At 50.9% G+C, this 68,189-nt stretch overlaps 5 protein-coding genes across 6 annotated transcripts in view; 4 read left to right on the forward strand and 1 right to left on the reverse strand.

Annotated features, from left to right (window-relative positions):
- Positions 1-11,894: 11,894 nt before the first annotated feature.
- Positions 11,895-19,926, forward strand: KRT78 (keratin 78). 2 transcript variants are annotated; one of them, XM_012174210.4, is made up of 9 exons: positions 11,895-12,318; positions 12,682-12,896; positions 13,932-13,992; positions 14,686-14,781; positions 15,593-15,757; positions 16,119-16,244; positions 18,531-18,751; positions 19,001-19,035; positions 19,117-19,926. In XM_012174210.4, exons 1-9 carry the CDS (start codon positions 11,953-11,955, stop codon positions 19,416-19,418), a joined length of 1,587 nt encoding a protein of 528 aa, XP_012029600.3. In that variant the 5' UTR covers positions 11,895-11,952; the 3' UTR covers positions 19,419-19,926. The 2 variants fall into 2 exon arrangements, with proteins under 2 accessions (XP_012029600.3, XP_060270030.1); XM_060414047.1 differs by having other exon boundaries at positions 19,001-19,926.
- Positions 19,927-19,986: 60 nt separating this feature from the next.
- LOC114113973 (cytochrome c oxidase subunit 7A2, mitochondrial-like) lies at positions 19,987-20,447 on the reverse strand. Its single transcript, XM_042246692.2, has one exon. The coding sequence runs from the start codon at positions 20,383-20,385 to the stop codon at positions 20,134-20,136; it is 252 nt and encodes an 83-aa protein (XP_042102626.1). The 5' UTR covers positions 20,386-20,447; the 3' UTR covers positions 19,987-20,133.
- Positions 20,448-24,825: 4,378 nt separating this feature from the next.
- On the forward strand, positions 24,826-35,450 carry KRT79 (keratin 79). Its single transcript, XM_027967276.3, has 9 exons — positions 24,826-25,317; positions 27,198-27,418; positions 28,478-28,538; positions 28,659-28,754; positions 32,159-32,323; positions 32,531-32,656; positions 33,603-33,823; positions 34,529-34,563; positions 34,792-35,450. Exons 1-9 carry the CDS (start codon positions 24,841-24,843, stop codon positions 35,001-35,003), a joined length of 1,614 nt encoding a protein of 537 aa, XP_027823077.1. The 5' UTR covers positions 24,826-24,840; the 3' UTR covers positions 35,004-35,450.
- Positions 35,451-44,298: 8,848 nt separating this feature from the next.
- Positions 44,299-51,259, forward strand: KRT4 (keratin 4). Its single transcript, XM_027967275.2, has 9 exons — positions 44,299-44,873; positions 46,504-46,718; positions 47,790-47,850; positions 48,182-48,277; positions 48,839-49,003; positions 49,258-49,383; positions 49,935-50,155; positions 50,403-50,437; positions 50,546-51,259. Exons 1-9 carry the CDS (start codon positions 44,364-44,366, stop codon positions 50,782-50,784), a joined length of 1,668 nt encoding a protein of 555 aa, XP_027823076.2. The 5' UTR covers positions 44,299-44,363; the 3' UTR covers positions 50,785-51,259.
- An 11,783-nt stretch (positions 51,260-63,042) lies between these two features.
- Positions 63,043-68,189, forward strand: part of KRT3 (keratin 3) — a 6,104-nt gene continuing 957 nt past the window's right edge. The window contains exons 1-8 of the mRNA XM_027967274.2: positions 63,043-63,755; positions 64,775-64,995; positions 65,545-65,605; positions 65,937-66,032; positions 66,315-66,479; positions 66,894-67,019; positions 67,331-67,551; positions 67,887-67,921. Of these exons, the coding sequence (XP_027823075.2) occupies positions 63,120-63,755; positions 64,775-64,995; positions 65,545-65,605; positions 65,937-66,032; positions 66,315-66,479; positions 66,894-67,019; positions 67,331-67,551; positions 67,887-67,921 (1,561 nt within the window). The 5' untranslated portion in view covers positions 63,043-63,119. The remainder of the gene's footprint in view (positions 63,756-64,774; positions 64,996-65,544; positions 65,606-65,936; positions 66,033-66,314; positions 66,480-66,893; positions 67,020-67,330; positions 67,552-67,886; positions 67,922-68,189) is intronic.

Genomic DNA, 68,189 nt, shown 5'->3' on the forward strand with positions numbered 1-68,189 from the left:
CAGATGGAGCGAGGGTGGGAACTGGCTAGAAATCTGTGTGTGTAATATGATCCCACTTCTGGGAAATATATATTTGCATGAATAAATGGTGCTTACAGTAGCTATAATACAACCCTATACTAGGCATAGGAATACACATATGACTACACACATACACGTATATGTCATCATGAGATGCAAACTCCATAAAGGCTTGGATATTAAAAAACATATTTATTTTTAATTTATTTGGCTGCATTGGGTTTTTAGTTGAGGCGTGTGAACTCTTGGTTGTAGCATGTGGGATCTAGTTCCCTGACCAGGGAAAGAACCTGGCCCAGCTGCAATGCGGGTGTGGAGTCTCATCCACTGAGCCACCAGGGAAGTTCCCAGGGCATGGGTTTTTATCTGTTTCATTTATTACTTTATCCTTAGCACTAGAAAAATATCTGGCACATAGAAAGTGTCCAATAAACATAGATTGAATGCATAATGAGAGATATCTACATATGGAAAAGTCTGGAAGATTATACACCAAAATCTTAATAGTGACTGCTTCTAGGAGGTAGCAGAAGAGTTTTATTTTTCCTAATTTTATGACGTGCTGCTTTGAAATTTTCAACAATAAATTTGTAATATTTATATAAAGAAAGGGAAGTGCTACCAGCTCTGAACTCTTCTTCCTCCACATCTTGAGACTTTAAGAAGCCAGGCAGTGGGTGGGATCTGCCTTTTCTTCCCCTTCCACCTGCCCACCCACCGTCTTCCTGCCCTTCCTCTCCTCTTTCTGCCCCTTCTCCACCCACCAGCTTCTGCTGGCACAGCTACCCAGGCTTTTCTGTGCTACCTTAGCATAAGAAGGTTTAGGCAAAGTCACTGGAACAATGGGCAGGCTGACTCAGGAGCCAGGAGAGGGCTCTGTGCAGCATCAGCCTTCTCCCTCCCTTCCAGGCCAGGCTAGCAAGCAGGTGCTTCTGGGGCCAAGCGGGACAGGTTGAAGTTGCAGCAGGAAGGAGTGAGATTAGACCCAAGACCTTCCTGACAGTAATAAGAGTCTGGAGCAGGTCAGAGAGGTCTTAGAGCCAGTCTCCTTTCCTGGAGGGCAGGAGGGGCACTTCCTTTTTACCTGGAGGAGATTAGTTGGTGTATCTCCGCATGCCAAGCACAGTGCTTGGTGCTGAGAAGTGCCCAGGAAGTCTTATGGGTCGATGATAGTGTGTGTGAGCTTGTTGGGATGGTGGGGGCTTGGGGTCCTCTTCTACGGTCTCTCTCCTAGTCGCATGACTGTCCGTAGTGCAGGATGAAATGAGTCCTGGCTTAGTGGACTCTAGTCCTATCCTTGCTGTGTGCCCTGGGCAGGTTGCTTGCCCTCTCTGGACCTCAGTTTTTTGTGCTATGAAAGAAGGGTGTAGGATAAGATGACCTCTCAGATCTCTCTGCTCTGACATCCTATAATAACAGGCAGGTACTATGCACGTGTAGGGGGGTTTTGCTGTCTGGTCATTCTCCAGTTGTGAGTATTCTGGTCTTAACAAGACTCTACGATCCTCGAGACCTGGTCTGTGTGGCTGCGGCATACACAGGCTGGCCTGCCTTGCCTTGCTTTGTTGGCAGTCAGCACGCTGCTGTCTGCACTCCCCAGTTATGCTAACTTTCCCTTCCCTGGACCCAACCAGTGGTTCTTGTCCTTGTCACTGTTGTGACTCAGAGGTTACGTGGAGCAGGGGGCTATGATTCTTCCTTTTGGATAGTGGGTGGGCTGCAGCGCAGAGCAGGCATCAATGAACTGAGGGATTAGATTGGGTCTTAGGAGAATTTCCTAACTTTCAGGATAGATTGAGAGAGGTCTTCGCTCTCTGAGTCCCTGCTCCTAATCCTGCTTTCACTACTGTTGTCCATCTATAAAAGCTTCCCAGACTAAACCTCTCTTTTCCCTTCCCCCAGGCCTGACAACTGATGCCACTCCAGGTTCTGGTCTTATTTCTTGGGTTGTGTGTGTCTGGGGGTGGGACCACTTCCTCTATCAGAGGGTTATTCAGCTTTTTGGGACCATGATCCCTGGTAAGAAATGCATTTTATATCACAGTTCTGTATATATTTATACGGACATAACGCACAGTGAACACAATTTTTTTTTGAACAAAATTTTATGGTGATACACTCTGATATGCTGGTTGACATCCATTAAATTAATTTCACAACCTACTAGTAGGTTGTGAACCCTACTGAACCCAAGTTCACAACCCTAGTGAACTGTAACTTGCAGTTGTTTTTTTCTGGTTGCCCTGGGTCTTCACTGGAGTGTGTGGGTTTCTCTAGTTGCCGTCTGTGGACTTCTCTTGTCATGGGACATGGGCTCGAGAGAGCATGGGCTCAGTAGTTGGGGTGCACAGGCTTAGTTGCCCCATGTGGGATCTTAGTTCCCTGTTCAGTTCAGTTCAGTTGCTCAGTCGTGTCTGACTCTTTGTGACCGCATGCACTGCAGCACACCAGGCTTCCCTGTCCGTCACCAACTCCCGGATCTTGCTCAAACTCATGTCCATTGAATTGGTGATGCCATCCAGCCATCTCATCCTGACCAGGGATCGAATCTGCGTCCCCTGCATTGGAAGGTGGATTCTTAATCTCTGGACCACCAGGGAAGTCCTGTAACTTGCAGTTTTGAAAATACTATTCTCTCAGGCTGAAGTCTGAAAGCAAGGAGACCAAACCAGTCAGTCCTAAAGGAAATCAACCCTGAATATTGATTGGAAGGACTGAGGCTGAAGCTGAAGCTCCATTACTTTGGCCACCTGCTGTGAAGAGCTGACCTGTTGGAAAAGGCCCTGATTCTTCGAAAGATTAAGAGCAGGAGGAGAAAGGGGCAACAACGGATGAGGTGGTTGGATGGCATCACCGACTCAATGGACAATGAGTTAGAGCAAATTCTGGGAGATAGTGAAGGCTGGCATACTGCAGCCCATGGGGTTGCAAAGAGTTGGACACAACTTGGTGACTGAACAACAGGCTGAACTTCCTTGGGGATGGAGGCAGAAGATTCAACCCCCTCCCTAGGGCTTGTTGCTTCACATGGCCACGAGAGGGATGCTGGTGAGAGGGGCTGAGGAGGGGCAGGGAGCTGGTCCAGGTAAATCCCCGACTTCATCTCCTAGTCTAGCAGTTCCTACTGGGCCCTGGACCTTATTTTCCCAGGGTTGTAGGAATCCTGGGACCTTTCCCCTAGAAGTTGCCTCATGGGCCTTTCACCCTCGGGGGTTGGGAGGCCGTCCTTAGTAACATGCCGCATAAATATTTGCCAAACCAGGAGTGGTTGCTAGAAGCAGGACACCCAACTGGCTGAACCTGATTGGGTCTGAGTGGCAGTGACTGCGTGCTGGGCCCTGATGGGCAAGTCAGGACTCAACTCGTGTTTTCTCATCTGTACTCTTCCGCTTCCCTCTCAGCCCAGCCCTCTTTCCTCTCCAGATACCATCAGCTTGCTCCTAAAGGGGTGTCCGTGGCTCCCGTAGTCTGGGACAAGTTGTGCTCCACAGAAGGGCTTCCTCCTTCCTCACCCTGGGCCAGTGGTGTGCAGGAGCCAGTTTGTGCAAACTCGCGAGAGCTGATCATGTTCACTCCTTCCCAGCTCTGCAGTCAGTGGCATAATGCTGGTAGCTTGAAATCAGCCACGGTGGGAGCGTTTATACCCTAGAAAATGATGGCAAACACCACAAAGCAGAGATGTGTTCTCACAACCCTGCACACAGCCAGCTGTTATCCTGCAGCACCCGCTGTTCAGCCAGTCCCCTCGCTGGCTCCTCTCCCCAGCTCCTAGCAGAGGGGAGGTTTCTGGTTCTCTGTTGACTAGGGAAACAAGTGCACAGGCCTGTTCTCAGTGGAGGCCGTGGCCTTCCTGAGAAGACTACAGGATCCTTAGAAGAGCTGGGTTCTCCTCCTGGCTGGACATGTTCCTCGCTTCAGGATCTCTTGGGTAGTTGCTTTTGTTTCTGTGTCTGTGAACAAGAACAATACCCAGTTTTCAGACTGTGGTGAAGACTAAAGAAGGTTAAGTTTCTACAGGGCCTGGTACAGTGATTGGCACTCAGAGGGTCTGCAATAAAACTTATTTTGTAATCAAATTAAGTTGTTTAATTAAAGTATCGTTGATTTACAATGTTGTGCTAGTTTAAGGTGTAAAACACGGTGATTCAGTTATACACACACACACGTATATATGTATATGTATTTATTTTCCTTTATAGATACTACAGAATGTTGATATATTTCCCTGTGTTATACAGTAGGTCCTTGTTGGTTATTTTATTTATTTTAATTAATTAAATTGGAAGATAATTACTTTACACTCTCATGATGATGTTTTGCCATACATCAACAAGAATCAGCCACTCTAGTTTATATTTAGTAGTGTGGAGAAGGAAATGGCAACCGACTCCAGTACTCTTGCCTAGAGAATTCCGTGGACAGAGGAGCCTGGTGGGCTGCTGTCCATAGGGTCGTACAGAGTCGGACACGACTGAAGCAACTTAGCACGTGTGCATGCATTGGAGAAGGCAATGGCAACCCATTCCAGTATTCTTACCTGGAGAATCCCAGGGATGGAGGAGCCTGGTGGGCTGCCGTCTATGGGGTCGCAGAGAGTCAGACACGACTGAAGTGACTTAGCAGCAGCAGCAGTGTATATCTGTTAACCTCAAACTCCTAATTTATCCCTTCCCCCCCATTCCCCTTTGGTAACCATTGTTTTTTTTCCTACGTCTGTGGGTTTCTGTTTTGTAAATAAATTTATTTGTAACTTTTTTCAGAAGAGATTCCATGTGTAAGAGATGTCTCATGGTGTTTGTCTTTCTCTGTTTGGCTTACCTCACTGAGTATGACAAGCTCTAGGTCCACCCGTGTTATTGCAAACTCTTTTTTGTGGCTGAGTAATATTCCATGGTGCATATGTACCACATTTTCGTCATCCATTGCTTTGTCGCTGGACCTTTAGTTTGCTTCCACGTCTCGGCCATTGTAAATAGTGCTGCAGTGAACGCTTGGATGCCTCAACAGAATTTTAAAAACATGAGCACATTGTCCATGGAAAATGGAGATCACTTCAAAGTCAGCGTTTGGTGTTGTCCCTCCACTCCCACTGTCAACCTGGAAATTGGAGATACACTTTTAAATTCTGAGCTCCCGGGAAAGCTTAGAAAATGGGTCCTTTCCACATTCTTGGGAATGTGCTCCCTGTGGGTTTTGGGGGCTCACTACCTGGGCACAGAGGGCCCACAGAGGCAGTAGCTTGGCTCACCTTGGGGGCACCCTTCCCTGTCACAGGAAGCCCATCCCTGGGTGGGCATTCCCTTCCTTCATCACCAGTGTGGTGAGGAGGGCAGGGGCTACTCACCCCAGCCCAGCAGGCAGAGCGGGCTGGTGTGAGGGTGCTCTCTCTGGCCTGGGGGAGCGTGAAGGGCAGGCCTTTCATCTCCCCCCGGCTCCTGCCCCGACAGGCCGGGAGAGCTGTCAGCTGTCTTGCAGGTGAGATAGAAATCAGCCGCTCCCACGGGTGCTGCTCCTCCCTCCCTCGCTGGCTTTAGGAAACTTCGAATAGGGTTGAGGTTGACCTGTGTTCTGTGTAAACCAAAGCACACAGAAGAATGTTTTACATTTTAATAGTTAGTCCTCATGTGAATATGAATTAGAAAAAGATTAGAACTAGCACACAAAAGCTACATTTATGGATATTATGGCTTAGGGTCAGGATAAGAAAGAGGTGAATCCATTTAAATTCCATTTTAAGAATATATTGAGGACATACCAGTATGTCTGGCATTACACAATGGCATGATGTTGGAGGCTGAATGTGAGTGCCTGATATTTGGGCGACTTGAGAGATTCTGGGTTAGAATTTGGGATGTATTTCTCAGTTGCAAAGGCTGAGCTGAGGGAGGGGCCCATGGTGCCTAGACTGAGGAAGTCATGGGCTGTCTGTTGTCGAGAAAGGGGGACTGATTAAAGGCAGGCACAAGACATTTGAGCCTTTCTGGTCCAGCTCCCCTCAAACAGGATGGGACAGGAACCAACTCCTTTGTTGAATTTTGAAAGCCAGGAAGACCTAAATGGGTGTGGGTAGCCGTGCCTCACCTTGACCCTAGGCGATGACTTCTGTTCTTTGGGGATGTGCCCAAAATAAGCACACCTGCTTTTTCAAGAGGATGCCAGAATCACAAGAATTGTACCTGCATCTATAGTGGTATCTACAGCACTTATTGCATTTTCAGTTTAGTTCAGTTCAGTCACTCAGTCATGTCCGACTCTTTGTAACCCCACGGACTGCAGCATGCCAGGCCTCCCTGTCCATCACCAACTCCTGGAATTTACCCAAACTCATGTCCATTGAGTCGGTGATGCCACCCAACCATCTCATCCTCTGTTGTCCCCTTCTCCTCCTGCCTTCAATCTTTCCAGCATCAGGGTCTTTTCAAATGAGTCAGCTCTTCGCATCATGTGGCCAAAGTATTGGAGTTTCAGCTTCAAAATCAGTCCTTCCAGTGAACACCCAGGACTGATCTCCTTTAGGATGGATGGGTTGGATCTCCTTGCAATGCAAGGGACTTTTACTGGTCTTCAAAATATATTCCCCATGTCTTCCCTACTCCCCTTCCAGACTGCAAACACCTTGAAGGCAAGAACTTTCATTAAATTTTGTTTAACTTGGGCTGGCATAGTGTCTGGCACCAGCTAGTGTTTAATTAGTGTTGATCAGGGATGAATGTGGAGGAATGAGTTTCACTTTTGGATCTGCTGTGTGATCTTGGGCAAGTCATTCTACCTGTCTGGACTTTAGTTGGTTGAGGTGTCCTTCAACATGGACGTTCCTAGGTCTCCTAGAGGAGCGCAGTGAGGTTGTTAAGGGCAAAGACTCTGGAGTCCGTCTATGTATGTGCATGCTCAGTCGCTTTGGTCATATCTGACTCTGCAACTCTATGGACTGTAGCCTACCAGGTTCCTCTGTCCATGGGATTGTCCAGGCAAGAATACGGGAATGGGTTGCCATTGCTTCCTCCAAGGGATCTTCCCGACCCAGGGGTCGAGTTGGAGTCTCCTACATCTCCTGTATATTACAGGCAGATTCTTTACTGCTGAGCCGCTGGGGAAGCCCTCTAGTCTATCTCCCTTTGTTCAAATCTTGGCTCCATTCCTACTAGCTGCGTGGCCTTGGGAAAATTATTTTTTCTCTCTGTGCCTCCCTTTGTAAGGTGGTGATAATCCTAATACCTACTTCGTAGGGTTGGGTTGTTAGGATCACATGGTTGCTATATGTAAATGGCTGGGTAGATTCCCGAACAGCTGAGCATAGAGCCACAGCTGACTTGTAGCTATATGGGGATCTGTGAAGGAGCATGCTAGAAGGAGGGAACAGCAAGTGCAAAGGCTCTGAGGCAAGAGTGTTCCTGGCATGTTTGTGAAAAAGTTAGGGGATAAGCTGAGTTAGGCCTCTTTCATGCCCTGTGCTTTCCCCAAAGACGTACACTGAGAGGCTGCAAAACGGCAGCGGAAGGGCTTCCAGTGGCATGCCGCACGCTCTGCCCTTGTTCTCCTTCAAAAGGAGAATCCCTCGCGACCATGACAACACGTCTACTTGCACCCCAGGCCAGTCTCTCTCCGATTTTCCTCCCCATTCTGCATTCGTATGTGCGTTCTCCATGGCACTGTATAACAGTATATTCTTTTCAGATGGGAACGGGGCCTTACCCATCTTATGTCTCCGGTATCATTAGGCTCAGTGCTCAGCCCACAGCAGGAGCTCAGTAACAGACACACACACACACACACCCCACACTTGTGCACATGCACACACACGCACGCACACACACACATGCACACACATGACTACGTTTGCTTGCTCCCAACCTTGTCAGGGAGTGAGGTGCTTTGGAGAACAGAATCGAGAGTTACAAGAATATCCAGAGGTTGAAAGATGAAGGCGATCAACAAGATGAAATTGAATGGGGAGTCATTTATTTAACAAGTGTTTACTGAGCACCTACTGTATTAAGCAGAGTTCTAAGCACAGAGGATATAGAAGTCAGCAAAGAGACCAAATCCTCGCATTCGCAGAATGATATTCTAGAGCAGGAAGACGGGCAAACAGAATGAATAAGTGAAATATATGGCGTGTTAGAAAGCGCCAAGTGTTGAGCGGAAGGAGATAGAGCTGGGAAGGGGGTAAGAAGTGTCAGTGCAACTCGGCGTTTCAGTTTTGGTTTGGGGCAGCCAGAGATGGTGACTTGTAGCTATACGGGGTTCTGTGAAGGAGCATTCTAGAAAGAGGGAATAGCAAGGGCAAAGGCTCTGAGGCAGGGGTGTTCCTGGCATGTTCGAGAAAAAAATACGGGATAAACTAGGTTAGAACTCTTTCATGCCCTGTACTTTTCTCTCCTTATTATAATTGCAATTAAATACATGTTTAATTGCCGTTCAATGTCTCTTTCTCTACTGGACTCTAAGTTTTCTTAGTATGGGAGTTGGGCCTTGTTCTCAGCTAAATTCCTAACTCTCAGCATAGGTCCTGGCACATAGGAGGTGCTTCATCATAATTTTTCAAGTCAATAAGTAAATGTGGTCCAGTGGTTAGGAATCCCAATAAGTAAGTGTAGGGACTTCCTTGGTGGTCCAGTGGTTAAGAATCCGCCTTCCAATGCAGGGGTTGCGGGTTCAATTCCCAGTCAGGGAACAAAGATCCCACATGTCTCAGGGCAGCTATGTCTGCAGGCCACAGCTAGGGAAGCCCAAGCACTGCAATGAGAAGCCCTTGTGCTGCAACAAGGATCCAGTGCAGCCAAGGTTAAAAAAATAAGCTCAGTGTGAATAACTGGCTATTGGGTAAAAGCATCCACTGCACAAGCAGAACAGGCTTGAGTGCAATTAGAGGGAAAGAGGTTGAGGAGTCTTAGCTGCAGCCAGAGGTGAACTCAGGGTGGAGCAGTAAGAAAAGGGGCCGCTGGGGAGTGGTTAATACAAGGAGCTGCCCTGTCTGGGTATCCTCGAAGGCAGGGCTGGGGTAGGCAGGGATTGTAGGGCTTGAGGTGTGGTTGAGGCTGGTTGACTTGGAGCAGGAGATTTAACCCAATGGGTAAAACCCACTGGAACTGCCACATGCTGGGTTTAACGTTAAGTCCACAATTTGAGCCATTTGCACTTTGCTGCCCCGTAAGTGGGACCCCTTTGTGTACCTTTGTGTGTAACACTTAGGCTTCCCAGGTGGTGCCAGTGGTAAAGAACCCACCTGCCAATGCAGGTTAGGCATAAGACTCGCAGGTTCAGTCCCTGCATCGGGAAGATGCCCTGGAGGAGGGCGTGGCAACCCACTCCAGGATACTTGCCTGCAGAATCCCCATGGACAGAAGAGTCTGGCAGGCTGCAGTCCATGGGGTCGGAAAGAGAAGGATATTAGTGAAGTGACTTAGCACCTGTGTACCACTTAGCCTCTGAGGGGCCTAGTATTCAAATCTCCAAATCACTTTGTCATTCTCTCCATCATGGCATGATTTTTTTTTTAGTGGAGGAAAACATGTTACACTAGTGTTTGAGAATTTAAGGGGATTCAAGAAGGTCCCTAGGTATAACTGTCATGGGTAAGAATTCATCTCTTAGACAAGTGCTTTGAATGCCTAGTGTAAGCCAGACCCTGAGCTTGATGGAGGGGTGGACAAGGCAGACATGGTGGAGTCATGATCAAAGGTCTATTTATGGGCTGTTCCTGGGTCAGTGGTCTGAGCTGGGTGGGGTCTCAGGCTCCAACCCAATCAGCTGTGTGGGTGGCCTTGAGCAAGTTGCTCAAACCAGAGTGATGGGTCAAAGTAGGCTTAGAGGTCATCTGGTGCAATCTCTTCGATTACTCAAGGTTGCACAGTCTCTGCGCCTATCCTAAACCCTATGGGGCCTCAGAGTCCTCAAGTGAAAAACAAGGGCTTTGGACCAGAGGACCCTGAAGCTCCCTGGCTTTAATGCCCTGTCACGTGCTCAGTCGCTTCAGTCGTGTCTGACTCTCTGTGACCCCCTGGACTGTACCAGGCCAGGCCCCTCTGTCCATGGATTTTCCAGGCAAGTATACAGGAGTCAGTTGCCATGCCCTCTTCCAGGGGATCTTCCCAATGAAAGATCGAACCCTTGTCTCCTGCGGTTCCTGCATTGCAGGTGGGTTCTGTAGTGCTGGGGAAGCCCTTCTAATACTCTGAAACATTACAAATATGGGGAAGTTTCAAGTGTGACCTCTGCCTGTCACCCTCAGTACTGGTGGGGGGGAGTGGTTGAACCCAGCCTGCAGAGATCTTTCTCCAGAACGTTTGTGGGAGGAATGTGCCTCTGTGGAGTGGTCCCAGGGGGCAGGGTTTGGAGGTAGGTCCTCAGTGGGATTCAGTCCATTCCCCAGATTCCCTGTCTAGACTCCAAGTCCAGCCGCACTGCCTCCTCTCTTCTCTGTGTGCCTAAATCGCTTCTTGGATCATTTTCCTTCCTTCTCTTTCTTACCTGAGTCCTCAGTCCCTCGATCTCCTTTGTTTTCCCCAGAGGAGGCCTGGCCTCTTCCTCCCCTTGAGGTCATCTGTCATTCATTTCCTTCCGGGTTGTCTGCTGGATGGGGCTATAGGGGAAGGAGGAAGGGACTTTTAATCCTCTAGAGGGAGGGGAGACACGCTCACCGTTGTCTGGGTCCAGGGGTGGAGTGTCTATGGGATTGTTTGCATTGCTAGGACTGACTTCCTCATAGCACATCTCTTGCGTGTTCGTTATTCTGTGAGTCTCTGTACTGGCTTTGAGTTGCATTACCAAAGACCCCAGTACCCCAGCTTCAGGGTGCATCAGGCTCTAAGAAATGGGGAGAGGAAGAGGGAGAAATAGCCCTCCCATCATGGAAAGTAGACATTTTGGAAATTTCTGAAAATCAGAGCTGCCAGCCCTCTCTGCCCACAGTGGGCGGGCAACAGGGGAGGCAGCTGAATGCTGCCTGGGTCCTCCACCAGGTGGGAGAATCGCTGAGTGATGAACCCTGGGGCTCCTCCAGTTAGCAAACTCTCAGGGCAGGGATTGAATCTATCCAGCGGCTGCCCCAAAGCTGCTATGTTTGTTCCCAGTCCCCAGGGGAAGGGTGTTTCTAAATGCACATTTTATTTTATAGCCTGGGAGCTCTGATGAGTAACTCGACGAAGGCAGTGTGAGACCCAGATTGATGGGGCTGGTGCTGTGTGTTTGTGGAAGGGACACAGGCTGGGCTTAGGAATGCTTTATCTGCCTCCATCCCAGGTGGAGAGGCCTGGTTTGAGTGGGGTGGTGCCTTGTCGATGATTGCTGGGTTGGGCAAGAGGAGGGACTTGGATACCCTGTTTTTCAGTTTTATTTCCAAATCTTGCAGTGTCTTTGAGCCAACGATGACAGTAACACCTCTATTAACCTCCCGGCTTCTCCTGTGCTGCAAAGTGCCTTCCTTCTCCTACTCTTGGATGTGGATCCTCCTTTGAGAAGTTGTGCTCTCCTGTCCAGCATCTGCAGGGCACTCAGGTGCTCCACTTGAAACCCCTCCATCTTCTCCCCTTGAATGTGCCTCCCTTCTTACCCATCTCCTCCTCCAGGAAGCCTTCCCTGAATGACTCTCAGTGACTTTGCTCAGGGCCTTCTCTCCCCATCCCCCAGCACTGAAGTCCCAGTCTCTGGCTGCTTCCTGGTCTTCAGAATGTGCCCACACTTCCTGTAGCCTGGGAGCTCAGAGGGCAGGCTCTGGGTCTCTTCCTTGGGCTCTGCACGTGCCGGGCATCTATTCCCAGGCGTGTCAGAAGAGGTCAGCTGGAGCCAGTGACAGACACAGTCAGGCCAAGAGCATCTTGCTCTCCAAGGCCAAACCCAGGCACGGGAGGGGATAAAAGTCTCGTGCCGGGCCTCAGGGCAGGAACTTGCTCTTGACGATCCTTTGCAGCCCTGAGACCTTCAGTCACTGCCATGTCTCTCTCTCCCTGCCGGGCCCAGAGGGGCTTCAGCGCTCGCTCAGCCTGTTCTGCCCAATTGGTGGGCCGAGGCAGGGCTGGCTTCAGCAGCAGGAGCCTCAGTTCCTTTGGGGGTTGCCAAGGAAGCTCTCGTGGAAGGACCTGGGGTTCGTGGGGAAGGCTAGGGGTGCGGCTTGGGGAGGGGAGTGGTGGGCCTGGGCTTTCCCTGTGCCCTCCGGGAGGCATCCGGCAAGTGACCATCAACCAGAGTCTTCTGACCCCACCGAAGATTGAGATCGACCCCCAGTTCCAGGTGGTTCGGACTCAGGAGACCCAACAGATCAGAGTCCTCAACAACCGGTTTGCTTCTTTCATTGACAAGGTGAGGGTCCACTCAGCTAAGCCCCTGTCTCTGTGCCTGCCTCCGAGGATCTGTTTTCGATGGGCTTGGGAATGGGGCAGTCAAGCCTCCTACTCCTTTTCTAATCACTTCTACAGCAAGGAAGTCCCTCTTGTGGTCTAACTGGAGTCTCTCTGGTTATGCTGAGGCTATGTTTAATTGGTGTTTTGAAATTCCCTTTATAGAAATGTCATTATAATTCACTGAGTGTGTGGGCAAATATTTATCAAAGGCCTCAAAGGCTCCAGGCCGGCCAGAGGGTTGCTCAGGCTAGAGAGTTGTCCCGGAGGCTGTGCCCAGGCAGGGATTCTGGCAGGAGCCTCGGGATCTCTGCTTGTGCGGCAGGTGCGGTTCCTGGAGCAGCAGAACAAGGTCCTGGAGACCAAGTGGCGCTTGCTGCAGCAGCAGGGGCTGAGTGACGGGCCCCAGGGCCTGGAGTCTTTCTTCGAGGCCTATCTGGTCCGGCTCAGGACACAGCTGGAGCAGCTGCAGAGGGAACGAGGGTCTCTGGACGCTGAGCTGAAGTCCTGCCAGGGCCAGGAGGAGGAGTACAAAGCTAAGTATGTGAACCACAGCATCCCCATGGGGCCTGGGGGCAGCTGGGAGGGCTTGAATCAGGCTGTCTGCTGGAAGTTGTCCCTCCTCTGAGCTCCTGGAGTCACAGGACGGCCCTCCCCTCTGGCCCCTCTGCATCCCCACTCTCTCTGATTCTCAGGGGGCCCCATCTGCTGCAGGTAAGAGGCACCCCAGCCCCTGATACCCAGGACTGGAGAGCCTCGATTCTAGCAGGCCCTGACTATGAGGGCCACGTTTCTGGTCAAGGTGGGGAGGGGCTTATTTAAAGAATGTTCCTGCGGGTTTTTTTTCTTGAGAAATTCCCGTTGAGCAGGCTGTGGGCTAAAGTGACTCAGATATTCTCTGGTCTCAGAGGTAGAAGGGAATTCACTTAGTGGGACCATCCCTGGTCCTGTGGCATGATTCACGGCTGGCTGCAGTCCTGGGTTCCCCACAAGGTCACCTGGTGGTAACGGGGAGAGCCCTGAAGCCACAGAAGGCTCATGTTTGGTGACTGTGAGCAAGGAATAGCTGTGTGGCCTTGAACAAAGAATCTCACCTTTCCCAGCTTCAGTCTCCATATCTGTAGACTGGGATAATGCCTTTCTCGTGTTCCAGAGCCATTGGGAGGTTGGCTCCAGGGCCCAGGTGGAGGGTCCTAGAAAGACTGGGGACAGGAGACCTGGATTTTAGATCTGCATGGGCCACCTAATTATCTGTAACCTGGGCATAATCTCTCTGATAAAATCCAAAATGCCTGCTTCAGGTGATGACTGTGAGTGGTAAGTGAGAAGTGTTTGAAAACGCCTTCCAGACATGGAGGTAAGTGACCCGATGTCATAGTGGACCTGGGCCGAGAGTGAAGAGGGACATAGGACATGACAAAACTTCCTGAAGGAAGAACAGAGGTGCAGGCTGCTGGTGGGTCCTGCTTTGGAGCATCAAAACAGGGTGACCTTCTCTTGGGGACTGTGCTTGGAGAGAGTCCTGGGCTCTGATGCCAGCACCCTAGGCAGCGTCTTTCTGTGCTTACTCGGCAGGTATGAGTGCGAGGCCTACAGGCGTGCCACTCTGGAGAATGACTTTGTGGTCCTCAAAAAGGTGAGTGGGTTCAACTGCTCTACCTGAATTCTTTTTTTTTTTAAAAAATTCATTTATTAAGCTTCACTGGGTCTTAATTGTGGCATGTGGGATATTTAGTTGTGGCAGGCAAACTCTTAGTTGTGGCATATGGAATCTAGTTCCCTCATCAGGGATTGAACCCCAGCCCCCTGCTTTGGGAGCACGGAGTCTTAGCCACTGGACCACCAGGGAAGTCCCTCTACCTGAATCCTGAGCCATTCATTGTGCACAGAATCTGGGCTGCGAGAGCCGTGTGTGTGTGTGTGTGTGTGTGTGAATGTATCGGGGAGATTCTCACACACGACATGCTGTCAAATGTCTACAGGGACCCTGTGGGGAAATGGAACACACACACAGACACAGGGACCCTTGGACAAGATCTGATTGAGGGACTATGGGATGAGCTCTGGGAGTCACTGTGGGAGAGGGTGGGGAGGGAGTGGAAGAAGCCCAACTGGTTGGGATGAATGAGGAAAGGCTTCCTGGAGGCGGTGTGGGTCAATGTCAGACAAAAGAGAGCAGGGCAAGGCGGGGCTGAAAGAGGAAGGAATGGGAGCCAGAGAGGGCCATGGGGGTGTGTGTGCTGGGCAGTGTGTGAACAGAACTCCTGGGTCAGAGTGGGACCCCCAAAGAGGGAGTGGGGGCACATTGCTTTTGTCTCTCTGTCCCTAGGATGCAGACGGGGTTTTCCTGAGCAAGATGGAGATGGAAAGCAAGGTGAAGGATCTGAAAGAGTACATCTGCTTCCTGAAGCATCTCTATGAAGAAGTGAGGATTCTCCATGGGCAGAAGCGATGGTTTGCCTAGGGCAGGCAGGATGAGGGAGGGGGACAGCACAGGCAGGCTCCCTGTGGCCACAGCATAGTGAGAATGGCCAGGAGGTGAAGCCTGGTTAGGGTGCCTTAGACACTGGCCATTCAGTCCTTTGACAAACAATTACTGAGAATGTACCAGGTGAATTGCTAGGTATTGAGAATACACACGTGAATGACCAGACAGAAATCACGAGGCTGGGAGATAATAAAGACAATAAGCAGCAGACCTGGTAAATAAGTAAATTACATAGCATGTTAGAAAGTGATAAATGCTATGGAAAAAGGAAAACCAGAACAGGGAGAGGAGGATTGGGAACGTGGAGGGGTAGGGCAGGTGGCAGTTTCAAATAGAGTGGTCAGATGGCCTTATTTAGAAGATGAAATTGGAGCAAAGATCTGACAGAGGTGAGGAAGTTAGCCACATGGTGGGGGGCGGTGCGAGGGATTCCAGGCAGAGGGAGCCGGGAGCCTCCTGGTCTTTGAGGAAAGGCAAGGAGGAAGAGGGAGCGGCTGTGATAGGAGGTCAGGGAGTGACGTGGGCCAGGTGACTTGGGGCCCTGAGGACGTGTTGCTTTGACGTCCAGGAGTCCTCGGGCTGCCCTCACTTGCAGATAAGAGGACAGGGCATGCTCAGTGGCAGCCGGCATGAATGAGGGCTGCCTCTGAAGGAGGCAGGAAGTCAGGCACTCTGCCCACTTTCCCCGGGGTTCCAAGGGGAAGGGGAGCCGGGAAGACGTGGGACACTGAGTCAGTCCTGCCCGCAGGAGCTGGCCCAGCTGCAGACCCAGGCCACTGACATGTCCGTGGTGTTGTCCATGGACAACAACCGCTGTCTGGACTTCAGAGACCTCATCGCCGAGGTCCGAGCCCGGTACGAGGATATCACCCGGACCAGCAAAGCCGAAGCCGAGCTGCTGTACCAGACCAAGGTGCTGGGGCTGGGGGGCTAGCACTGAGCTAGAAAAGACTGGGTCTCCCTGCCTGCCCGCCCTGGGGCAGTCGTCCACCTCAGTCTGGCTGGGGCTGTTCTGATGACCTGTCTGGAGCACCAGGGCTGGGTGGGTACCACGTTTCCCCCTCTCCGGGAGGGAGGCAATGCAGGGAAACCATGAGAGATGAGCCTGGAATTCCACAACCTCATCCCACCACGTCCTGGTCTCAGCGTTTCACCCGCATTCTGGATGAGGATGTGAGAAGGTAGAGAGCCAGGGCCATGGTCAAGGGTGAGGGTTAAAGGTCAAAGGTGGGGTGCTGTCCACTCACGGTGTCACCTCTGTTCCCCACCCCCAGTACCGGGAGCTTCAGGCATGTGCCCAGCTTCATGGGAACAGCATGAAGGAGACCAAAGTCCAGATCACTCAGCTGCAGCAGACAATTAAGAAGCTGCAGAGTCAGATTGAGACCGTCAAGAATCAGGTAAGGGTCCCGAGCCCCCAAGCCCTCTGTCTTACCACCTTTGTTCAGAGGTCACTGCGGGGTTGGTGTGAAACTTTGATAACTCATTGGAACTTCGTATAATTTGGGATTGAGAGCACTTTGAGCCCCACATCAGAGGGGTTCGGCTGTCCTCCAGGGGATTCTAGCCGCACGGGCTCTGCACAGCCAGCCCTGGCCCAGCCTTCTCACTGCATTCCATGCCCACGTGCGCTTGGTACTTTCGGCTCCTAGGGGAGAGGGTTAATTCATCTTTTCTAATCTCTTCTTTTGGCACTTACTCCTCAAGTCCAGCAAGGACTCTAAGGCCATGCACTGAATTTCCTGGTCCCCTGTTGGGGAGGGACAGAACCAGGATCTCAGGGAGCAGGGGACTCTGGCAGGATGGTGGGGTGCCGAGGCCCCCCTAGGGTCAGGTGATGCTGTGGATGGGAGGAGCGGGGAGAGGAAGATGGAAGGATGGCAAGGGCAGGGAGGTGGTTTCCTGCTCCTCTTGGAGACCTCACTTTCAGATGTGAGGATTACAGATTCTTAAGTTTGCAAGTGTCTTTGCTCTCACTTTCCCCAAGCCCAAAGAATCACTCTTTTGGGATCAACAGAGGGTTGAGAGCTGAGACCACAGAGTCAGAGGGTTTCCTCAAGCACTTCAGCCTGATTCCCAAGTCACGTGTGGCCCGTGCACGTGTGAGCAGGGCACAGATCCTGGAGAAAGTTCTTGGAGTACAGATCATTCAGAGGCCATCCTCAGTCTCCAGATGTCCTGACCTGCTCTCCTTTGAAGTGCAAGGCAGGACCTGAGGTGAAGGTGACCAGGTCCTATTACTCAATTTGCTGCCACTTTCTTTTGCCCATCGTTTTGGACTTTTTGCTTTGGAAGCTTGGGGATTCTCTGGGGTGTCTGATAAGATACAGATTCCTGAGCTTCCCACTGGCAACAGGGAATCAGAGTCTCTAAGCGTGGAGCCCAGAAACCTGCTTTCTCAACAAAGCTCACCCAGGTAATGACGAAGCGCGTGGAGTCTGAGTCCAGTGGCGAGCGCCTAGGAGAGTCACTATGTGCTCACGTCTGGGAACCACAGTCCTCCCGTACAGCGAGGTGTCTTTCCTGGGAGACTCCCTCTTGGGGACCCATCCCCTTTTACTCCTCCTTTGCATGCACAACCCTGATGAACAGGGACTGCAGTTAGAGCAGTGGACCGAACCTCAGATGTCCTGGGCTGGGGTCCCAGCTCCACCTCTCACCTCCTTTCTAGGGTTCAGTTTCTTCATCAGGAGAATGGAGACAGTGTCCCCATCCACGGGGTGCTTTGTGGAAAATGAATAATGAGAGCCTTTAGGGAATGCCTTCCTTCCTGACCCGAATGTGAGGGTAAATCGGCTAGATGGCTGATTAGACAGGGATGCAGTCTTTCCTCTAGGAGTTTTCTATCGGATTGGAGAGGTGAACACAGAGAAAGTGTTTTTCAAATTGAGGCCCATGATTTGATAGACTCTGACAACATCGGGACAAAGTATTTGAAATGGGGCTGTTCTAAAAAACACATGGATAATGAACCCATCCAGGACAGGAGGAGCTGTAAGTACCCTGGGAGAGAGAAGCTATTCGAGGGATGGTGCTGAGGGTTAGGGCTAGGGGAAAAAATACGGAAAGTCACTGGGGAAAGTGGCAAAGGAGATGGATTCATTTCCTGTGGCCGCTGTGACAAAGTATCACAAACTTGATGGTTTGAAAGAGCAGAAAACTGTTCTGTCTGGTCCAGAGGCTGGAAGTCTGAACTCAGGTGTCAGCAGCTGTGCCCTCTGAAGGAGCTGGGGGAATCCTTCTTGGTGGCTGGTGGCTCCAGGAATTCCTTGCCTGGTGGCTGCCTCACTCTCATCTCTGCCTCCATCTATTTCAGTGTCTGTATCCCCTCATCTTTTTCTTGGACATCGGTCACTGGATTTAGGGCTCATCCTAAATACAATATGATAGCATCTTGAGATCCTTAACTCATTACATCTGCAAAGACGGTATCTTTCCAAATAAGGTCATGCTCTGAAGTTCTTGGTGGACATGACACTTTTGAGGACACTATTTAACCCGCTCTAGGACTTAAAGAAGCAGAAGAGGGAACCCTTCCTTTTAGAACGAGAAGAGCTGGGCATGGCCAAGAATAATTTAGGGCTCATGAAATTATGGTCCATCTCAGCTTTTAAGTTATAGTTGGTACTTTGGGGGCCTGTGCCATGCTGATAGTCACTTTCTCCCTTATCTCCACGCTTTGCTAGAATGCCAGCCTGCAGGTCGCCATTGCTGATGCTGAGCAGCGTGGGGAACTGACCCTCAAGGATGCTCAGACCAAGCTGGCCGAGCTGGAGGCCGCCCTGAGAACCGCCAAGCAGGACATCGCGCGGCTGCTGCATGACTACCAGGAGCTGATGAGTGTAAAGCTGTCCCTGGATGTGGAGATTGCCACCTACCGCCGGCTGCTGGAGGGCGAAGAGTGCAGGTGAGGGGCTGGTCAGGGTCCTGGGGATGTGTGAGAGAGGTGGGGGTGGGGGATGCCAGGCCAACACAGGATGCTGAGAGATTTCTCCATACTCTGAACTGCTGAGGGCCACCCGTTCTGCTGGGAGCGATTTAAAATTGGGGGATTTTATCTGCTCAGAGGGTGCTGCTCCAAGAGGCTGAAAGCATCCTGGGACACATTCTCTGCAGCCTTTCTTAGTGTTTCTTCCTCTTGTCTTTTCTCCCCCAGGATGTCTGGGGAATGCGCCAGCCAGGTCACTATCTGTGAGTATCAGGGGACTTTGGGAGAGGGGTTGCCATGGAGAATCGAGGACTCTGCTGTGACCCTGGCCCCTTTCTTGGCAGCTGTTGGAGGAGGCAGCACCGTTGTGTCTGGAGGAGCAGATGGTGGCCTGGTGGGCTCTTGTGGACTTGGAGGCGTGAAAGGCAGCTTTGGGTCTAGCTGCTCCAGCATCGTGAAGGGAGGCTCCAGCGTCGTGAAGGGAGGCTCCAGTGTCGTGAAGGGAGGCTCCAGCATCATCCTGGGCTCTGGGCAGGGCCCCGTTGTGGGCTCTAGCTCTGTGTCCGGCTCTTCCTCCAGCTCCACCAGCCACACTATCCTAAAGAAGACAGTTGAGTCAAGTCTGAAAACGTCTGTCACATACTGAGTGACCCAGAGGCCACCTACTCACCCCTGCTTTCCTGAGCCCTCTTAGGTCTTCTCTCATCCTCATCATTCCCATCCCTGCGCTGCCAACTCTGCATCCACTGCCGACAGCCTGAGCCGGCCACAGGGAACTCTGCAGAAGTCAGCGGGTCCTGCCTGCTTGCTGTTCTGAATGCTCGTCCAGTCTAGCCTTGCTCTGCATACTAATTTGCATCTTACTTGTCTGCTGCCAGCCCCAACCAAGGAGCACAGTGCCCAGCCTCAGCCCACCAGCCAGCCTCGTCCTCCCCCCTCTCTGCAGCCTTCGACCGAGATGGGAAAACTCCTGATTGGGCTTGGCCAGATTGCATCTCCATCCCAAGGGAGAGGCTCGAGGCCCACTGACCAGAACCTGAGGGCTGGAACCAAGGGCCACACCTTTGCCCTCTTCACCTGCCTCTGGGCCACCATTTCTGTATTTCTGTCCATTTATTTTCTGTGAAATAAAGCAGCACCCAGTTATCCCTGCAGTGGGTCTTCCTTTCTTTCTCCCTCCTGCTTCCCCACTCCTTCCTTCCCATAAATTTTTTTTTCATGGTAAAGACTGCTTTATTGGTGGCAGCTAATACAAGTCAATTAGTATTGATCCCCAAAGAACTCAGTTATGTATCAGATTACTGGTCCACAGAGAGCTGAATGGAATTGAACCAACTGATTGCTGGGAGGATAAACTGAAGTCAATCCTGCTTCTTGGGAAATGAAGCCAGAGCCAGTTCATACATGGCGTGTGCCGTTCCACCAACTGCAAGAATCATGGTGGTTCTATACAGGACGGCATCAGCTATCCCACCCTTCGGATGCACTGGAACTCCATTATCCTCCTGAAACAGCTTTTGTTTCTCTGGAACCCTATTTCCAAACTGCCTGCGTGAAGCAGTACTTGTAGTCCTCTGAGCAATCTGACAGAGAGCCAGAAGATTCTGTAGCATCTTGGCTCAGGTACTGCCCACCAACCGCGACAACTGACCACCAGCAACGAGAACGCCCCACGCTGGAACCGGAACTACCTCCTCCATAAGTTTTTTTGAGTGTCAGGACTAGGGTTACTCTGGTAGTAAGATCAGCCCTGCCGTGCTCTCCTAATGTGTCTCTCTTACCTCTTCTGTCTCCAGTATAACGCTCTCATTCATGAGAGCCAGACCTTCCTTCTTGGAGCCCTTGATTTCCAGGGACAGAGTGTGGTTTAGTCGCTTAATCATGTTTGACTCTTGCAACCCCATGGACTGTATGTAGCCTACCAGGCTCCTCTGTCCATGGGATTTTCCAGGCAGGAATACTGGAGTGGGTTGCCATTTCCTGGTAACTGGCCCTTTACAGCTAATTCACATACCTGGGTTGGGAGATCAGGATTTGTGCTGAGGTTCTTTTGTGTCCTCTTGCTTCTTCCAGTCTCCTCCCAGTGATGTGCTGGTTCTAGCTCCACCCAGGGTGGTAAGCTTGGGTCTTGTTATCTCACTTCCGTCTCTCACCTCAGAACTTTAACCTGCCGCTTCTCCTGGGCAGGTTAATTCAGCACCGAAGCTAAGACATAGCCTTATACATGTGTTCCAAGGGCATTTAGAGGACAGGCTGCAAGGCAGAGACAAAAGTTCCTTTTGGCAATGTGCAGCTTCTCTGCCACTCCTTCCAGCAATTCTCAGCAATTCTGCTCTGCCCCAGGCTTGCACAGCTCACCTCCCCCACCCCCACCCCACAAAACAAAAGCTACGCAGGTACCCAGCTCACTCTCCTCAGAAGGCAATTTATGGAGTATCTACATTGTTTGAGTGGGTCCTGTGGGCATCTCACACCTCACATCAATCAGATCATTCAGGGATTCCTTCCAGCCCTCCACTATGCTCCCTGGTATGCCCTCCATCTCCTCCATCCCCACTGATGTTTAAGTAGCTCTCATAGCTTGCTCCCTAGTTAATTGCCTACAGTAGGCTCTGTTCCCAACCAAGGACAGCTCCATTCATCCCTGTTTTTCCTTCTTCCCAAGATTGCCACTCCCATCACCCCCCTCTTCCCCGTCTGGCAAGGGTGGCCAAACTCTGATTTGTCCAGGGCACAGAGGTTTTCTGGGGTGTGGGATTTTCAGTGCTAAAGGAGGATGTTCAAGCATGTTAGTTGCTCAGTCATGTCTGGTTCTTTGCGACACCATGGGCCTTAGCCCTCCAGTCTCCTCTGTCCATGGAGATTCTCCAGGCAAGAATACTGGAGTGGGTTGCCATTCCGTTCTTCAGGGAAACTCCTCAACCCAGGGATTGAACTGGGGTCTCCTGCATTGCAGGCAGATTCCTTACCATCTGAGCCACCAGGGAAGGGGCTAAAGTGGGATAGTACCAGGAAAATCAGGAGGGGATGGTGACTCCGTGTAGAGCTGAAGAGATGAGAAAAAGAGTGGATGACTGATTGGGTGGTAGAGATGTAGGAATAGGTAGAAGCTATAAGCATGGAGGAAGGCAGCCACCCCTAGAGCAGGGAGGGGGCTGGGAGGAAGTACCTCCCATGTCTCCCAGATCTCATGCTAATGTCCCCCCTCCTTGGCCAACCCACCCACCTCTGGAAGCCAGAGAGCCAGGGAGTGGCCTGCAGGGATCAGGGAGGTCGGGGAATCAACTGGAGCAGAAAGGATGCTTATGGAGAACCTCCAGTGCGGGGACTGGATGTTTTTGTTTCGAAGGTGTTTTTGTATCGAAGGTATCTGCCCTGTAGTGAGTGCTCAATAAATGCTGACTATTATAATTGTTCCTATTAGATGAGAAAACCCTGCCCTGGATGGGGCTCCTCAAGGGCAGTGACTGTTTTCTTCACCGCTGCATCTTTCCTATCGTTCAGCCCATGTTGGGTGCCAGGTTGGTGCCATCAGCTGTCTCGCCTCATCCCTTTTATATCAGCAGCAGCATTCTGTCCCCTCTGCTCCTGTGTCCTGTGCAGGGAGGGGCCCTGGACAAGAGAGGGTCTCTAAAGATGGAGGCCCTTGGTTCAAGCAGCAGAGGCGGGGAGGGAGCCATGCCTCCTCAGCTACGGAAGAAAGGTCTGAATTGGGGTGTCCTGTACAAAGATGAGTGGAGAGCCAGACTGGAGAAGGCGGAGTGGCTCCCACGCCGTCTGGGCTGGGGCTGGTGAGACTGTCTCTGATAGTAACTGTGGGCTTCCTCCGTGGCTGTCAGCAGCCCCCGGCACACACCTTGGCACTGAGTGCCAGGTAAACACAGGAGGGTGTCAGTCCCTGGGGAGGGCTGGAGGGTGTGTTTGCGGCCAAGTCTGCTCCCACCACCCCGCTGTGCCTACTCACATGGCTGACATCACTCCTTTCCCCACTTGCCCCTGTCTCCCCTCCCATGCTCCCTGGGGAAGAGATAAGGGAGCTGAAGAAGGGGCTACAGCCTCAGGGACAGGACACTGAGCTCAGCAGGAAGTGATGGTTCGGTCTTGGGATGGAGGGCCAGCGCTTTTGAAAGGACTTCCCTGGCAGGCCCTGGTCATAAGCAGAGGCCGGGGGGCCCAGAGAAGTTGAATGTTGCCCAAGGACACACAGCTCAGTGGGGGTTCACCTCCCAGCTCAGCTCCCCCAAATGCCTGGTGTCCTGACTCCAAGCAGGGAGGAAAAAACCCTTTCCTGGCCACCGAGGGACTAGTTCTGGGAGCATCTTCACCCCCATCCAGTGTGGGAAAGTGAAAGTGTGAGTTGCCCTACTGTGTCTGACTCTTTGCAACCCCATGGAAACTGCCAGGCTCCTCTGTCCATGGAATTCACCAGACAAGAATACTGGAGTGGGTAGCCATTCCCTTCTCCAAGGGATCTTCCTGACCCAGGGTTGAATTCAGGTCTTCTGCATCGCAGGCAGATTCTTTATCATCTGAGCCACCAGAGAAGCCCTAGGAGGCTGGATTCAACTCCTTCAGGCAACTGGGAGCCTCCCGGCCGCCTAGAAACCATCCCACAGCCTCCCCTGGGCCCAGAGCACCTGCTCTCTGCCTGTTTCCTGGGGCAGGAGGGGTGGTCCCTTGTCCTCTCCTATGGAACCCCGATCCCGGCCCTGGCAGCTGTGTGGGGACCCCAGCGAGAGCTGTCCCTGCTCCTTTCTTCGGGCAAGTCTCTCTCCTTCTGGGATCACTTCCTTGCCGAGAGTTGAGGTGGGTAGTCAGTGGCACATCCTCACCACTTCTTTGTCCTAACAGCTGGCTAACTTTACATCTCCACGTCCTTCCTCAGGGATGTGTTTGGTCCCAGCCGCCCCAGGTGGTAGGTACGGACGAGACCCTGTGAAGTGATTTGAGGAGCCCTCCGGCCTCTTCTGGATCGAGACCCTGGGCTCTGTGGCTGGGAAGATGGGAAGTTGGGGGTATCTATAGACTTCATGGGGCTTTTGTTGGAGACATCTTATTTTTTTTCAGCTGTACCTTGCAGCATGTAGGATTTTAGTTCCCCGACAAGGGATTGAACCTGTGTCCCCTGTAGTAGAAGCGCGGAGTCTTAACTAATGGGCAACCAGGGAAGTTCCGATGCTTTTTGAATCTGTACTATGTCCAGCCAGGGTGGGGTGTGTCCCCCACCCACTTCCAACTCCTCCCAAAATGGCTGGGCCTTTCTGAGGGAATGCTGCCAAGGGGGACTCAGGTGGCTGTTGAAACCCCCGGTCTTTGCCTCCCTCATCTCCTGGCTTCGGCCCTTCTACCTCCTTATTATCAAGTGCCCAGGCCTCTGTGTCAGGCCGGGACCCTCTCTGTCCTGCGTCCCCTCTGCCCAGCATAGGCTCTCTACCGGGCAGACAGTCTGCCAGTGTACAACAAAAGAACTGTCTATCCCCAACCCAGATTGGCACCTGTGGCCCCAGCCTGGACCTGCCAGAAGGCGCCGAGGCTGTGGGCCGGAATGGCAGGACTGGAGCAGGCCCGGGCACCCTCTCCACAGCCCATTGCCCAATGCTTCCGCCCCCACCACCCGCACAGCCCGGGCCCTGGGGCCTTGGCTTACCACAGGGGCTGGGACCAACCCCAGACAGAGCCCCACAGACTCAGAGCTGCCACCAGGGCTGGGTGGGAGGAGACCAGTCAGCCACTGGGTGGTGGGGGTGGCCCTGGGAGCCCGTATCATCCTGTTTCAAGTCAGGAGCACCCCAGGGGGGGAGAAGGAGGTGGCATGCGGCCCCAGACGGTTGGCTCAACCCCAGCTCTGGAGCTCAGGTGATGACTGGGAGCAGCCCTTCCCTCCCGCAATGGGAGAGGAACACCCCCGGCCCTCAGGCCCCTCCCTCTCTTCCTGGGGCGATGGGGCAGGAGTGTCTGTGGAGCCCAGGAGCCAGCCCAGCTGGGAAAAGATAAAAAGCCCACCAGTGGCCCAGCAGCTCACTGTGCCCCGTCCCAGCTCTCCTGTCTGATCTGGCCCCGCTGCAGCGATGAGATCCTCCGTGTCTCGGCAGACATACTCCACCAAAGGGGCCTTCAGCTCCAGCTCAGCCAGTGGTGGGGGTGGTTCCCGGGCCCGCACCAGCTTCAGCTCGGTGACTGTGTCCCGGAACAGTGGCAGTGGCGGGGGGCCCCGCTGTGGCCCCAGCATGGGTGGCTTTGGGAGCCGGAGCCTCTATAACTTAGGGGGCAGCAAGAGCATCTCGGTCAACATGGCTGGAGGGGCCTCGGCAGGGCGGGTGCTCGGAGGCTTTGGCCTTGGCGGTGGGGCCTACATGGGCCTGGGGGCTGGCAGGCCGATGCTGGGGCCCGTCTGTCCTCCTGGTGGCATCCAGCAGGTCACCATCAACCAAAGCCTGTTGACCCCCCTCCACGTGGAGATCGACCCGGAGATCCAGCGGGTGCGCACGGAGGAGCGGGAGCAGATCAAGACCCTCAATAACAAGTTCGCCTCGTTCATCGACAAGGTGGGCCCAGGTGGAAGGAGGCAGGAAGGGGCTGAGGAGTGCAAGCTGGGCCCCTGAGAGAGGGTGGGCAGGGCGGAGGCTGTTGCTACCCATGTGCGCTGGGGCGGGGATGGATGGAGTGACTTTTGAAGCCCTTCTGGGATGCCTGGACCCGAGTGGCTGGATGGTCTTTAGTCGCAAGTGATGATGACTCTCGAGTTGCACTCACGAGGCCTTTTGGCCCAGCCCAGCTTGATGGTGTTGCAGTCATCATTAATGGGGCTACACAGCAGCCTTATTGTACAATTCAATAGTGGATTGTCCTCATTATTCCTCTTAGTGGGGTGGCCCTTCCTGCTTCCTGTCATTTTGTAACTGGGAAAACTGGCCTGAGTGTCAAGTCCCCAAGAACCCCATATGTTGCCTGTTCTGTTAGTTTTGGAGGAGTTCTAAGGACGAAAACGTTATCAGGACACAGTGCAGCGGTGGGGAGTTCCAGAGGAAGTCTCCTTTTGGCTTCTCCAATCCTTCCTTTCTGTTCCACCCAAGAAGCTCAGGGTGGGGTGGACATGAGTTCACTGGTCACAGGCCGCCATGACTCAGGAATATGCAGTTTGACCTGCCTCAGATCAGGGGTATCCTGACCCCTTCTCTGGCTCCCAGGCCAATGAGGCAAGCTCCTGTGCTAATGTCTGGCATTTCCAGGCCCACTTGGCCGCACAGTCTACCACTACCCCAAGGCCCCCAGGCAGTGGGCCCATGATAAGGAGAATCCTGGTGGATGACCATACCTTGGTTCAGTGATCTGTGGGTTTCCAAAGGACCCTGATGCCCCCTTTCCCATCTGATACGCACAGTGTTTCATGAGAAGTCAGTCTGGCTGACAGTGTGTCTATTTTTAAAAAGAGAAATTTGAGGTCTGGAGAGACGAAGTGATTTGCCCAGGATCACCTGGAGGCAGTGGGGGGCCCGGGACTCAAGTTCATGGCTTTAAGAGGTCACTGCTCCTGGCAGGTACGCCTGCTGCATGGTGCCCTGGGGCCACGGACCCATGGGCCTGGGGTGCTGTGGAGGTGGGATCCGGAGAGGCCAGATGGCAAAGGATGAGGCAAGCTGTTTTGCCTGACCCCTCACCGTCTCCCCGAGTGACTTTTGGTTCTTCTGTGGGACTGTCCCAGAGGTCAAAGAAGCAAACCCTCTCAGGCTCTCAGAATCACGGCCTAGGACCTGGGGGTCTGACAGTTTGTCCGTGTCTGGTGTCTTAGAAGCCTGGTTGGGCAGAGGATCCCCCTGGGGGCTCTCACCATGAGCATGCTTCTAAGTCTATAGAGATAGGGCTGGACATTCGTATTTTAAAAACTTAAAAAATGTCAAGTTTTCAGAAAAGATTTAATAGTAGTACAATATATTCCTATATTTCTTTTCACCCAGGTTTACCAGTTTTTAGCATTTTGTCACTTTTGCTTTCTTTCCCCCTCTTTGTAGGTATATTTGTATATATCCATATGTACATACATATCCACACATATACTATAGATGTATCTGCATTTAAAATTTTTGATCTTAATGCAGAATTAGGGTTCAGAAACATTGATTTAGTGTGATTTACCCAGGATAAATGAGAAGAGGAGACCCAGGGAGAAGTGACTTGACTGTCACCAACCAGTAAATGGCCGAACTGGACCTTTTATGTTCATTAACCCTTTAGAGTCCTTGTCATTGGATCAAACTGTCTTTTTCAGCAAAGATGGTTCCCTCAGGAACTCCTCCCCAAAGCAAGGCATAGACCCTGCACTGCCCCATGGTGTGTCCTGGTCAGGATGGATGGTGACAATGAGCCTGGTCTTGGTCCCTTCTGGGGCTGGGGGAGGCCGCAGCCCACCCTTCTTGTTCTGGCTCAGGTGCGGTTCCTGGAGCAGCAGAACAAGGTGCTGGAGACCAAGTGGGCGCTGCTGCAAGAGCAGGGTCAGAAATCGGGCGTCACCAGGAACAATCTGGAGCCCCTCTTCGAGAGCTTCATCAACAACCTGCGGGGGAAGCTGGACAACCTCCAGAGCGAGCGGGGGAGGCTGGACTCAGAGTTGAGGAATGTGCAGGATCTTGCTGAGGACTTCAAGACCAAGTGAGGAGGGCTGGACCAACTGTGGCCACGTATGAACGGGGAGGGGCAGCATGGGGAATCTCCCAGGAGAGGGCCACCCCATTCCTGGGTCCTAGGACCCAGCTGGGTGGGTGCTCAGACAGAGCTGTTTCCCATGGGGGCTCAGGCTCTGGACCCATGGCCTCCTGGAGGATTGTCACAGTGTGTCGTAATTTTAAAAACTATTATAAGATAGGGAGAAAAGTGTAATGAACCTTTGTGGTCTCATTAGCCAGCTTTTATAATTATAACTCACAGCCAATCTTGTTTTGTCTATACCCCTACTCACTCCCTTTCCCTCTTCCCTTATTGTCTTGAAGCAAATCTCATTCATCCAAGTCATTTCACTCACAAGCATTTTTACCGGATGTATTCATAGGTTCATCTGTGTAACTTGACTTAATAATATACAAACACAATGCCATAAGAACATCTAAATCTTTTAAAACAGTAATCCTCAGTATCATCAACCATCTAATCAATGATTGAATTTGCCCTTGTTCCATTAGCGTCATAAATTTTAAAAATACAGTTTATTTGAATCAAGATGCAACTAATGTACTACCCAAATTCACATATTATGACTGGGTTGAGCTGTATATTCATGAGTTTAAGGTATAAACCTTCATAACTTTCCCCACTGCTTGACACTGGCAATTTTAAAATCTTAAAAGTCTCAGTGAAAGCAATTGGACAGAAGTTGGCGTTTTCAATGACATCCTGTTGTAGAAAGTGAATGCAAAGGTTAGCCACTGTTGACACGTCTTTACCTGTTCCCATAAAGCCTCCCAAGAGCTCTGATTCAAAGAGATGGCCGCTCTCAGTTGCCATATTATTGCACAAATACTGTGTTCAGTTTCTCAGAAAGGGTGGGTGGATTATTTACAGACTGTATCCCAGTTTCTCCATTGGTTGGCTGCATTACAGAACTGCTCCCCAAAGGTGTTTTTGGCCGTTGTGGGACCCATTAGGGACTCCTTAAAGCCAACTAGGTTCAGTGTCTTAAAAGGTGAACTGGGCTGAGTCTCCCTTGTGTAACAGGTATGAGGATGAAATCAACAAGCGCACTGCGGCAGAGAATGAATTTGTGGTCCTCAAGAAGGTGAGCAGGGTGGCGGGGAGTGGGGGCAGGTGGTCTTTATCTGCCAGGGTGCTGGGCTGACTTGGAGAGGGGCAAGAGTCCTGGCAGCTGAGCCCACTGCCCTCCTCTCTCTCTCCCCAGGATGTAGATGCCGCATACATGGGCCGAATGGATCTGCATGGCACGGTGGATCGCCTGGTGGAGGAGATGGATTTCCTGAGGCATCTCTATGAAGAGGTGAGACAGCCAATGGACAGGGATACTTACATTCCGATACAGTTTTGGGGATTCCTCCTGGAAGTCTGATCAGAATTCAGTAGTGCAACTTCATTGATAGAATATAGCATCTGGACCCTTAATCAATACTAGCATCCATGTCTTATGTGCTTATGATGGGCCAGGAACTGGGCTAAGTTTTTTATATAATCCTCTCAACAACTCTGTAATATAGGTACTGTTATTGTCTCCATTTTATAGTCTTGGACTCTGAGGCTCTGAGTAAGCTGTCCATGCTCTCATAGCTAGCTAGAGGCAGTTGTGGAGTTAAAACTTCGTCCTTGGACTGTTTGTTATACTGTTTTCCTTATTGCCCAGTTTATAACAGAGCAAAGGATGGAGGATTTCAGATGGGTAGAGAGTGGGGATTGAAATTCCAAGTTAGAGCAGGAGGTGAGGAGTGGGTAGCAGGTAAACTGCAGAATTTAGGAGGGATTCCAGGAAACAAAGGGGCTTTGAAGACTGAGGCTTTGAAGAGAAGGAAAGACGATGTCTTCCAAAAAAAAAAAAGAGTCTTGGTCAAACACATCCACGGGATCTTTTAGTGGTTTGGTAATACAGGCATGAAAGAAAATCTGTTTGGCTTGACTTTTCCTTAGGGGTGTCTTCTTGGCTCCATGCCTTTCACACACAGTTTAGAGTTCATTCTGGAGGCTCATGGGAGATTTATGTCACGTTTAACTTGGAGAAGTCTAAATGTCTCCCCTTTGAAAATGAGGATATTTCCATGTCTCAGGTTCTGGAATCTCTTCTACCGTATTTCTCACGGATCTCCAGGGGTACTTGTTTCCCTAGCCATGGCCATGAGGTCCTAGTATTTGTTCCCCTGGCCTGGACGACTGATGTTGTCAGCAAGGCGAAGGCCTTTCCTACTCTCGGTATCTGTCTTGGCTTCCATTTCTTCCCAAGCATCCTGCCCTTTTCAGTTTACTGACTGTTTCCCTTGATAGGAAAGAGCAAATGATGTAGGAGTAGAGTTGTTGGCTTTGCCTGGTTGTCTGTAGGGTTAGCCCAATGCTGCCTTCTTGTTCTTCTTGCCTAGAGCTTATCTAAAGGCCGCTATCCATCAACCTTTGCATTTCCTTGAGGATGAACTCCCCATGTTCATCCTTGGCTGTGCTGCTCTCCTTCAGACATCTCTGTGTGTCCTTCAGGATGAGCTTGTTGGGGAGTGTTCTGTGTCATACTGCTGATTTCTTAGGTGTCTCCCTAGCTTTTTCTTTACTAGGATCATTGATGGTCATTCACCATCTGGGATTTCCTCATTCTCTTCTCTTAGGATGGTCTCTCTTTTAGGACAGGTCAAGGGTGCCCAGGCCCTTTTCTCTCAATGGGAAGGAATTGGCTTTCCTAGTGTCTTAAAAGCTTTCCTTTCCTTTGCTGTTCCCTGTCCACTTGCTGCATATTGCTGAGTGCCTTCTGCACAGCCCTGGCAGGACAGTCTGCCTCTGCAGGCTTCCATATGATATGCTGGGAGCCATGTTGGGACAGGTGAGCTGCATGGGACAGGCTGTGGCTGGCTCTTCCTGGGAGGGCTGGGAGAGTTTCAGAGGAGACAGCAGTTTGGATTTTGAAGGAAGGACGGGATTTGTAAAGAAGGGGCAAGTAGAATCTGCCAACTGGGGCCCCAGCCTGCACCATGATACTGAGGTGCCAAAGAGCAGTGTGTTTGGAGAGCAGCCAGTGAACCAGGCATCAAGTGTGTGGGAGAACGAGGCGAGGAGGTGAGCAAGGAAGGTGAGCTGACCAAGTGACCAAGCCAGGGCCACTTCCGGTGCCTCCTGGGGAGGTAAGAGTGAAGACCAGAGCAGTTGTTCCCTTGCTTGCACACCAGCTGTGATGGCTAACACAGCACTCAGTAATCGATTTTAAGGCCTGGTTTTGGTCAGGCCAGATCTTAAGGAAATTCAGAAGGCCAACCACCAATCCCTGGCATGTCATACAGGGCAGGAAAGTTCCCTCTGGCCTGGGGGGGTCCCTGTGGGATCCAGCCCTTGCTCCGATGCCATCACTTCATCTCTCTGGCTCCTTTCCCCATGCATAGATAAAAAGCTCACACCTTAACGCCACAGAGTTTTTCTCTCTCCACTTGCATTCGCTCTTTCTTTGGAAAGCCTGCCCTTTTTATCCTCTAGTCCTAGCAAGAACATCCTTATCCACTCTTGGTGGTGTTTGGTAGATAGTGTTTGCCTCTTGTCTGAAAAATTCCAAGTTAATTTTCCTCAGGACCACACTCTGGCATGGGGCTGTGGAGGGACCCTGAGCCGGGGAGGGTGATGAGTGATGCTGCAAGATAATGCTGGCAACGTACGACTGCGACACTGATTTCATCTGTGGCACATGCTTCATGGGCATATTGACTGACCTTTGGAGAAGACTGGGCAAATAATGCATTTTACTGAGCACCCACCATGGGTCATGTGTGAATCTGAATCCTCAGATCAACTACATTATGAAGGTATTATCATGACCATTTTACAGAAAAAGAGACTGAGGCCTTGTAAGGCTTAGTGAGGACCTCAGTACCACAGCTGGTGAATGTCAGACAGGCATTTGAACGTAGCTTTGTCTGTCTTCAAAGCTTGTGTCTTTCTGCCTGGCCCCCACCTCCAACCCATTCCACCTTTTAAAAGCCAGTCTAATCTGACCATTTAAATCTATTTCTACACAGATATCAGTTTTGGCTTTGGTAGTCCTTTCTTTCTTATTTTTTAAATTGAAATATAGTTGATTTACAATATTGTGTTAGTTTCAGTTATACAGTGAGGCGATTTGATTATACACACACGTATGTACATATATGGGCTTCCAGGTGACGCCAGTGGTAAAGAACCCACCACTAATGCAGGACACGCAGGTGACATGGGTTCGATCCCTGGGTCGGGAAGATCCCCTGGAGGAGGAAATGGAAACCCACTCCAGTATTCTTGCCTGGAGAATCCCATGGACAGAGAGGCATGGTGGGTTATAGTCCATGGGGTCGCAAAGAGTTGGACGCGACTGAAGAGACTTAGCCCAGCACAGCACAACCTCCTGTGGGCCAGCTGTGGCCCTGCCTGCCTCCCAGGGGTTCTGAGGATTAAAGGTGAGCCTGCTGGCTCAGGGCCTGGTAACAGCTAGAAGGCACTCCTTCCTTCCTTAGGCTCTTGGAAGTCTGCAAATCCATACCAAGAAAGGGGTCTATCCAACTGGGAGCCCTGTTTCCAGCTGGAAAGACTGAAACTCTGCTGGCAGCCATAGATTCCTTTTAGGGTGGATCCTGGAGGGGCGGGAGCACGTCCTTCTGATGCCAAAATCACTCCCCTACCCCCTGCTCCCCTGGCCTGGGACAGGGGTGCTGGAGACAGCTACATCCGTTTCTGCAGGAGCTGAGCCAAGTGCAGACTCACGTGTCTGACACCAGTGTCATCCTCTCCATGGACAACAACCGCAACCTCGACCTGGACAGCATCATCGCTGAGGTGAAGGCCCAGTATGAGCTGATTGCCCAGAGGAGCAGGGCTGAGGCTGAGTCCTGGTACCAGACCAAGGTGAGAGAATGGCTGGCTCAGGGGTGTGGGTTGGGCCTGCACCCAGACCTTCCCCCTTGGTGAGGTGCCTGGGCCCCTGGACTCCTCGGAGGTTGGGGCCAGACACATCCAGCCTACTCATCCAGCTGTGAGGGTGGGTCCAGGGGCCAGTTACCCAGGTGGGCCTGGAATGATTTGACAGCTCACTGCCATTTCTTTGGTCTCTAGTATGAGGAACTGCAGGTGACCGCTGGGAAGCATGGGGACAACCTGAGGGACACCAAGAATGAGATCGCTGAGCTCACCCGCACTGTGCAGAGGCTGCAGGGGGAGGCAGATGCAGTCAAGAAGCAGGTGAGCCTCTGGTGGGGGCCTGAGGGTCAGGCCTGGGTGTTGGCAGAGGTGTGCTCAAGGGTAAGGCCTGTTCTTCTCCCCATGGATGGGATACGCTCAAATGCTGGAACAATAAGATCAAGAAGCTCCTCTTACAGGAGAGGAAACTGAGGCTCAGAGAGGGACAGGGACTTGCCCAAGATCACACAGCATATTGGTGGTAGAGTAGCCCCCTCCAAGAAGCTTGACCCCATCTCCAAAAGGTCAGAGCAGGAGTCTGAGCATTCAAGAGTCCAGGTCACAGTTGCTAACTCCATCTAAGGCATGGGCTCCTCCAAAGAGCAGAGCGAAGCATTTGGTTAATGGTGAGCTTGTATGATTTGTTTTATCTCTTTTGTGGCACTGGGGTGCGTTGCAGCAGGAAGGTTTTTTTTTTTTTTTTTTTTAAGATTTCTTTCATTCTTTTGTTGTTTGACTGTGGTGGGTCTTTGTTGCTGCATTCGGGCTTTCTCTAGTTGTAGTGAGCAGGGACTACTCTTCATTGCGGTGCACGGGCTTCTCATTGCGGTGGCTTCTCTTGTTGTGAAACATGGGTTCTAGAGTGCTCGGACTCGGTAACTGTGGCACATGGGCTTAGCTGTTCCTCAGCACGTGCGATTTTCCCAGACTGGGGATCAAACCCATGTCCTCTGCATTGCAAGGCAGACTCTTAACCACTGAACCATCAGGAAAGCCCCCAGGAGGGCCTTAAGATTAGACTTCAGTAAGAACTTTCCCAGTGGGGCTACATGACCTTGTTCGTATAGTATCACCTCCTCTCTTAGAGGAATGTTTCTCTTTTCCTTCCTTCTCAGTTGGTTGGGGCGGCAGTCAGGGGAGCTGGGGATGGTGACGTCTAGTTTAAGGGCAGAGAGATGGATGCGATGACCCTGGAGGGTGTGCCCAATACCTCTCATGCCCTCGGCAGTGCCAGCAGCTGCAGACTGCCATCACGGATGCAGAACAGCGTGGGGAGCTGGCATTAAAAGATGCTCAGAAGAAACTTGGGGACCTGGATGCTGCCCTGTATCAGGCCAAGGAGGACCTGGCCCGGCTGCTGCGTGACTACCAGGCGCTCATGAACGTCAAGCTGGCCCTGGATGTGGAAATCGCTACCTACCGCAAGCTGCTGGAGAGTGAGGAGAGCAGGTGGGTGCCCCCCCACCCCGTTCTCTGTCCTGATTCTGAGGGCTCCTGGCCCTGCCCTGTGGGAGATCCCATGTAGTTGGTTCTTGTGTCGGGAGGAGGGTAAGGGAGCACCCGTGGAGCTGGGCTCGTAGCTCGTCACCTGAGACTCTCCTGCTTGTGTTCAGGGCCTCGCTGTGTGTCTCCCCGGCTGGCACTACCATCAGTAATCCTCATGGTGTCTGGCAGGCCAACAGGGGACAGGGTTTTCTTTTCCAACACCAGATTCTGACCCTGGAAGAAGCTTCGAAAACAAATTCATCATCTCTGTTCTTGTGGAGGGCATGAGATGCAGAGAAAGTCACCTTAGCCAGAAAACGGGCAGCTCTGTTGTGGAGTGGGTTTTGTTTCCCATTCCATTGGAGCAGGGGCTGCTGCTTATGGTCCAAGTGTGGAGGGAGGAGAGGGCAGAAGAAGGATGGAGCTGCCTGGCCTACTGAATCTCTGCTTTCTCTGCTACACTGGCTTTAGGACCTGGCGGAAGGGTGCCAGGGCAGCCCTGGGCCAAGCTTTGGTGCCCTGGTTTTGTCATGTGGCTCCGGCTCCTGAGAGTCTCAAGGCCCACTGAGTTGATTTATTGTAAAGACAATGAGAGGGAGAGACAGGGTTTTCACTTGGGCTCCTGGGACTGCTCACTGATCCTTCACCTGGCCTGTCTGTTTCCCCCAGGATGTCTGGAGAATGTCCCAGTGCTGTCAGCATTTGTGAGTATTTTGCCGCCCCGGCCCCGGCCCCAGTCCTCTGCTCAGTCCATTCAATTTGTCCTTGAGCCTTGGAGACAGGTTCGGGGGGTCCCAGAGAATGAGCCCCCTGCCCCCGGTTTCCCAGGGCACCACTGTCTGAGTTCATTCTGGTCACTCCCTGATGTCGGGAAGCCCTAGATCCTCTCCTGACATGGCTGCCCCGCCTCACCCAGACCCTTTCTCTTGCAGCGGTGACGGGCAACTCCACCACTGTATGCGGAGGCGGTGTGGCTGGCTTCGGGGGCGGCATCTCCCTGGGTGGGGGTGGGGGTGCCGGTGCCAGCAAGGGCAGATTCAGCACCAATGCAGGCTACAGCACTGTCAAGGGAGGGCCTGTCTCTGGGGGCACCTCCATCCTGCGGAAGACCACCACGGTCAAGATGTCCAGCCGGAGGTATTAGCTGCTGTCTTGCAAGCTGGGGCCCCTGCACTTCTCTCCCCGCGCCCCATCCTCAGGAGCAGGAATAGCCCCAGGACCACTGACCAGGGTACAGGCATGCCAGACTGCGCATGGGATCTGCATTTTGGGAAGGGCTCAAATCTACCCAGGTTTCCTCCTTGGTTCTGTAACAGGATGGGAGGGGTGGTTAAGGCCACCAGTTTGCAGAATGTATTTGGATGATTTGGGGATGATATTTTGACCACGGAGAGGAGGTTGGATTTCCCCAGGCCATTTCAGCTTCTCTCACCTCTTCTGCTCGTCTGCTCTGGGCTCAGGTCAGGCTGAGGGAGGATAAAGTCAGAAGTGGTCTCCCGTCTCCCACCAGGCCACCCCCTCCCTGAATCTACTTACGTTCCCCTCCCTTGTCTGTGCTGTGATGTATCTCAATAAACGGTAATTGCAGCTAGCTGTCTGGGGCTTGTCTGTCCTGCCCAGAAAACAGAAACTGTCAACTGATTAACTCAGCGATGGTTAGGCAGCAACAACCACATGCTCACAATATCTCAATCTTACTAAGAGCACATTAGTTCAGTACCATCACCACTGTAGGCTTTGGCCTGGAGACGGTTGGAGGGACTATGTAAGTAGCTCCCAGCAGGACCCAGCTCCCAGCAGCTGTCTATTGCCCAGCCCCTCCCCTAATGCTACTGTGCCCCCTGCCAGCTCTGCGGGGCAGGCAGCATGTGTTCAGTGGAGAGGTCTTGGGCTTCACAATAGGTTTAAATCCCGACTCTACCACTTACTAGCTGACCTTGGGCAAATTACTTAGCCTCTTTGGGCCTCACTTTCCTCCTTTGTAAGGGGACAACAGAGGGTGAGACAGAGGATGGTTGGAGGGCATCACCGACTCGATGGACATGAGTTTGAGCAAGCTCTGGGAGTTGGTGATGGACAGGGAAGCCTGGTGTGTTGTAGTCCATGGGGTTTTAGAGTTGGACATGACTGAGTGACTGAACTTCCTCCTTTGTTAAAACGGGCGTGATGGAAACATGTGTAAAGCATCTGGCTTAGAAGAGCCTTGGCAGGAACTACTTCCCTTACCTCTGGCTTCTGGTCCCCAGCTCATCATCTTGGAGTGAGATGATTTCTCTTTCAGCCCTCACATCCAGTCATCCATAAAACCCCGCATGTTCCTGCCAATAAGAGAATGTATATTCTTCTCAAGTGCACATGGAGCACTTTCTGGGATAAATCCTGTGTTAGGCCACAAAATAAATCTTGGAAGGCAGCTATGCTCACCGCTATATCACCGATGCTGTACATAAAACAAGTCTTGGCAAATTTAAAAGTCTTAAATAATATAGAGCGTCTTTGCTGACCACAATAGTATGAAACTCAAAACCAATAACAGAAGGAAAAGTGGAAAATACATGAATACATGGCAATTGAACAGTACACTCCAAACAACTCCAATAACCAACAGATCAAAGAAGAAATTTAAAGATGGAAATAAAAAGGTATCTGGAGACAAATGAAAATGGAAACACAACATACCAAAACTTATGAGATGCAGCAAGAGCAGTTCTAAGAGGGAAATTGATAGCTATAAACACAGGTATTGAGAAAATAGAAAGAACCCAAATAAACATCTTAACTTTACACCTCAGGGAACTGGGAAAAGAACAGAGTGAGTCCAAATTTAGAAGAAAGGAGGAAATAATAAAGATTAGAGCAGAAGTAAATTAAATAGGAAACAGGAAAATAGCGGAAAAGATAAAACCCCCCAAGAGTTGGATTTTTGAAAAGGTAAACAAAATTGACAACCTTTAGCTAGACTAACCAAGGGAGAAAGAGACGGCCCGAATCAATGAAATTATTCAAGAAAGAGGAGACAGTGCAACTGATACCACAAAAACACGTAGGATCAGGCTTCCTGGTGGAACAGTGTGTGAGAATCTGCCTGCCAATGCAGGGGACATGGGTTTGATCCCTGGTCGGGGTAGGTTCCACACGCTGCAGAGCAACTAAGCCTGTGTGCCACAACTCCTGAGCCCACGTGCTGCAACTTCTGAAGCCCATGCATCTAGAGCCTGCATGCCACAAAAGGAGAAGCCATTGCAATGCGAAGCTCAGCGCAATGAGAGCAGCCCCAGCTTGTCACAGCTCGAGAAATCCCGGGCAAAGCAGTGGAGACCCAGCTCAGCCACAAATAAACCAATGAAATTATAAAAAATACATGGGATCATAAGAGGTTGTTATGAACAACTATATGCCAATAAACTAGACAACCTAGAAGAAAGGGATAAATTCTTGGATATATATCACTTACCAAGACTGAATCAGGAACAAACTGGAAATCTGAACCAATCAACTACCAGTAAGGATATTGAATCAGTAATTAAAAGTCTCCCAACAAGGAAAATTCCAGGACCAGATGGCTTCATTGGCAAAATTTTTTTTTTTTTTTTTACCAAATATTAAAGAAGAATTCATGTCAACCTTTCTCAAACTTCTCCAAACCCCAAAGAGAATGGAAAACTCCCAAACCCATTTCATGGGATTAGCATCAAAGCCAGATAAGCACACTACAAGGAAAGAAAACTACAGACCAATATCTCTGATGACTATAGGTACAAAAAAATTCCCAACAAGATACTAGAAAACGGAATTCCACAGCACATTAAAAGGATAACACACCATGATCAAGTGGGATTCATCCCTGGGATGCAAGGTTGGCTCAACATACACAAATCAATGTGTGATACATTAACAGAATAAAAAATAAAAAAATCATATGATTGTCTCAATGTGCATGCTTCGTGCTAAGTCTCTTCAGTCATGCCTGACTCTTTGCAACCCTATGGACTGTAGCCCGCCAGGCTCCTTTGTCCATGGGATTCTCCAGGCAAGAATACTGGAGTGTGCTGCCATGCCCTCCTCCAGGGAATCTTTCTGACCCAGGGATCTGCATCATCTGAATATATGCAGAAAAAGCATTTGAAGAAATTCAACACCCACTCATGATAAGAATTATCAACAAACTAGGTATGGAAGGAACATACCTCAACATTTATCACAAGCCCACAGCTAACATCACACTCAAGGTAGAAGGTCACGAGCTTTTCCTCCAAAATCAGGAACAAGGCAAGGGTGCTCACTCTCACAGTTCCAATTCAGCCAACTGGAAGTGGTAATCAGATAATTAAAAAAAAAAAAAGGAAGCATAGTTAATTTACAGTGCTGTGTAGTTTCAAGTGTAAAGCAAAGTGATTCAGTTATACACATACACATATGTATATAACCTAAGCTTCCCTGCTGGCTCAGACGGTAAAGCATCTGTCTGCAATGTGGGAGACCCAGGTTCGATCCCTGGGTTGGGAAGATCCCCTGGAGAAGGAAATGGCAATCCACTCTAGCACTCTTGCCTGGAAAATCCCATGGACAGAGGAGCCTGATAGGCTACTGTCCATGGGGTCGCAAAGGGTTGGACATGACTGAGCAACTTCACTTTATGTATATATCCTAACAAAGAAACAATTTTATTGAAATTATATTTCACTCCAGTTCAGTTCAGTTGCTCAGTTGTGTCCGACTCTTTGTGACCCCGTGGACTGCAGTATCGCAGGCTTCCTTGTCCATCACCAACTCTCGGAGCTTGCTCAAACTCATGTCCATCGAGTCGGTGATGCCATCAAGCCATCTTACTCTCTGTTGTCCCTTTCTCCTCCTGCCTTCAATCTTTCCCATCAGGGTCTTTTCCAATGAGTTAGTTCTTTGCATCAGGTGACCAAAGTACTGGAGTTTCAGCTTCAGCATCAGTCCTTCCAGTGAATATTTAGGACTGATTTTCTTTAGGACTGACAGCCTCTGCCATCAGGAAGCTTCCATAATAAGCCTCTTAACCTTATCCGTCAGGGGGCAGACAGAGTGAAAACCACATCACAGGAAACTAATCAAACTGGTCACATGGGCCACAGCCTTGTCTAACTCAGTGAAACTAGGAGCCATGCCAGGTAGGCCCGGGAGGGCCATGGTGGAGACTTCTGAGAAAACATGGTCCACTGGAGAAGAGAATGGCAAACCACTTCAGTATTCTTGCCTTGAGAACCCCATGAACAATACGAAAAGGCAAAAAGATATGAAATTATATTTAGGACTTAAGAAATAGAAACAGTTTCATCATATAACAAAACTCAAAGATTATACTATGGGCCAGGAAGAGCCACTAAGGACAAATTGTTACGTTACTTAGAAACACTTGTGTAAATCTGGGATTGGCCCAGACACAGGGGTTTCCAGGCTGAATTTCTGGAGACTCAGGACCCCAGGGGCTGCTCTCAAGGGGTCTGGGAGAGGCCAGCAGGCAAGAAGTTTCATAGTTCCCTCCTCTGCACCAATCAGAGCATCTCCTCTTTTACTTGTTTTACAAATGGGGCTGTGCATTTGTTTTTGATGACAAGAATGGTTTTGCTGCCAGAACATGTTGGGTTACCCCTGCTGACACATGCCCTGGGGGGTGGGGGAGACCAGAAATGTTCTCTGCCCCTGGGAAAGGGGGGACTGTGCACAGACCCCGCTTCCCGATTCTAAGGGCTCCCCACCCTCTCTCTGCCCTCACTGTCCCCGTTCCAAAATGCTGACTGGTTCTTTCTGTAGAATTTATGATCCCCAAGTTGGCTCTGTCTCCCCACGGAGTGACTCAGGGGAGGCTGAGGCTGGGTGACTGAACAGGGTGAGGGCACCAACCCGGTCAGGGAGGGCGGAGGTGCTTTCCCACACCACACACCAGGTCTGGGGCTAAGAATAAAAGACTTGGGATCCCTGTAATCCCAGGACTGAATGCCAGGGCTTACCTCCCTCACCCACAAAGCCCCAGGCAAACACACCCTCCGCTCTGCTCCAAACCCCTGTCAGCTGCTCATCCCTCTTTGACAAGATGGGGAACGGCTGCCAGTTGAGGAAGGGTCACAAGGACAAGAGTGGAAGCTGTGGAGGTGGGGCAGGGAACCGGATTTTAGCTGTTGCTGCCAGGTAGAATCACCTGGTCCAGTTTGCTGCCTCTGGCCCAAGGCTGCAGGAGGCATCCTTCCCTGTTTCACGGATGGAAGCTCTTCCTTGCCTTTCTCCCTTGGGGGAAAGGGCTCTCTTGTACACTGAGGGCATGCTGCCTTGAGTTTTACAGGCTACAGTCCAAGGGTTTTGTGAACTTCTGGGAATTCTGACTTTATAACGAGCCACAGAATAGGGCTCTAGACTAGAACTTTCTTTCTGTTTGGTTTGGGTTTATTGCAGGATTTGTCATTTAGCTAATTTGGACCTAGTTGGAGGACACAGAATTGGCCCCCTACAACAGGGTCCTATCTTACTGGGTACTTGTAAGGACAGGGCTACATGATTCGATCAACATTCCTTCTCAAAAGCAGGGATAGAACATTTGGTGTGCTGGCCAAGGCCCTGTGGCTGCTCTGGTGGACCACAAGCTATGGGTCAACGTTCCCGTATAATTGTTTTTCCTGCAGATTCTGATATAAACCATTGGCGTGTAGAGATCAAGGTTACAGGCTTTGAAGTTAGATGGACAGGACTGGCCACCTACCTCCACCACTTCCTAGCTGTGTGATCTTAGTCAAATTATGTAAGCTCTCTCAACCTTGGTTGTCTGTAGCTCTAAACAGCCTGGTGACCCCCTTTAGCTGGGTTGTTGTGAGGAAGGGAATTCTTACAAGAACAGCAGTCAGCGTCCAGCACAGGATGGCAGTTCTCTGGGAGAGTAACTGCCACCTGGAAAGGCAGGCAGCCTTTCCCTCATCTTTCTGTCTGAGGGATGACCTCTGCCTCAACTTAGGGTTTGCGTGACGAGCAGTACCTCCATTGAGGATCCATGGTTTGGGTGTCCCACAGGCACAAAATAAGATTGATTATATATTATAGATTATTTCCCTTAAAGTCCCTTCCACCTCTGTTGGCTTTCTGTTTTAGACACACCTTAAGGATACAGCATTCTCTTGTATTGGGGTCAGAGCCATAGACTATAAGACACAATGGACACATCACAAGACACCATGGGGCTACATCTCTGTGGAGGAAAACCCTCCTCCTAGCCGCAAAAGTCCTCGTCAACCCCTAGAGGCAGCCAGGAGGATCGAGCCATGAGTGGGAGGTGAGGCAGGTGAGGGTTCTGAGCCCTGGGTTCTGCCCCTTCCCACCCTCGGGGCAGAAAAGCAGACGATCAGACCTCAGCTCCCCTAGAGGGTGGCTCCGGGTGTTCCCTGCTCCTTCAGCTACAGCCTCAGCCATGCCCACTAGGGTGGAAATCGGTAAACCCTGGCATACTTGAGCACTTAGAACCCCCTTGACCTGAACTGTTGGTTCAAGGTTAGCTCAGGTGCCCAAATCTGGGTTGACTGCTGTACAAATTAGACAAACTGACTTTATATCAGGCAGGATGGTATGGGTGAGAGGCCAGGGAGGGCAGAGCCTTTGGGAATAGACTGATGTCAGTTGGGGTCCTAGCTGCACCACTGTGTGACCCCGGGGGCTACTTCACCTCCCCAGGGTCTTCCAAGTCATCATTTGTAAGCACGGTTGTGATGCTGACTACAGAGAGCTTCTAGGAAGATTACATGATCACATGTATATAAAGCAGTCAGCACGGAGCCTGGCACAAAGCTGGCACTCCACAAATACTCATAGAGAGAAGGATGTCCAACCCTGACCTTCACAGGAGATGGTCCTGGCTCTAGAACGCTCACCTACTACAGGTGGATGGACCATGGCTCGGGCTTTCTCCAGTGGACCTTTGATGGAGCCCCAGTTGAGGGGGGTGTCTCCTGTCCTCCCTGCCATAGCCCTTCCAATCACTCATTTGCTTAGAGGCCATCTGGGCAGGTGCATAGAGAGCCCAGCAAAGGCAGAGGTAGATGGGGACAGCGGGTGAGGTGTGGATGAGAAGTAGAGGAAGAGGAGGGCAGGGAGAGGCAATGAATTTGGGGGTGGGGAGAGAGGAGCTGGCTGGAGGAGAGACATCCCAGCCAGTTCAGTCTTCCTGCAGCCTGGTTCCCATGACCTGGATCCATGCAGCACCTTCTCATCCCATGGGCCTCCTCAGTCTCTTTGCGTGGAAGGGGCTGCTTTTTTTTTTTTTAAATTATTTTTGGCTACACTGGGTCTGCGTTCCTGTGAGGGCTTTCTCTAGCTGCAGCAAGTGGGGGCTCCTCTGTCGCAGTGTGAGGGTTTCTCATTGTGGTGGCTTCTCTTGTTGCGGAGCCCGGGCTCTGGAGCGCAGGCCGGTAGTTTCAGCGCCCGGGCTCAGTTGCTCCGTGGCATGTGGGATTGTCTTGGACCAGGTGTTGAGCCCTTGTCCTCTGCACTGGCAGGCAGATTCTTAGCCTTTGGGCCTCCAGGGAAGTCCAGGGCTGCTCGTTTCTGCAGCGGCCAGCTTTCATTTGGTCAGGGACAGCTCGGGCCTGTGGGAATCATGAATGCCCTCTTCACTGCCATTCCCCAGATTCGGGATAGCAGTCTCATTAGAGATTGAGAAGAGAGATGAAGATTCATCTGGTTTCTCCTCAAAAGTGGCGACACTGAAGCCTGGGCAGGATGTAAGAATGAATGTCTCCTGCCCTAGTGTGTACCAGGCACTGTAGGTACATCATCTCATGATCTGTGAGATCATCTATGATCTATGGGTTCTGAGAGATTAGGTGACCTGCCCAAGACCACACAGCCAGTTAGTAGCAACAGGTGGGATTTGAACACAGATCCACTGCACTCAGTGGGAAAGACTTTAAGCTCGAGCTTAAAACTAGGGTATTGTATTTGAAAACATTTCTCTGAGAAGGGGCTCAGAGGTTTCATTATTCTGCCAAAGGTGTCCCCATCACCCCATTCTTCCAGCTCCTGCCCCGAATGCTGAGACTGTTATGGGAAAACAGCCATGGCCTGTCCTGGTGAGCCAAGCAAATGACTGGGCAGCAAACGGAGTAGCGCGGCACACACAGCCAGGACCCAGCCTGGAGAATGCTGACCTAGAATCTGGTAAATGCAGGCTGGAGTCCCAAGAAGGAATGTAAAGTCCTGAGGCAGCGTCACCTGTATTTCGTCTCCAGCTCCATGCCTGGCAGATAGCAGGTTTTCAATAATTGTGCATAAAGCCAAGCTGAGTCTTTTAAAAAACTGTTTATTTTTGGCTACCCTGGGTCTTTGTTGCTGTGCACAAGCTTTCACTAATTACAGAGAGCTGGGGCTACTCTTTGTTGGGGTGTGTGGCCTTCTCATTTCAGTGGCCTCTCTTGTTGCAGAGCATGGGCTCCAGGGCATGTGGGCTTCAGGAGTTGTGGTGCGTGGACTCTAGAGCTCGGGCTCAGTAATTGTGGTGCACAGGCTTGTAGTCTGGGGGCGTGAACCCAGGTCCCCTGCATTGGCAGGTGGATTCTTAACCACTGTACTAGCAAGGAAGTCCCAAGCTGAGTCCCGATCTACCGGTTTGGAAGTCTAGAAGGTTGGACTATGGATTTCCCCTTTTGTATATGTGTGTGTGTGCTTGTTAGTTGCTTAGTCGTGTCTGACTCTTTGTGACCCCATGGACTGTAGCCCACTAGGCTTCTCTGTCCATGGGATTCTCCAGGCAAGAATACTGGAGTGGATTTCCATGCCCTCCTCCAGGGGGATCTTCCTGACCCAGGGGTTGAACCTGGGTTTCCTGCATTGCAGGTGGACTCTTTACCATCTGAGACACCGGGGATGCCGTTTTCGGGGCCAAGCGCACACAGAGGAATAGTAATGCTAGTGACAAATATATGTGCAGTCTCTGACAGGTTACAGAGCCCTTGTTCCTTGTAATCTCAGGATCTTGACAGAAGGTGAAGGCAAATATTCGTATTATTTTCAGTTTGTGGGTGAAGCAACTGAGCACCAGAGAATGACTAGCTGCAGGTGTGCAAAGTGTGCATTTGAAGTCAGCCTGTCAGGTTCCAAATTCTGTGGAGTGAGCGACAGAGCGACGGTTGTCTTGTCTGGAGCAGGGAGGCCCCTGGAGGCTGGTGAGATTAGAGTGCAGTGTTGGGTGTGTGTGTGTGTGGGGGGCGGCAGTTGTGACCCAGGAGGCCCTGGGACACTGGTTCAGCTTCTCTGGGAAGAGAGTGTGCCCTCCGAATGACTTCTGTAGGTGTGTTTGTGACATGTTCAGCAGGTGCAAGAAGGATGGGCCAGTGCCAAAGGCCAAGCCCAGAGATGTTTCAGATTTTTCCCTTTATGCCCCTGCAACCAAGCCCTGCTCTCCAGCACATATAAGAGACCCAGACCGGTGTTGCTGCAGTCAGTGACCTGGCCCCTCTCGCTTCTCCCTGACAACTCTGAGCTCGCTCCTCTCTCTCCAGTCATGATCGCCAGACAGCAGTATGTCCGAGGCGGGCCCCGTGGCTTTAGCTGCGGCTCGGCCATCGTAGGTGGGGTCAGGAAGGCTGCTTTCAGCTCGGCCTCCTTGTCCGGGGGTGCAGGCCGCTGCTCCTCTGGGGGCTTCGGCAGCAGAAGCCTCTACAACCTCGGGGGGAACAAGAGCATCTCCATCAGCATGGCCGGGGGCCGGCAGGGTGCCGGCTTCGGGGCTGCAGGTGGCTTTGGGGCTGCTGGAGGTTTTGGCGCTGCTGGAGGTTTTGGCTCTGGTTTTGGCGCCGGCGGCTTTGGCGGTGGATTCGGGGGCTCCTTCGGTGGACGAGGCGGTGCTGGCTTCCCAGTCTGCCCTGCTGGAGGGATTCAGGAGGTCACCATCAACCAGAGCCTGCTGACCCCACTCCACGTGGAGATTGACCCTGAGATCCAGAAGGTCCGGACTGAGGAGCGCGAGCAGATCAAGCTCCTTAACAACAAGTTTGCCTCCTTCATCGACAAGGTGAGCGGCCCCTTGGTCAGATAAGGCGGTAGAAGCCAGGGTTTCTGAGTCCCAGCATCTCATCCCTAAGCCTGCTGCAGACTTGGGAAACCTGTGGATTTCTCTGGGCCTCTGTTTTCTACCCAGTTAAGAAGAACCATTACTCTTTCTCTTTTGTCCTGTGGCTGGTGGGAAAATAGGATGCTCAAAGCAGTTCAATGTTTGAATTTCCCCGAGGTTGCTATATGCTTCTGGGCAAATCATTCAAGTTTTCTGGGCCCAGTCACCCCAGCTATAAAGTGGGTTCATCGTTTCTCTGCTTTTTCTCTAGATTTTGGTTTCAGAAATAACATGGTTAATAATATAGTTAATTCATTCTAGTTAATATGATTGCTTAACTACTGGCACTTCCGATTTTGGAGCAGAAGAAAACCAGGCTGCTTTCTCAAATGAGAAAGGGACTGACTCCAGTGGCAAATTCCAGGTCCCATGAGGACCTCAGAAGGTCATTGCGTTCATCCTCCTGACTCTGGGCAAAATTGCTCATTTTGGAGTCTTTTTGAAGAGGAGTGGGCTGAATTGCTCCTTTTTTTGTGTGTGTGGTCTACTTTCCTTCTCCATGCAAGGTCTAGTAGAGGTTCAAGACTTTGATGCTGTATGCTATGTTTATGTGTGATGCATGATAGCAAACAGATTATTTCCAGAGAGTCATTAATTCAAAGATGAATGACTGAATGGATGGGTGTAGCACATTTGGCCCAGGGTGCCCTGGTTCTCTGTGCAATGAAGTCTTAGTTCTCTTAGATGAATGGGGCAAGAATGAACGATCTTGGAGTAGATTGAATGGGAATATTTGTTCTTGCTAGCTTGAAGAAATCCCTCGTAGCTTAAAAGGTTTCACTGTGACTCTAGGACCTACAGAGGTGAAAGTAAGACTGACGGTTGGGCGCTTACTTATCTCCCATCATCGGTTTAAGTTCAAATCATGATCAGTCACACTTATCTGCTTTCGTTTCTATTCTGAGGCACATAATGTGGAAATGTCATGCTACACCTTGGTTTATCTGGCTAGATCTCTTCCTAGAGGGAAAGTTCAGGGAAGTTCCCTTGCAGGACTGAGTCTATGAGACTCAGAATATGTCTAGGGCTTGATCTTAAACATTTTATATTCCATTGTGCACAGGTTCACAGGGACACATGAGGTCCATTTATAAGAAAGCTTGTTTAAAAACATCTTCAGTGAGTTTATCATTCCTTTGCCTTGGGTGAGGTCACATCGAATGCAGTAGCCCCTAGGCTCTGGTTGTATTTTCTGAATTAGTTTTATTATTTCATAGAAGTTCAATGTTCTTCCTAGCAACTCTTCCTAGGGCTTCTGGACCCCTGCGGTCCAGTTGTTCTTGCTGCACAGTCAGGCCCCAATGCGTGGGCTCTGCTCTGTTCTTCCCAACACATGTGGGCCGCTTGCTTCCGTGGAGGGGGGTTGCCATATCGACTCCAGCAGATGGTGCCTGCAGTTGTAAGGTGGTGGCCTTACTCCGACAGCTCTCGGGCTGCCAGGTTGGCTTGGATTGACTGGGTTGGTGTGGTCCAGCCCTCCTGCCAGAGTTTCAGCCTCTCATCTGTCGGTTGGTGCCTTTATTAAATACAGGTGCGGTTCTTAGAGCAGCAGAACAAGGTGCTAGAGACCAAGTGGAAACTCCTCCAGCAGCAGACGACCACCACATCTGTCAAAAACCTTGACCCCTTCTTTGAGGCCTACCTCAATGCCCTGAGGAAGCAGGTGGATACCTTAGCCAACGACAAAGGACGCCTGCAGTCTGAGCTGAAGATCATGCAGGACAGCGTGGAGGACTATAAGACCAAGTATGTAGGGAGCGAATGCCGTCCAACAAATCTGTCTGACTGTGTCCCGGCCCAGGGCTCCTCTTCAGTCATTTAGAATCCCAGGCTCAGAAGAGACCCTGAAGAGCCAGGGATAACCTCTAGTCTGTTCTGCATCTACATGGTCACTTTTTAAAATAGGATGTTGTCAGCTCTAAGTTGCCCCAAACAGAAAATGAGTGATAGATCCAGGGAGCTGGGGTTGGCATATATCAAACAGATGAAAAGTAACACAGCAGGGTGAGAAGAATACAGGCTGTAAAGAGAGATGGACCTGCTTGGCATACTGATTCCTCCACTTACGAAGCTGCGTGATCTCGGCTGTCTTGCTTAACCTCTCTGAATCTTGGTTTTCTTCATCTTTATTATTATTATTTATTGGCAGCACTGTTCAGACTGTGGGATCTTAGTTCCCTGACCTAGGATCAAACTCATGCCCCCCTGCAGAGGGAGTGCGGAGTCTTAACCAGTGGGCCATGAAGGAAGTCCTTCTTCATCTTTAAAATGGGAATAATAGTTCCACCTTATAGGTTGAGAGAATTAAATGACATTAAATGAGATAGAGAAAGCAGGTAGCATAGTACTGGGCATATAATGATCATTGAATGCACAGTAGCTCTTAGTATGTTCATTATGGGATGAAACAGAAAAATACCAGCTCCCTCTCTCAACTCACTCTCATACCAAAGAAAAAGAACTGGAGCATCATCAACTCTCCTAAGAATTTAGTCCACCTAATGGCCAAAGGACAGCTCTTCTACTGAAATAAAATCAGCCAGATCATGCTTGTTCTCCTCACATCTTATCTCTTGCAAACAGTCTTTTTGAAAATTTGGTTTTCACTCCTCTGAATAAACTAGAATCTAGACGGGTATCTCAAACAAGGTCATTACTCAGCAAATGTAAATGAAATTAATATCTGCATGAACATGGGAAAATGTAGCCAATTAGATGGAGTTTTTCCAATAGATGTTTGAAAACCAGAAGGAAAGCGTGAGAAACACTAGCTTGCTGTGGAGTTATTGTCTTTCTTTCTCATCTTCCCACTCCCAGGTATGAAGATGAAATCAACAAACGCACAGCTGCTGAAAATGACTTTGTGGTCCTCAAGAAGGTGAGGGTTGAAGGAGGGTAGGGATGTGCTCCCAATTCCCTCAGGAGTGGTCTTTGGCTTGAATCATGGTTTGGTTCATCCTGACCTTCTCCCCCGCCCCCCTCACTGTTCCTTGGTACTATCCAGATCTCACTGAACTAGGAATTAAAGCTGTGAAAAAAGCCATATGGATAATTAACTTCCATGTCTGCAGGTGGCTTTAGGGGCAGAATGGGCCATATAAGAGGCCCTCACCACCTCACCTGGTGCTACCTCTGTGTGTCACATAATGCCCCCTGCCCCTCATTGGAATGCTTGCACCTTGTCTCTTATCCTCCCTTCTCCTCTGCAGGACGTGGATGCTGCCTACATGAGCAAGGTGGAGCTGGAGGCCAAGGTGGATGCCCTGAACGATGAGATCAACTTCCTGAGGATCCTCTATGCTGCGGTGAGGACTCCATCTTCAACCCCCTCCATTCAGGGAAGGCCTCCACCTGTGAGGCTGCTGGTTGGAACTGATAGTCCTTTGAAAGGACTGCAACTCCCTTACTTCAGGGCCATGGGCTCTCAGCAAGGTCATGGATAGAAAGGATTGAAGTGAGAGATTCAACTGAAACCAGGAGATTTCCTAAACCAGAGGTCGTCTTAGAGGATTAGACCTGAAGTTTGCACGGGATAGAAGTGATTGCCGTCTAGCATTTCTCCAGTGAGAAAGATCATTATCTTCCCTTCCATGCCAACATACTTGAGCCTCCTGACCTGGAGTGACTTGTGGTCCTCAGGGAGCAGGGAAGACTACAGGCATTGCTCTTCTGTCCTGAGATGTCACCAGCCACTTGATTTCTACATAGAAATTTACCCCTCCTCCTCTTCTGTACACTTTGGGAATGCCAAGTCGGCTCCCATCTGAGCCTGTGGCATGGCCATTTCCATGATGATGGTGGGTCTCTGGTGTCAGAGATTAGGGAAGACCCTCCAGTAGGCCTGATATGAGACATTTTCCCTGCAGGAGCTGTCCCAGATGCAGACCCAGGTCAGCGACACATCCGTGGTCCTCTCCATGGACAACAACCGCAACCTGGATCTGGACAGCATCATTGCTGAGGTCCGGGCCCAGTATGAGGAGATTGCCCAGAGGAGCAAGGCTGAGGCTGAGGCCCTGTATCAGACCAAGGTGAGTGCTGGGGGTCTCTCCGGAGTTGATGGCTTCTGGGGCTCTGCTTTTGATGTCTGTGAGCAAGCCATCATCAGCTCGAGCCCAGGAGAAGTCAGAAGTAAACTGATTCTTCTGGGCATCACTGATCCTGGTCTGCCTGGAGATTACGTGACATTTTGTGTTACCCCTGCCACCTGCGGCTATTCTTGCTGAGTTCATCGGAGGATAGACCCCACCCAAACGGCCCTGACCCTTGCTTCCCTGGGTCTCAGGTCCAGCAGCTTCAGACCTCAGTGGACCAACATGGAGACAGCCTGAGGAACACCAAGAATGAGATTTCAGAGCTTAACAGGTTGATCCAGAGGCTGCGGGCTGAGATCGAGAACATCAAGAAGCAGGTAGGTGTCACCTCTACCCGAGAGCCTCACTACAGGGCCAGGGGCCCGAGACATGTCTCCAGAGTAGACAAGCAGACAAGGCATCAGGCTAGAGGACCTTGAGCTGGTCTGCAGGGGATTTGTAGCTCTTTGCATAAGGAAATGGCAACCCACTCCAGTATTCTTGCCTGGGAAATCCCATGGACAGAGGAGCTGGCGGGCTATAGTCCATGGGGTGGCAAAGAGTCGGACACGACTTAGTTACTGAAAATGAACAAGTCATACCCATATCTTTTCAGCAGTAACCTAGTTAACATGATATGACACCTCAGTAAATAAGGTCTCTTGGCTCTTTTTCATTGCTTGTTTTATTTTTGTTGAATCAGTCAGGTGGGGGCACTGGGGGACTCTAGCAGGAGTGAATAAAATGCATGAGTCAGGGAAGGTGGGCAGGACAGACAGAATCCTAACATCCGAAGCCAAGTAAAGTGGCTACAGGAGAGGGGACGGATTTCGAGGTCTTGACAACAGGCCCTAATGATTGACTGCCTGTCCCTTGCCATTGTCTTCAGTGCCAGACTCTGCAGGGATCCGTGGCCGACGCAGAGCAGCGTGGGGAGGTGGCTCTAAAGGATGCCTACAGCAAGCGCACAGAGCTAGAGGCCGCCCTGCAGAAGGCCAAGGAGGAGCTGGCCCGGGTGCTGCGAGAGTACCAGGAGCTCATGAGCGTCAAGCTGGCCCTGGACATTGAGATCGCCACCTACCGCAAGCTGCTAGAGGGCGAGGAGTGCCGGTGAGTGGGGAAGGCAGGATGGGAACAGGGGAAATGGAGAAGGTCCAGAGCCATGGCCAGTCCAGGGTGCCTCTGAAGTACCGGTCCAGTGCTGGCGTGTTATAAACCGGGATGTTGTTACGTGACAGGTTCACATTCAGGCCTCAATTCAGCTGCTTAACAAGGGGGAGGGTGCCTGCCACCGGCTTGTTGAATGAAGCGTGGCTCCAGGCTTGCTGAGGTTCACTGCTCTTTCTATCCCCCACAGAATGTCTGGAGAGTGCCAGAGTGCTGTGAGCATCTGTAAGTACTGTCTGCTCCCTGCTGTGGCTGTTTGTTCGCCCTGGTTTGGGGTGAGATTCCCGGTAACAGTGCTGATGGAGTAACCTTGTCTTTGCCTTTTTCCCACAGCTGTAGTTGGCGGCGCTGCCAGCGCAGGAGGCCTTGGTGGAGGGTTAGGAGGCAGCTCTGGATTTGGCCTGGGCTCTGGCTCCTGCGCAGGCGGCCTCGGTGGAGGGTTAGGAGGCAGCTCCGGATTTGGCCTGGGTTCTGGCTCTGGAAGTGGCTTTGGATTCGGTGGTGGCATCAGCGGCAGTTCCAGCAGCAAGATCATCTCTACCACCACCCTGTCCAAGAAATCCTTCCGATAAAGGAGACAGGGGCCCTGCAGCCCTCTGCGGCCAGCCTGCCCAGACCTGGTGTCTCTGCTTCCTTCACCCCCACCTCCACCCCCCCTTTCCTGGGGCTCATCTTACCAGCGTCACCTCAGTGCCAGCACATGGACTCTGCTCTCTTAGAGTCTGGTAGCTTCTTCCTGATTTGGGCTTGTGATCCAGCTGGAATGGGAGAGGTGTCAGCTGACTCTTTACCTCCCATGGACAGAGAAGAATCCAGCCAGGTACCTCATCTCCAGGATTATCAGGGTCATGTGTCCCCTCCCAGCCCAATGCTGCCTCCTACCAGATCCTGCATCTCCCTCTACATCAGGACCAGACTCCTTCTCCATCACTGGGCAGCAACCGACCCTGCAAGGTCGGGACGAGAACCCCCGAGTACCCTGTCCACTCTTCTCCTTCCCTTTATCCATCTTTGGGTGAATCTTCAATAAAACGCCTTTGTCATTCATCTCTGAGCAGTTGTGTTGTTCCTGGGGAGAAGTCCCCAGAATTCTGGTGAAAGGGAAAGAGGCTGGGGCCCAAGGGATCTGTCTGTCCCTATTAAGGTCATCTGCCCAGATTATTGGGAGAGGTGTGGTGTGTGAAGCCTGAAGGCTGACTACAGAATAGGAGCACAGTCTCAAAACAGCCAACAGTTGTACAGAGACCGCTCACTGCAGGCAAGCAGGGCAGTACCATTTCAGCGCTGAGACCCAGGCATCCGGAGGGAAGGGGTGCAAGTGTGGAGGCGTGGGGTGTAGGGAAGGTATGGGGTCAGGCAGTCAGGGGTCTCCACTGAATACAGAACAAGAGATTATGGTGCTTATGGAGAGTTTATGCTTAGTGTCTAGCAAGGCCTCCTTGTCTTCATGGAACTCCAGGCACTGGCTCTGCCTCCAGGTCAGCAAGGCTTTCAGGAACTTGTTGGCGCAATCAACAAAGTCACGGTTGTTGGATGGAGCAGTGAAAACATGTTGCTCTAATAGAGCTCTCAGGCCGAGCTCACTTGCCCCTGTCCTCAGGTGACTCTGTCAGGGTTATCTGAATGGCTGTCCCTGTGGTGGGAGAGTGGAGGCAGTAGAGGATGCCTGACTGGGGCCAGCCCTGGAGGTTCTGGTTGGACAATTGGAGGTGGGGGTCTGGGCATACAGCCTTTGTGGACCCTCTGTTTCTGGACCGACTCCATGATACCTGGAGCATCACCATCTTCCCTTCTTCAGCAAAGTTCCCGTGGGCGGCCTGACCTGTATCCCTCTTGCTGTGTTTGCAGATTGCACTCCCCTCCCCGCCTCCGCTGTCAGTTGGTGCCTCCCACCCTCCATTGCCGGGGAGTGTCTGCAGACTCCAATCGTTCCACATGGTCCCTCCCAGGGGCCCTTACTGTGTGCAGACGGAGGGCACACGGTTTGCCCAGGCCAGTCTCTGCTCACAGGCAGGCTTAAGGCAGCAGGGCAGAGCAGTGAAGGGTGCACCTCAGGGGCTTGTGCTCCCTGGCGGGGGCCTCGTACCAGAAGCAGCCACTCCCTGGGCTGGCTGGCTGCTCCTTCACAAGTTAATCTCCGCATTGTCCCGGGGCTCACCCTGTGGGCAGAGCAGGAAGCTTTGGACTTCTTCCTCTCCTGCACCCCTCCCCTGGGAGGCTGCTGAATACGCCTTTTCCCCTGAGCTTCTGGGGTGGAAGAAGGAGTCAAGGATTAAAAGCAGGGGAGGGGCTTCTCAAGTTCACCCCCCAGGAAGCTGCAGGTCACAGTGAGCCACACCAGAAGCTGAAAGCCAGAAGCCTGGCAGATTAATGCCTTTCTTGTGCTCGGAGTGGGCGGGAGCACAGGAGTGTCACTGCGGGGCCTCTCGGGGGCCTTCTCAGTTGAATTTAATGACTTGCAAAGTTAGATGGTAGAGGAGACATGTACGTGTGTATCTTAGCATAGACAGGTTTGTATTTGTAGGCAAGCAGCTACGCAGGTGTGTTTTTAAACTTTATTTAAGAAGACTCCTGTTTAACATAAAAGAGCCGCTTAGGGAGGAGGCTGAGGGAGCTGTGACCCACTTTGTGGCCCCCTCAGGATTCGGTGCTAGGGCAAAGGGAAGGGTGGGCCGAGAGAAAAAGGTGCCACTTTAGCACCTGCTCCATCTTTTGCTGTGTTGAAGATCGGGACTCAGCAGTAGACTCTTTCTCCCATGTTGGTGAGGTGGTGGAAGGGCACAGGTAGGTGAACTGACAGAGGGCAGGACCCTAACCTTTTCTGAGAGGCAACCCTTTCTTCTAGGAAGCCTCCTGGGAGCCGTTCCACCCTCTTGGCTTACCCTGCTCGGCCTCCCTTAGGCCTCCTGGGGCCTCCTTCTGATCACACTCCCTTCCCTGCAAGCTGTTCCGAGGCCTGCAGCCATTCTCTCATCAGACTGGGAGCTTTCTGTCCGAAAATCCACAGTCTGAGGACTTCAGCTGGGCAGGCATCGCTGCGGGGCTCTTTCCCTTGGGGAGGACATAGTTTCATGTGACTGTGGGTTCATGAGGATGGGGGTTGTCGGGGAGGCAGATACGCTAAGCCGAGACTTCCCATACTTTCAAGAGAGTGGTAAGAGCAATGGTGTATGTGTTAGCCGCTCAGTCGTGTCCGACTCTTTGCGACCCTGTAGACTGTAGCCATCAGACTCCTCTGTCCATGGGATTCTCCAGGCAGGAATATTGGAGTGGGTTGCCATTCCCTTCTCCAGGGGATATTCCCGACCCAGGGTTCGAACCTGGGTCTCCTGGATTGCAGGCAGATTCTTTACCATTTGAGCTACAGGGAAGCAAGAGCAGTGGTAAATGTAAACAATGAGGCTCTGAAAGCACAGGGGAGAAGCATTCAGTTTTTAAAAAGAGATATTTTATTATTTGGCTGTTCCAGGTCTTAATTTTGGCACGACAACTCTTAGCTGTGGCATGTGGACTCCCAGTTGCAGCATGTGGGATCTAGTTCCCCAACTAGGGATTGAATCCAGGCCCTTTGCATTGGGAGTGCCGAGTCTCAACCACTGGATCCCGAGGGAAGTCCCAGAAGCATTCACTTTTGCCAAGAGCATCAAGGGAGGCTTCCTGGAGGAGGTGATCCCTGAGATAAATCTTGAAGCCTGAGAAAGAGTCAATCAGGTGAAAGGGTTGTGGACCTGGAGTTGGGGCAAGGGGCTCAGGGAGGTACGGTGCTCTACGCGGTAAGAATACAGGAGTAGAGGCAGGGAATTGAGGCACCACACGGCGTGTATAAGAACCCACAGTAGCTTGGCATCACGCCGGATTAGGAACAGGGAGCGGCGGGAGGGAGGCTGGAGAGCAAGGCCCAGGCCAGGCGTGGAGGGTGGCTTGGCCCATCATCTGATTTGTGTGGGGCTTTGGCTTTGTGTTCCAAGACTAGGCAAGCTCAGAATGAGGCTTGTCTGAGACAGCAGGTCTGAAAGAGACAGAGGGAACTCTGGGGAACCTGCCTTCAGGGAGTGGCCTTTAGGCCCAGGACATGCTTTGGACTCCTGTCTGGGAACAGCCACTTCTGCATCTCACTGCCTTTCCACGTGGCTGTCAGGCTAAGCCTTGTGATTCTCCACCCCCTTTCCCAGGCTTGTTCACCTGGAGGAAATGTTCTTTGCTGTCATTCCCCTGTCTTCTATCTGCGCCATAGTGATAGTCATTTCTTCAATATTTGTTAAGCATCTGCTTTATGCCAGAGACTGTGAATCGCTGTTCCTAAATCTCCTTAGATAACTTACACGGTATCTCATGGTCACCTTATTTCTTATCACGATCACAGCCCCTGCTTTATGTCTAGCTGGGCTCCCTGAAATTCTGCAGTGAAGAGAGCAAGAGCTGTGCTTTTAAAAAATCACCGTACTGAAAAATCAATTTAAATTTCCCCTTGACTTTCTCTACCCCAGGTTAAATGATTGTTTAATGTTTTTCCCTCCTCCTCTTTTTTCCTTTTGTTTCAATCAATTTATTTACTAACTTCCCATTTTTGTTTTGAATTTCCCAGCAAGGACAAGATGTGATTTCTGCTATTTACAACTTCTGGTTTGAGGGGACACACCAGACTAACAAGATTCAGCACAAGTATGGTGGAGAGCTCCTATCACACAGAGGAGTCTTTCATAAATAAAAGGCTCTTCAGGGCGAACCTCGTTTCAGTTTTTTTTTTTTTTTAAATTCATTTTTATTGGCATATATTTGCTTCGCATCCAGTTTTACTGCCCTGATTGTCTCTGGAATGCTCTGTCGCTGCTGGCCCTTCAGTTTCCTCTTCCAGCAAGAGGTAGAAGTGAGCTGCTTAAAAGCAGAAGGTGGGTTTCTGTTTCGAAAGGTAAGGAAAGTGGAGTAGGTCTCATCAGTTCCCCCTTGACCCCTAGAATCTATCTGCAGAGCAGCCAGACTCATTTGTTTAAAAGTCACCTTGTAGCTGACCTTTGCTGAAACCCTTCAACGGCTTTGCCTCTCAGAGTAAAAGCAAGTCTTAGTGTGTCAAAGTCACATGTGTGACTGGATTCCATCCCCCCCACCCCCCAGCCCCAGACCTCATCTCTGATGCCCGTCCTCCTCCCTCACTCTGCTTCAGCTCTGCTGGTCCCCCGCTGCTCCGCAACACGCTCCTCCCCTGCCTGCCTCAGACCTTTGCACATGTGCTTTCCTCTGCCCAGCGCACCCTTTACTCAGGTGTCTGCATGTCCTTGCCACCTCACTGCCCTCAGCTGTCTGCTCAGACCACTGTCAATGAAACAGCACCCTTCTCATGTCTGCTGCTGTTGCTAAGTCGCTTCAGTCGTGTCCGGCTCTGTGCGACCCCATAGATGGCAGCCCACCAGGCTCCCCTGTCCGTGGGATTCTCCAGGCAAGAACACTGGAGCAGGTTGCCATTTCCTTCTCCAATGCATGAAAGTGAAAAGTGAAAGTGAAAAGTGAAAGTGAAGCTGCTCAGTCGTGTCCGACTCTTAGCGACCCCATGGACTGCAGCCTACCAGGCTCCTCTGCCCATGGGATTTTCCAGGCAAGAGTATGGAGTGGGGTGCCATTGCCTTCTCCGCCTCTCATGCCTACCAGTTTTTTTCTCTGCTGCCTTTATTTTATAGCAGCCTGGTATAATGTGTACTTCTTTTAGTAAGTACTTCTTTTAGTTGTACTTCTTCCAACATTAGAAAATACTGTTGAATTTCCAGAAACTGTCCTTAGCTGTGCTGGGTCTTAGTTGTGGCCTGTGAGATCTTTGCTGAATCACGTGGGGTTTTTATCTAATTGTGGCATGCAGTCTCAGGCTGCATGCACGGGCTTAGTTGCTCGGTGGCATGTGGGATTTTAGTTCCCTGACCAGGGATTGAACCTGTGTCCCCTGCACAGCGAGGTGGACTCTTAACCCCTGGGCCACCAGAGAGGTCCCTGTATTTACTTCTGTACTGTCTGTTTGTTGCTGGCATGTGAGCTCTAGCAGAGCAGGAACTTCACTGCATTTACGGTGCCTGAAAACAGTGACTGGAAAATCGCAAGTGTTCAATAAAGATTCCTAGCCCCAGGGCAGGCTGACTGGGGCTGACGCTCTACATCTGAGAAAGAAGAACATGAAGTCGAAAACATGGAGAAAATGAAGTGCTTGGGTCATCACAAGAGCAGTCAATTCGCTGAATCGACCCATCGTCCAGAGCAACAGAAGAGACTGTATTATTGTATTAGGACAGAAGTACACCCCAAAGTGACATAAAATAACAAAGTAACAGCCAGGGTCCCCCGAGGACTAACAATGTCTAGGCCTCATTCTTCGTGTTTGCCATATATTGTTTAATTCAATTCTTAAAACAGCTATGGAAGATTAATCTGTTATTTCCATTTGACAGATGAGGAAACTTAGATTCTAGAAGGTTTACTGTGTGATCTTGCCTGAGATCCCACAGTAAGTGAGTAAGAGGCAGAGCCAGGCTTCAAACCCAGGATGCCCTGACTTACGTGGTAAAGCCCATGTCTAACCCCGCCACTGGCTCAGGATTGATAGGAGCTGACTGCTAAAGAAGGGCAGAAACTCTTCATCTGCACTGGAAGAAGCAGTGCCCACATCACAGACAGTAAGTGTCCCCCTAGGAGTCTCAGTGCACTTATACCATCTCTGATTTTTAAAAGTTGAAGTATAGTTAGTTTACAATGTTGTGTTACTTTCAAGTGTACAGAAAAATGATTCAGATTCTTTTCCATTATAGGTTGTTACCTTCCTCTGATTATTTTATCTTATTTAGACGCCATGATTTTAAGAGCAAAATGGAGTGAAGAGAAACCATGTGTCCTGAAGATCAGGAGAAGCAGTTGGGGATATTTAACTGAGAGGACAGTTTCTGGAAATTCAACAGTATTTTCTAATGTTGGAAGAAAATACAGAAACCAAGGAAGCTAGTCTGTGTTACTCTGAAAGGCCAGGTGAGAGCAAATCCATTCCACTTCAGGCCACACTGAAGGCCTGCTAGGACCAGAGGCTGATGGACACAGAGGCAAGGAAGACTGGCTGTAGCAGCAGTGTGGAGGGTCACGGTCCAGCAGGGCGTTTCAGCTGGGGACCGTGAGCCTGTCTAAAGGACAGAGCTGTCCAACAGAGGAAGAGTCTGGGTGGCAGGAGTTTGAGACCAGAGGCTGACGGGCCTCAGTTAGGATGGCTGCTGGTTACCGTCAGGGTTCTGAGCATCCACATGTACACAAACATTTGTAGACTGAATAAACAGTATGTGCTACGTTGCTTCAGTTGTGTGTGACTCTTTGTGACCCCACAGACTGTAGCCTCCCAGGCTCCTCTGTCCATGGGATTCTCCAGGCAAGAATACCGGAGTGGGTTGCCATTTCCTCCTCCAGGGGATCTTCCTGACCCAAGCATTGAACCTGAATCTCTTATGTCTCCTGCATTGTCAGGAGGGTTCATTACCACCAGCGCTACCTGGGAATAAACAGTATGTCTTCATATATATGTGCTATCATTTTCAAATGTATGTGATTATAAGATGCAGTTTTATTTAAAAGTATTGCTGAATTCATTAAAAAAAATACATTCTCGAAAGATACTGAAAATATAAGTTTTGAAGGTCAGGATCATTTCTGATATTAAAAGGGGTCTTCAGTTCCAGAGAGGGTTGGGTTCCAAATTCACTGATCCCATGAAGAGGAGTCCAGTTCCCACTGGATCAGAAGGCATTAAAGCTAGGTCTAAGAATATCTTCCTTGGGTCAGGGTGGTGCCTGGCTGGCCTAGGCGAGCAAGCAGATCTGATGAATTGCCTTCCATGGGCATTCTGAATAGGATAGGCTGCTCGTGTGCTTGTGTACGTGTGTATTTGTGTGTGCGGAACTGTCCGGAGGTAGAGGCATGGACTGGCTAGCCTCTTGGCTGCGGAGCCCTGTGAGGCTTTGATTTTATTCATTGCAACACAGTGACTCACTCTTTTCTCTAGGGAGAAGGTACTTAGGCTACTTACTTAAGCTTCATAATCCGGGTGCTGAAATGAGTGTAAGCCAACTCTGATTTTTCAAAATGTTTATTGGGTCCCTCAAGCCTGGAGGGCTGGGCCCAACCATCAAGAATTTCAACTCATGGATTGCTTCCTTCTCTTCTATCATTTGCATCCCTGGTGACTCTCCAATCAGAATCGACATCCTCATCCTGCTAATGGACTCCTGGTCTCTATTTTGCTCCCCATCCCCTAGTGGACAATGTCTTCTCTGCAATCCCGGGTGCTGAATAATAGATTAAATGCACTTTGCTGTAAAGCAGAAATTAACACAACCTTGTAAATCAACTATACTTCAATTTAAAAAAGAAAATAGATTAAACTTTTTTCCCCATTTCTTCCACCACCTGTTGGAGAGTTTCCAGATCTGATGACAATGGTGGTTGTGACTTTCCTTCTCAAAGATCCCTCTCCAAGGCAGTTCCCTTGAAGGAGTGACAAATGTGACTTAGGATCAGTGGGCTCTATTTGCCCCAGTGTGGGGCAGAAAGGTGCCTGGCTTCACTTCAGGCCCCACACCTGGTCATGCAGCAGCCTCATTCTCTTTGGCACAAAAGGCAGGCCCTCCATCCTGTCTCATCCACATCCGTTACATCTTCTACAATCCCTTTCTGCTCTAGCCAGGCCTGTCTCATCCCTGTATTGATCAGCACTCATACTTGCATGTATGAGCATCCATTCTGCGTGGGATGTAAATAGAAAATAATTTATTAAAGCACATTGTTGCTCATGGCCTCTCTGGGGGTTCTGCAGCCTGGAACCATGTCCAGCCACCCCTAGAGGCAGCTCTGGAGCAAGCTTTATGACTGTTGCTGCTGTACCTATGACGCTCAGGGGCAGTAACAGAACATCACCTCTGTCTGGCTGTGCATGCGTGGTCAGTCACTTCAGCTATGTCTGATGCTTTGTGACTCCATAGAATATAGCCTGCCAGGCCCCTCTGTCCATGGGATTCTCCAGGTAAGGATACAGGATTGGGTGGCCATGCCCTCCTCCAGGGGATCTTCCCGACCCAGGGACTGAACCTGTGTCTCTTGCATCTCCTGCACTGAAGGCAGATTCTTCACCTCAGAGCCACTGGGGAGGCCCCCACCTCTGTCCATCAGGACTCAGATGTCTCCATCAGAACCTAGGCCTCACGAGGGTGTCTCTCATTGAAAGGTTCCAGGCCACAGGCCTGGCTTCTAGCTGCAAAGGAGTCTGGGAATGTGTTTCCTGGATTTTACCCTAAGAAGGTGGGGATTTCACTGTGGGAAATCAAATGAAGGGAAGACATTCAAAGATGTGTAGCCACAGAGGACAAAAGTCTACCTGGGTCACCAGGTCCTGAACCTAACCATGCTTGCTTTCATGCTGAGCCTTGGCTCATGACCAGTTGGGTTGGAATGTCTTTTTTTCTGTCTAGCAAATTCTTCCCTTTTTGAAAGTTTCAGCTCATGTCTCTTCCTGAAGCCTTACCATGCAATTCCCCTTTATCGTTGCGTTTCTGATTCTCCACGCTCTCACAGCACCTCTAACTTGGGACTTAGTTTTGCACAGTCTTACAATGTTTGGCTTTTCTGCACTGCGAGTTCTTTGGAAACCATTCTTTTTTACCGCATAGTGATCTGGAGAGTCCATGTCACGTCTCTTATCTGTTCATGGATTTCTCTTTGTTGGGCCAGAAGCTGAGGCCTGCTTCCTCTCATCTCATCATGGAGTTGATGTGGTTCTAGCTATCTGGCCCCATGCTGTTCTCACATTCCCTGGGGAATCTCAATTGTTAATTAGAAAATGGAATCATTACTTCATTGGGTCGATTCTTTTGACAGGTATGAAAGCTGAAATTCTCCATGTGATTTGTAAACAAAAATAGCTAAAAATAACAGTGGACACTGAGCACTTACCCTGTGCTAGGTACTTTCTGGACATGACAATGACTATGAGAGAGGTACTTTCAGCAACTTAATTTTACAGATGAGGAAACCAAGGCACAGAGAGGTTAATGAATTTCCTCACAGACACACAGAGACACAGCTGGGACTCAAAACAGAGAACAGACTTGTGATTGCCAAAGGGGAGGGGGCAGGGGAGAGATGGATTGGGAAGTCGGGGTTAGAGGATGTAAACTATTAAATGTAGAATGGATAAACAGCAAAGTCCTACTGCACATCACAGGGGACTATATTCAATATCTTGTGATAAATCATAATGTAAAAACAGAATTTAAAAAAGAATGTATATATATATGTATAGGTGAATCACTTTGCTATACAGCAGAAATGAACACAACATTATAAGTCAACTATACTTAAAAAAAATGAAATCAAAGCTGGGTCTATTTGGCTCTAAAGTACGTACACTTAAACACTAAGAGAGAAAAAAATATGACCTCATTTTTGCTATACGTTTCAGAAAACTCATCCATCTATTATCCTATGAGAACCAGAAGGGTAGAGACCACTGACCATGTTTATCAGTTAATAATGCTGACACACAGAGAATTTAAATAGCCTTGGTTATGGTTAGTCATGGGGAGAGGCTACCAGCTCTGAGTTTGGTTCATTCTTTAAACTCTGTTTCCTCTGAGGGAGCAAAGCTGAGGAGGGCAAAGCTGAGGGTGTGTACAGCCACCCTCTGGGCCCTGAGCTAATTTCTCCTGCCAATAATCCTTGGGTAGCAGTAGTGGAAGATCAGGGGTGTAAGTCAGACCTGCTGCAGAGGGAATCCCAGTACTGGGTGGGAGGCAGATTATATGACTCAAAGGCCCAGTTGACTTCAGCATGATTCTGTGATGCATTCTTCAACTGATTCTTGATACTGTGATTCTGTAGGATTATTATTATTTTTTTTTGCTGGAGAGGAGATGCCACTCATTTGCACATATATTTTCTTAAATCTGAACACCAAATTCAAGAGGTCTGGATTCTTTATGTTGAGATCATCTCTATTAGCTTGGACTACCTTATGTACAGAAAGAAAGTGAAAGTCACACAGTCGTGTCTGACTCTTTGTGATCCCATAGACTGTAGCCCGCCAGGCTCCTCTGTCCTTGGAATTTTCCAGGCAAGAGTACTGGAGTGGGTTGCCAGTTCCTTCTCCAGGACCTTATGTAATGGGATTTCAATTAACCTTTGACTAGTTTTATTTGGCTTTAATCCAGCAAACAGGCTCAATTCATTCATCAGTTGCTCCATTGAATGACTGATCATTCACTCAACCAACCAACCTTTAGGAGCATCTGTTATTGGCACAGTGCTGTGCTAAGAACCAGAGGGTCCAGTATTTTGACAAGACTGTAAGTTCCTGAAGTTTGTGGCTTCATTCCGTGGGAGGGATCCCGATGTTGCAGAGCCTGCAGGTAACGAAGCAGGGAGAGGACAGATGGGGGAATCAGGCCACTGAAGAGAGTATCACTTCCTCTGCACGTGGGCCTTCCCCAGCCCAGCCCAGTGAGCACTGAAGAATCCACTGTCCTTCTCTCCTTTCCCCCATTCTGAGGAGGCTCCTGCCCAGGCCACACAGGCCACACCTGTGGCAGGGCCATCTGTGCAGCAGACAGAAGGAAAAAGTCTTGCAGCGATGGATCCTGGAGCGATCCATGGCTGACTTGGCAGGCTCCAAACCTGCGCAGAAAGTCTTTCCTCTTAAACAAGCCAAGCCCAGTCCCTAAGCCTCTGAAAAACTTTAGACTGGCAGATTCTCAGGTTTTCAGAGTCAGACATGAACGACAGTGCTGCCAGCCCTGCTGGGCCTGGACTCCTGAGGATGGGGGTGGGTGTGTGGGGGAGGTGTCTTGACACTGAGGCCGCAGACTCCCCAGGAGCACTTGTCCCCTTCACCAGAGAGCGGTTCCTGTGTCTGTCTCCAGTGGCTCATCCAGTGCCTGAGACAAGTTAGGCCATCTGTCAATAGGTGTCACATTTGTGGTATAATTGATGTTTGAATTTCCAGTCACCTGGGACTTGGACTGAAACCAGGGAGATGCCAAAAATGCGGGGAGCAAGAAAGGAAGCTTTAGAGATGTCCTAAAGATAGGGAATAGTGTATGGCTTTCCTGGGAAGTTTTCAAAATGAACTGGCTTGTTGAATTTTGCTGATGGCTTATCAAAGCACATAGTGTTAATTCCCTCCTCTTTTTCAAGAAGATTCGTGAGTGCAAATGTGGCAGCCTCCTGAAGCACAGCTTAGGAGACAGGGGGAGCCCAGGAGGCAGCCTTGTGATGGTTCTGGGCTTGGTTTCCAGGAAGGGAGAGGAGAGGTCATCAATTCATCCTCAAATCCAGCACAGAGCTGGGCACACAGTGGGTGCTCCTTGGCCATGAGCAGTCTGCGGAGTAGACTGCATCACCCCTCCCGTTGAGATACTTCCCTGAGCCCTTGGGTGGGCTTCACGGGCTCCACCACCCAGACAACCAGAACCTTTCCAACCCACCTTCCACTCCATCCTTTCCAGAGCTGAGCCCAGCTCTGGCAGGAGCCGGGACAGCTGGCCAGTAGACAGATTAGTGTGCCTTCTGGGTCCTGCCAGACAAAGCTAGGAGGTGGCCATGCCCAAGCATGGGGCCAAGTCAGGCACCTCCCCCTGCCAGGTAAGCCTGCCACCTTAGCACTTTCACCAATTCAGATTATTTTTAAGGTGTGTTTAGTAGCCTAGAACTAAGATTGCCTGGAAGGCAAACCCAACCCATGACTACTTGAGATTAATTATCTCTCCTTCGTTTGAGCCCAGCAGCCTCCTAGATGTATATAAAGGGATTTACCTGCACAGGTCTTCAGTTTGCTTCTCTCTTCCTCTGGCTCTGAGTGGCCCTGCTTAACTCTTGCACTTTCCCTTCAGCGACTTTGCTCACCATGAACAGACAAGTCCGCAAGACATCTGGCGGTGGGAGCCAGGGCTTCTCAGGCCGCTCTGCCGTGGTCTCTGGCAGTAGCAGGATGAGCTGTGTGGCCCGCTCTGGGGGAGCCGGCGGAGGGGCCTATGGGTTCCGGAGCGGAGCAGGCGGCTTTGGCAGTCGCAGCCTCTACAACCTGGGTGGCAATAAGAGCATCTCCATTAGCGTGGCTGGCGGCTCTCGGGCTGGTGGCTTTGGAGGAGGGCGCAGCAGCTGTGTCAGTGGCTTTGGGAGTGGCTATGGAGGTGGTTATGGAGGTGGCTTTGGTGGTGGCAGAGGAATGGGAGGTGGTTTTGGAGCTGGTGGCTTTGGTGGGGCTGGTGGCTTTGGAGGAGCTGGTGGCTTTGGTGGGGCTGGTGGCTTTGGAGGAGCTGGTGGCTTTGGTGGACCTGGTGGTTTTGGTGGACCCGGTGGCTTTGGCCCTGGTGGCTTTGGTCCAGGTGGCTTCCCTGGGGGAATCCAGGAAGTGACTGTCAACCAGAGCCTCCTACAGCCCCTCAATGTGGAGATTGACCCCCAGATTGGGCAAGTAAAGACCCAAGAGCGGGAGCAGATCAAGACCCTCAACAACAAGTTTGCCTCTTTCATCGACAAGGTGAGGAAGCCCTGATGTGGCCCCCATTCCTACGTTGGGGACTTTGAGTTTGATTTTTACATACAGTGTTTAGGATCAGTCCCGGAGTGGTCCAGGCTGGAGGGGAAGGGTTAGGCAGCATTCTCGGCTCTTATGAGGATGTTCAGGGCTGATGAACCTGCCCACGTGGTCATGTGACTGGGAAAGATGATGGCCCCCTATTTGGATCCCCACATCCCCAAGTCCTGTTTGTTTGCCTCTTTGTTCAAGGCTCCCACCTGTTGCCTTATCCAGCCTGGGCAGGTAGTGCTGGCAGGGCAGGGTGGGGGTCATGACCTCTGACAGGAAAGGGTCTGACCTAGAACTGGGGGCTATTCAAACATGAACTGCCCTCTGGGGCTTTCCAGGAGGCCTCTTCTCTCTATGGCAATGTGTCAGGCAAAGGAGGCAGGCACCCTAGAGAAGGAATTTAAGAGGCTCAAGGGGGAACTGGAGTCCCAAGGGGATTCTGAGACCCTAAAAACTCACCCCAACCAACCCCATTGGGAAGAGGAGGGTGCTCGAGGACCTCCAGAGCAGGGTAGCTCACGCTGGCTGTCTGTCTCCTGTCACAGTGATGACAGTAGCAGTCCAGCTGTGTCAGTTTCTAGCCATTCACATCCTTTGACGTGAATATCAATGGGGCATCAATGGTCTTAGATGTAAACAATGCTGTTGAGGTTTAAGCACCTTCTTGCAGTATGCTCTGTGTTGTTGAAATTGGGCTAGAATCATGAAGTCCCCAGGAATACTGAAGGGTCAAGTCTCTCACTTCCAGGCGGGGTTATTTCCAGTTTCCCTTCCCATTTCTCCTGCTTCTGTAAGGAAGCTGTCTTGCATCTTCAATGGCCTGACTGCTGTGATACCCTCTCCAGCCACAGCGGGAGCTTTCTAGGCCTTTGTGCGGGGAGATGGGGAGATGCAGACACCCAGTTCTGCCCAAGGCAAGGCCCCTCTGCTCCAAGCGCTGCCTGAGTTTGCTTCTCTCAAATGCACTCCAGGTACGGTTCCTGGAGCAACAGAACAAGGTCCTGGAGACCAAGTGGAGCCTGCTCCAGCAGCAGGGCACACACCCCATCACAGGCACCAACAACCTCGAGCCCCTTTTTGAGAACTACATCAGCTCCCTGCGGAGCCACCTGGACAGCATTCTGGGGGAGAGAGGCCGCCTGGACTCAGAGCTGAGGAACATGCAGGACTTAGTGGAAGACTTCAAGAAGAAGTGAGTGACAGGCGCGTGTGGGAAGACGCTGTGGGCGACCCTGTCTCAGAATCCCAGCTTTCACTGCTTTCCCCTTGCCCACTGAGAGGGCTGTCACTTAGCCCACTTTCCTGTATCTTCATAGAGGACAGTTTGGTTTATTGGGTTCCTCCTCACCTTCTTTCCTAAAGAATAGTCCTTTACTAAGAAAATTAGAAGGCTAGAGCTGAAGAAGCACTTTATCATGAGCCAGGCTGGGGAAGATCCTGGTTGTAGGATCTGAAGGATGCTGGGACAACTCACAGGGTGGTGACCAAGCATCCAGTCTACTGGGGATGGAGGGGTTTGCCAGGACTTGGAACTTTCCATGTTAAAACCAGACAGTCTGCCTGAATGAATGGGAATGGTTGGTCCTTCTAACTAACAGAGGGACAGTGAGAGGGTGTGCTTATTTAAGAGGAGCGGGAGGGGGACAGAGGACAGAACAGAGGTACTTTCAGAGTTTCAGAGAACAGTGACATTTATGACTACCTCATACTGCAAACAGTGATTTCTTTTTAACTCTTACAGATATGAGGATGAGATCAACAAGCGCACAGCTGCTGAGAATGAATTTGTGACCCTGAAGAAGGTAAGGGCTGTAGTGTGAGGTTTCTAGGGCTTGTAGGCACTGGTTTCCAGCTGGGCTGGGGGAAATCCTTACTCCACTGCCACAGAGCTGCCAAGTTCAGGCAGTTGGAACCACAAATAAAAGCCAAGTGCATCTCAGTCTGGAGAGATGCCTCAAGGAGTCAGTTCACTCATTTTTTAGCCTTTGGGTAGGACTGAACTTCCGCCATCCCCTTGATGTGAATCCTTCACTTGGAGACCAGCCTTGGACAAGTATTGGTCTGCTGCGGCTGCAGCTTGCTGTGCATTCCTTGGAGGAATAAGGCCTTTATGTGTTTATCTGTCTTTCTCAGGACGTGGACGCTGCCTACATGAACAAGGTGGAGCTTCAGGCCAAGGTGGATGCCTTAACAGATGAGATCAATTTCTTGACGACCCTCTATGATATGGTGAGGATGTTTCCTACTAAGAGAGTGCAAGAGAGAGGGTGAGATATTTTCAGATTTGATAGGTAAGGCCTGGGAAGACTGAGCCTTGAGATAAAGCCTCTTGTTGGGGCTCCCCAGGAGGAACTGCAAGCATGGGGTCTCTGAGAGGCTGGCAGGCAGGGCGAAGCTGATCCACCTTCCGAACTGACTCAGCAGATGGGTCTGTTGATCAGGAGTCTCTTGGGGCTTCTGTGTGCTGGCTGCAGAGGCCCCAACAGTGAACAGGCCCCTCTGCGTTGGCAGGAGCTGTCCCAGATGCAGAGCCATGTCAGTGACACATCCGTGGTCCTGTCCATGGACAACAACCGCAGCCTGGACCTGGACAGTATCATCGCCGAGGTCAAGGCCCAGTACGAGGAGATCGCCCAGAGGAGCAAGGCTGAGGCCGAGGCCCTGTATCAGACCAAGGTGAGATCCAGGCACCTCTCAGAAGATTCACTGAAGGTCCCAGGGAGGCTGTGGTCCACAGGATGGCTGGGTGGTGGCCATTGGGTGGCCCCTCTCAATTCTCCTCTTTGGAGACATCCTGTCAAGGTTGTTCCGTTGCAGAAAGTACTGCCCCCTGGGGGGAAGTGGTTCCACTGTCCCCTGCCAGACCACATGGGACCCACTCCAGCTTGCTCAGGGATTGCGGGGTGGGAGAACAACAAACCAGGTGTTCTCTTCCCTGCTGCCTCAGAGATATCCCTGTAGAAACATGATTCAATGTCATTTAAACCCAGTGCTTACTAAGTACCTCGAGTTTGGCTGGATGACATTAGGGATGGAGAAACATGCCAGGCAAAGCTGCAGCAACACCCGACTGTCCCTTCTATTCTCCAGTTGGGTGAACTGCAGACCACAGCTGGCAGGCATGGGGATGACCTGAAGAGTACCAAGAGTGAGATCTCAGAGCTCAACCGGATGATCCAGAGGCTGCGGGCTGAGATTGAGAATGTCAAGAAGCAGGTGGGACGGCCACGGATGCTGGTGTCTAAGCTGATGGGTGAGGGGTGGGGGCTAGGATCTCAGAACTCCTATTCTGGGGGAGGGGACTTCTGGGGTCATCTCCGGCAGCACTGGCCTTCAAGGACTTCAAAGACAAAGCCAGTGTAGATGGCTGGTAAGCCACAGCCATCCATCTGTCTTCTGTGCATGAAGACAGACAGAGGTACTAAGGAAGGGGTGAGGTTGACTGACTTGCTCTGGGATAATCTAGTCTAAGGCTCAGAGAACCCTCCTACTGGGCTCATCATTCCTCCTCCCTCCCCCTGCTCCAGATTGCTAAACTGCAATCAGCCGTTGCTGAAGCTGAGCAGCGTGGGGAGCTGGCCCTCAAGGATGCTAACGCCAAGCTCCAAGAGCTACAGGCCGCCCTTCAGCAGGCCAAGGATGACCTGGCTCGGCTGCTGCGCGACTACCAGGAGCTGATGAATGTCAAGCTGGCCCTGGATGTGGAGATTGCCACCTACCGCAAGCTACTGGAGGGCGAGGAGTGCAGGTGGGCCTCTTACTGCCATCTCCCTGCTTCTCCCACCCCAAGTCACATGCTGAGGGTCAGATAAGTGACCAAGGGAGTGGGGAGGAGGCCTGTTATAGAGAGAGGCCCCCGCATTGCACAGGGCTTATAGGCAACCACTTGCCTTGGCCAGTTCACGCCCTCCATAGATGGCCAAGTGCATAGATAACCAGTGCGCACAGGGGTTCTGTGTTGGCCCATGAACAGTGGACGGAGAGTACTGATGCGCCAGGCTGCTGAATTCTCTTCAAGTCTTCATGGACTTGTTGGAAATTTGCTTTGCGACTGAGCTAGCCTTGTCTTGCTTTCTCATACAGGATGTCTGGAGAGTGCCCAAGTGCTGTTAGCATCTGTAAGTAGCCAAAGAAACCACTACAGTGAGAATTGGTTCTGAAATATCTGTACTAATTCAAGGCGATAGTCCCTAATTTAAACAATATTTCCATGGCGGTTGGACACGTTTTCTGGGGAGAGGGGGGAGCGGGCAGAAGGGGCAGCAGATATACTTTGGTAATGGTTCTGGGCTCAGAGCACTATTAATAGTACTATATGGAGTGTGGGGGGATATCTAATAGGGAGCTTGTTAGTGGGAGGAGAAATTCTGGATAATCTCCCTAGGG

The sequence above is a fragment of the Ovis aries genome, chromosome 3, assembly GCF_016772045.2.
Source record: "Ovis aries strain OAR_USU_Benz2616 breed Rambouillet chromosome 3, ARS-UI_Ramb_v3.0, whole genome shotgun sequence".
Taxonomy (NCBI): domain Eukaryota; kingdom Metazoa; phylum Chordata; class Mammalia; order Artiodactyla; family Bovidae; genus Ovis; species Ovis aries.

Coding starts and splice junctions, on each gene's coding strand:
- LOC114113973 (XM_042246692.2), bottom strand. CDS start 20,385: ATGCTACAGAATCTTCTGGCTCTCTGTCAGATTGCTCAGAGGACTACA.
- KRT78 (XM_060414047.1), top strand. CDS start 11,953: ATGTCTCTCTCTCCCTGCCGGGCCCAGAGGGGCTTCAGCGCTCGCTCA. Junction 15,758..16,118: donor AGCTGCTGTACCAGACCAAG/GTGCTGGGGCTG, acceptor CCCCACCCCCAG/TACCGGGAGCTTCAGGCATG. Junction 16,245..18,530: donor TTGAGACCGTCAAGAATCAG/GTAAGGGTCCCG, acceptor ACGCTTTGCTAG/AATGCCAGCCTGCAGGTCGC.
- KRT4 (XM_027967275.2), top strand. CDS start 44,364: ATGATCGCCAGACAGCAGTATGTCCGAGGCGGGCCCCGTGGCTTTAGC. Junction 47,851..48,181: donor ACTTTGTGGTCCTCAAGAAG/GTGAGGGTTGAA, acceptor TCTCCTCTGCAG/GACGTGGATGCTGCCTACAT. Junction 50,438..50,545: donor CCAGAGTGCTGTGAGCATCT/GTAAGTACTGTC, acceptor TTTTTCCCACAG/CTGTAGTTGGCGGCGCTGCC.
- KRT79 (XM_027967276.3), top strand. CDS start 24,841: ATGAGATCCTCCGTGTCTCGGCAGACATACTCCACCAAAGGGGCCTTC. Junction 28,539..28,658: donor AATTTGTGGTCCTCAAGAAG/GTGAGCAGGGTG, acceptor CTCTCTCCCCAG/GATGTAGATGCCGCATACAT. Junction 33,824..34,528: donor CTGGAGAGTGAGGAGAGCAG/GTGGGTGCCCCC, acceptor TGTTTCCCCCAG/GATGTCTGGAGAATGTCCCA.